The sequence below is a fragment of the Chiloscyllium plagiosum genome, unplaced genomic scaffold (assembly GCF_037043375.1).
Source record: "Chiloscyllium plagiosum isolate Xiang-an unplaced genomic scaffold, Cpla_swu_hap1 HiC_scaffold_18, whole genome shotgun sequence".
Classification (NCBI taxonomy): Eukaryota; Metazoa; Chordata; class Chondrichthyes; order Orectolobiformes; family Hemiscylliidae; genus Chiloscyllium; species Chiloscyllium plagiosum.
In genome coordinates this window covers 90,871,504-90,943,592 of record NW_028270156.1, presented here as the reverse complement: position 1 = coordinate 90,943,592, position 72,089 = coordinate 90,871,504, and the positions used below count along the sequence as shown (strand labels likewise).

At 43.4% G+C, this 72,089-nt stretch overlaps 1 pseudogene; it reads left to right on the top strand.

Moving 5' to 3' along the window:
* Positions 1-31,617: 31,617 nt before the first annotated feature.
* Positions 31,618-35,152, top strand: LOC148147050 (putative G protein-coupled receptor 139; annotated as a pseudogene).
* The last annotated feature ends 36,937 nt before the right edge of the window (positions 35,153-72,089 follow it).

Genomic DNA, 72,089 nt, shown 5'->3' with positions numbered 1-72,089 from the left:
AGCCTGACCATTCCTACTGTTTAAGCACATATTTTCTTATAAATATTGTGCTATTCCGTCAGAATACCTGCTACTTCTCTGATCCGGATTTATCGTCGCGTTATTGTTTCCTGTTCACATGAATGGAATCTCATCCCAGCTTAATAAAATGAGATTTGGACATATTAAGAATCTAATTCTTATTCTAGTTTTGTTTTTTACAATACTTACGTTAGAATCAAATGCATTATAATCACTATTTCGTAAATGCTGCTCTTTTTCCTCCAGATGACATTGATAATGAGTGTGGATGGTGCTCTTTAAGGACTGTTATGGTACTCACATCTGCGGGTAATTGTTGGTGGTGGAGGGAGGAAATGATGGTTGATAGGGACCATTCAATTGGCAGCGTAGTCTTTAATCGTGTCAAAGAGTTTGAGTACTATTGGAACCAAAATCATTCAGACAAGTGGAGATTATTTCATCATATTCCTGACTTGAACCTCGAAGATGGCGGCCACGGTTTGGCCAAACAGGAGAAAATTTACTTACGTCGAGAGTGTGGTGATGGAAAAGCACAGCAGGGCAGTCAGCATCCGAGGAGCAGAAGAATCGGCGCTTCGGTCATAAACACCTCTTGATGGTCTTCGATGAACCTGAGAATGTTAGTGCCAATGGATTCAGCAAAGGTACTATCTTTGGAATTTGAATCGTGATGACGATATGGTGTATGATGTTTATTGTCTGACATTTATGTGGTACGAATATTACTTGTCAAAAGTCAGCCCAAACCTGAATTTTGTCTAGGTCTTGCTGCGTTTGGACTGAGTTTGTGATCTGAGGAGTTGAGAATCATCAAATCACGAGCAAACCTCACTACTTCTGACCAAATGAGGAAGTGAGCTTGCAGATAACTGGTTTTCCAAAGTACCTGTTGCCTTTGTTCTTCCAGATGACAGTGGGTTTAAAATGTGTTGTCTAATAAGCCTTAATGCAGTGAATCTTGTCGATGTTTGACACTGCTGCTGCTGAGCATCAGAGGCACAGGGGAAAGATGGTGACAGCAATTAAATGGGCTTGTTGTGTCCTGGATTATTCCTGAGATTCAATCTCTCACAGGTTTTAGAGAGTCAGTAGGCCTCTGAAATTCTCTCGAAGACGGTATTATTTATGTGGCTATGCAAGGTCAATTTCTCGGCAATGACAGCAATGAAACGAAACGACTGACGGTTTGGTTCTTTATTGACGTATTTGTCTAATATTGTGCGGCATGACCATGACTTGCTCTTTATCAGACAAAGCCTGGAGGTTTTGAAAGTATTGTTGCATTTGAATATTTTTGCTCATGATAATTATTTCCAGGTGTTTACCTCCGCCAGTTTGCCATAAGATATAACTTGACTTTGGCTCATATTGTCACACACAATTACATGGTCCCTTCATATTATGTACAATTATTCTCAATGTTCCTTTGCAATTCAACCCTTTCGAACTGACCTTGCAATGTGATCAGGCGCTGTATGAGCCTGACGGGACACTGCCTGAATGACCCTGAGCAGCTTATTGCTGATTGATCACATTATTGCTGACACTTCGTTCACATTTAAATTGCAGAACGAAAAGGATGGGTCAGTGTCTGCCTGCAATCCAAGTATCCTGGTTTTTATTTAGAGGTCATACCTAGGCAGTTTATCATATTTTTAGTAACTGTCAGTGTTCTTGCTGGAATTAAACTGCTTGGCTGGAGATGTGACAATCTCTGGACTTAAATCACAGTTTGCAGTGTCTCCAGCCATTTCTTGACAATGTGTGGAATGAATCGAATGTCTGAAGTTGGTCGCCTATTTGAAGGGGACGAAATGGATCTGCTGTTCTGCTCTTCTGGCTGAAGATTGTTACAAATGCAGCAGCTTTAAATTTTCCCTGATGTGCTGGGCTTCCCCGTAAAAAGGGGATGTCATTGTTGGAGAGCAGCCTGCTCCTCCAATGCTCTCTTTTATTGTCCAAGATCTTTGAAAACTACATGTGGCAGGACCACAGAGATGGATCTGAACCATTGATTGCGGGATCATAAATAGAACATAGAACATAGGAAAGTACAGCACAGAACCGGCCCGTTGGCCCCACGATGTTGTGCCGATATTTTAACCGAATGTGAAATATAGTAAGTTAACCTACACACCTCTCAACTCACTGATATCCATGTGCATGTCTAGCAGTCGGTTAAATATCCCCAATGACTCTGCTTCCACCACCACAGCTGGCAAAGCATTCCATGCATTCACTACTCAATGCGTAAAGAACCTACCTCAGACGTCTGCTTTATACTTTCCTACTAATATCTTCAAAAAATCATGGAACATAGAACATAGAACAAAAAAAGCTATTATCTCTGGCTTGTTACCCTTTCCACATGAAAGCGAGGCGAGATTGAACACGTGGTTCGAGGGATACTGCATGAGGGAGTGTTTCAAGTATATGCATAATTAGGGCTCATTCTTGGCAACTTGGGTCCTCTCCAAACTGGACGGTCTTCAACTCAACCAGAACGGTACTAATATCCTGGGTTGGAAATTTGCTCGTGTTATTTAGGTGGGTTGAAACTAGCTCATCAGAGGGATGGGAACCTGTGGCTGAGTGTTGGGAGGACATGGACAGGATTTCACAATCACAAGAGTGTGCTGGCAGCTCGTAAGCTGGTTTGAAGTGTGTATACTTCAGCGCTGGGAGTGTCCAGAATAAGGTAGCTGAGCTTACAGCATGGACAGATACCTGGGACTTTGATGTTTTAGCCAAATCGGAGACATGGAGAGAGCAGGTTGCTGGTTCCAGGGATTAAATCTTTCATTAAGTTCACGGAAGGTGTTACAATGGGGGAGGGGTGGTTTTGTTCGTGAAGGACATTCTAACGATGGCAGAATTAACTTTTGACGTGGACTCGTCTGCTGAGGTGAGATACGCTGAAGTTAGAAACAGGCCGAGTTCACACTGCTGGGAGTTTTTCCTAAGCCTCCACAAAGTTCCAGGGATGTGGAAGAGAGGATTAGCAAAACGATTCTGCGTAGGAGTGGAAGGAACTGAGTTGTCATTATTGGGGCTTTACGTTCCCAAGATACACTGGAAATGGAATAACTCTAGGACGTCAGACGGATCTGTTTTTGAACAGTGAGTGCAGGAGGGTTGCTTGATGCAGTATGTCGAAGGGCCTACAAGAGGGCTTGGCGCAGACTTGATTTGGTGCTTGGTAATAAACGAGGCCAGGTGTTTCATTCAGTGGAGGCGAACACCTTTGGTTTGAGTTACAATCATTCAGTTATGTTTAGTTTAGCGATTGAAAGGGATAGGGACATGACACAGGGCAGGAGTTATAGATGGGCAAGGGTAATATTAAAACGATTTGGCAAGACTTAGGAGGTATAGAATGCGGTAGAAAAATGCAGAATGAGGACAATGGAAAAGTGGAGCTTGTTGAAGGAAGGGATATTGCGTGCTCTTCATAAGTATTTCCCTGTCAGACAGGGAGGAAGTGACAAGGTAAGGGAACCTTGTTTTACTGAAGAAATTGTATCTCTTGTTTAGCGGATTCAGATGAGGCAATGGCGAGTTACATGTTAGCTCGGAAGGATTCAAAGAGAGAGAGAGTTAAGAAGAGCAAGGAGGGAACAAAAACAGACTTTAGCAGGTTGAACGAGAACACTAAAGCTTTATATTGGTATGTGAGGAATAAAAGGATGACGGGGGTAGCAATAGGGTCAGTCAAAGAGATAAGTGGGAAGTTCTGTGTGGACTCTGTGGAGATTGCAGCGGTGCTAAGTGAATATTTCTCATCTGCTTTCACTCAGGAATAGAAGGATATTGTGGAAGAGAAGACTGCGATGCGGGCTATTAGCCTAGCAAAGACTGAGTTTGTGTGGAGAGGGTTTTTTGAATCCAGAACGTGTGAAAGTAGGTAAGTCACCTGAGTCAGGTGGGTTTTATCCGAGGATTCTCTGAGAAGCTGTTGAGGCGAATGCCACAACTTTGGCCTTGAACTTTGGAGTCGTAATTGTCTGGAGGTTGAGTTCCAGAGGACGGGAGGATTGCAAATATGGTGCTCTTGTTCAAGAAATGCGGTGGAGATGACCAAGGTAATTATATACCAATGAGCCTTACGTATTTTATAGGATAGGTTTTGGTAAGGATTTTAAGAAATAAGATTTATTACCATCTCGCAAGCAACAATTTGATTGGAGATAATCAGTATGGTTTCGTCAAGAGTAGGTTGTGTTTCACAAACCTCATTGAGTTTTATGAGAAGGTGACCAAGCATGTAGATGATGGTAGGTCATTTGACATGCTGTACATGGACATCAGTAAAACCTTTCATAAGCTTCAACATGGCAAACTGATGAGAAAATGCAGAGGCATGGGATTAACAGTGATTTAGCATTCTGGATTAGAAATTGACTTTCCGTAAGAAGGCAGCGAGTGCTGGTTGATGGAAAATATTCGGCCTGAAGTCCGGTTACTGGGGTATGACAGAAGGATTTGTATTTGGACCACGGCTGCTTGTTATTTTTATAAGTGACTTGGACGCAGGCATCAGTGGATGGCTTAGTAAGATTGCAGATGACACTAAAGTCGGCGGAATGGTGGCCAATGTGGAAGAATGGTGCAGATGTCAGGGGGACTTGGATAAACTACAGTATTGGGCTGAGGCGGGGCAAATGGAGATCATTGCAGATAAATGTGCGATGATTCACTTTGGGAAGAATAACAGGAAGGCAGAATACTGTGTCAATGGCAAGTTTTTCAGTAGTGTGGATGTACGGAGGGGTCTTGGTTTCCATGTACATAGATCGCTGAAATTTGCCACCATTGTAGGTAGTACTGTTAAGAAAACATACGGTGTGTTAGGTTTTATTGGTCGATGCATTGAGTTCTACAGACGTGATGTCATGCTGCAACTGTACACTTGTAATATTGTGTACAGTTCTGGTCTCCCCATTACAGGAACGGTGTGCAAGCATTGGAAATGTTGCAGAGGAGATTTACCAGGTTGTTGCCTGGACTGGAGCAAAGATCTTGGCCAAAAAATGACCATCTGAAGTATACGAACTGCAGCGTTCACAGTCAATATTTTGCAAGTTGGAATCACCCATAACAGCTCACCAGAAGAATGAAGACAGATTCATGTCAATGACACCATGTCGTCACAACTGATTAGGAAGATAAGAGGAAACACGAAGAGAAATTGATGGACGAACTCAACACGTCTGTCAGCTTCTGTGGAGAATAACCAGAGCAAACAATTCACAACAAGTTACCTTTTCTCAGAACTGGTGTTAGGGTCGCTAAATTAGCAGTTTCGGTTTCTTGTTTTGAAGTCCAACATCCTTTGTTCAGCTTATGTTTTTTTTTACGGTTGGAAGACGAGTCTATGAGCAGTACTTGCACCTTCTGTCCATCTCCCTTCATGTTTGTGTCCGTGGTGTCAGAGAACAGCTGGAGGAAACTCCACTGAGACAGGATTGAAAGGAAGAGGCAAAACGATCCGAGTCAGTACGATTGAGCTTCACAGGAAGTGGGTTTGGTACAAAGGCAGCTTTCAGGCAGCTCCAGTGAACGACATTTTGACTACTATGTACTGAGGGAAGAATGGAGTCAACAGCTCGTTTAAATATTCCAACAGCACGTCTTGGTGATGGTGTGAACGTCCTTATGAATTCACCTGCAATTCAAGCATTCTGTGAGAACCAAATCATAGTTTAACAAAGACCCTAACGCTGGTGGTTCACCTGTGGTATTCAGCCTCATCCTCAAGGGTTGAATTTATCTCGCGTCAATCCTCTAACTGGGCTTGTACTTTTCACACCAACGCATCACCTGATACGGTGGAAATAAACTAATGAAAGCTAATGTTATCACACATTCACTCAGGGTGAAGTAAATAGAAACAAATAGATAGATTCATTCTGAAATTTAATTTACAAATCGAAGACAGAGTGATGACTGTCTCGTGCATTTTCTTATAGAAAACACATTTTTTTGTTTTCCTTTTTACTTTTGAGCAGACATTTAACACAGATAATTTAGCGAGGAAGAGAGCAGTGGAGTACTTACTTACATTGTTGTTTCTTGAATTATGGCCGTACGATGCTACTTTGGTGCAGGTCGTTCCTCGTGTCTGTATCCTGTTCACAAGCTGAGAACCGATTGTTTGTGGTGGAACGATTATTTACACAGTCAGTTATGCCAGCTGCGGTACTCTAGCTTTATACTGACTGTTGCTCATTGCTATAACCGATTTGTGTACGACGTCCTTCAGTCTCGTTCTCCTCAAATTTGTTCCTTGCTCGATTGAAAAATGAATGTTATCCTGTCGCTCGTCCTCGTTTTCTTTTCATTTCACTTCCCCAAATGGTTTCCTCGTTCTATTATCAGCTGCATCTGATATTGACGCTCAGTCATTACATTTACCAATGATTAGAATAATTTTTACAATTGGATATTTCACAGAGTACTTTATCTGGTCTCTGAAGTCTTTCTGTGTCACCACATAAACAAATGCGTTAGTGCAATAACTTAAGTTCCGCAGCATATATGCTACTTGTTCAACGAGATCAAAAACACACTCATCCAAGTGATAAAACACTTTAAACTAATACAAAATATATATCAACCATGAAGAATGAAGCTTCCCGACACAGCAAACAGTAAAATCACAGATTTCTTTCTGTTCTCTACCTCTGGGTCATTCTCTAACTTTCTGTGACTCTGCAGTCCCTTACGCACTTTAATTGCCTGAAAGATATATCTAACTGTCAGAATGTTGAGCAGGACAATAAAAGCAAATGGGAAGATTGTTGTTAAAAACTTCCCAAAATATCTAAAACTAACCCATTGAGGGTATTTAAGATAACTTCGCTTGTTAGTACAGAACCATGGAATATTGTTGTTGACTTCATGAGGCTCAAAACGAAAGTAAATAGGAATATTTCTTAAAATGAAGAAAATGCGTATTGTGGCGAGAACTCTTATCGCAGTTATCTCTGTGAAAACGTTAGTTTTCATTTCATGAAAACAAATTGCAACAAAACGATCAAATGAAAATTCGACAGTGAACCAGACAGAACAATCCATTCATAAGCGGTTCAGGGCAAAGATAAGACTGCAAACAGGTGTGATGTACAGGAAAGAAATTGGATAATAATTGTACCTAAACCAATCGAGTATTACATCGTAGATAATGAACAGGATATCTGATACTGCCATGACCACAAGATAAGGTGCATTTAGAAAGATCACACTTGCCATTAGATAGGAATACAATCGCTGCTAGATTAACTGCAAGAGAGAGAGAGAAACAAATAAAAGAACCCTGAAGTTACTGATAAAACGTTATCTATGAATGACATATATTGATGGATTTCAACAAAAACATTATCTCTGTTCTTGTCAGCCCAAGTTCAAAGAATCCGAACCACAACAGCAAACCATCACTAAATGAAAGATTTGCACTTAAAGTTAAAAAAAAATTAAGGGAGAACATGAGCAGCAGATTAGTCCCAGAAACACGGCCACTAATCGATATTTTATTGTGGTAAGCAGCAGCAAATTTCATCTCGTTTATACATAGCTTTGACTGGCTAAGGACTACTGTGTGGGATAGCGGACGCCATGAAATTGATAAGATCTGCGAAACAAGTACTCATTTTTCATTTCGAAATACAGCCTTTTTCTTACATACACGGGACTCTCACTATAACATCAAGCAACAGAGCATTCAGAAATACTGTTTTTATTCGATTTGTAGGTGGTTATTATTTTAAAATAGCTCGTGAAATGTGATCTTTGATGGCTATAGTGGTTGTTCAGTTCTATTCGCCTAAGTGATGGTAAAGGACGACGATCATTGTGACTATTTGCGAGGCCCTGTCAAAACAGACTTGATGCGTTGTTATTTTGCATCTTGTAGTTAGCGTTCATCACTTGTCATATGTGGCATTGGTGAAGGGAGTGAATGTGTTGCAAGTCGAATGAGTTACTTACCCAACACAACTTCGAGATTCTTCAGTGTTACTAGAGGTACAGTTGTCCAGGCAACTGGATGGATTTCCATTCTACCCGTGAGCCACACTATTTGAACATTGGACCTAAATTGCACAGACGGGCAGAATTTCTAGCACTGATGACACAGTACATTTTCTTCACAATGTTTGGGTCATGTTTTTGATACACAGGCATTCGGACAAGGCAGTTTCACAGCAAGGCACTTGGAAACTGGCTGATTGCCGCAATTTGTAATGGCCATTGCCTGACTCCGTCAGGTATGAGTGTTATATGTCAATTATCAGTACAAGCCAGATGCTTTCTTACAGTGTATGAACACACACTCTTTCAATATCTCAGGTGTCGTAAATAGTGCTGAACAATAGCTAGCAAGGTTTTCGACTTTGGAACTGATGCTGGAAGGATGGGCATTGATGGGATGTCTGCAGATTTTGTGTCCAATTTTATGATTCTGAAGATCTGCTGCACAGATGCATGACAACTGCGGCGATTCATCTATAACTGCTCGAATCACCTTCAGTATGAAACCGTAGAGTGTAATAATGTCATTGAGTCTGTTTTACATGGACTCATTATTCTGAAAAATGCATTCATAATTTGCATGTTTAAGATCAAAACATTTATTTTAGTTATTAAAAATTAATTTTAAGATACTTACATCTTATTGAGTTAAAGATAATCAAAGCTGTTGTGAATGCAAATGGAACAATTCTGAGTGTGTCACGCTCAGAGTTAACTTAGAGTTTAACACTCAGTGTTTTTAGATTCGAGCACGTATTACTAATTAAAGTGTGTGATAACATTTGCAAACCCGCGTCAAGTCAGCCTGCTTCTCATTGTCGCATTAAATGAAGTGAAAAGATGTAAATTCTGGAAATAAAATTCGTAAGCTTTGTTAGTGATGTGAAATGCACACATGGGGGTAGAATCGAAACGCTTTGACAACGGAAAGTAACTCATTCACGATGCTCTATATTAAATGTAACATGTCCGAATACAAATGTATCCCCTGAACGTCCATCATAATAAACTAAACAACGTCCTCGATTAGGGCATAAAACATGATATTTTTTGTGATAAAAATAGGAAAATCATAGTTCCACAAATGAGACAGATCACGCTAGAGTAATTAATATGGAATTTTCATTACCGCTTCGATCCCTCTGTCATGACAGAGTCTTGTATGTTATGGTAAAACACTTTGGGAATTGTCTGTTTGCTGCACTGATATCTCTGTCTGATGCTCTCCAATTCAATCATTAATCATAATGATAATATTGCAGGCACTGAAGCGAGATACGTTACGAAGAAGGCATCTTTATTCATCATGCTATTTGTATTTTTATTATTCTTATTATATATTTTGCTAAAACTGATTGACGTACATTCCCGATAAAAACGGTTTCATTACAAGGAGAACACGCATGAGATAGCGAAGAGTGACAATCACTGGAAAATTTACTCTGGGAATGTTATGACTTACTGTTTCATAGCTGTTAATCAAAGTCTAATCAGCCATCAAATCTCGATACTTCTAGCTCCATATCGATTTTTATCCAGTCGAAATTATAGACTACAGTCACCACATGTCACAGTGTGTACTAAACGTGCTCTACGATTAATCAGTACGAAATATATTATTTGGGCATACAGAATGTGGCAACGACACGTTTTATTCAATTTGTATAAACGTTCTGCTGTTTTCTGCTCACAAGGAATTTCATATTTTTTGATTTCGAATGGTACATCCTACTTTGTAAACTTAGGATGAAGCGAATTCAATTAATTGTGAAGATTTCCACATTGCTGTCCATTGTACCCCTAAAAGTCAACGTCAGCTCATTATTGTATAGAACAGAAATAAAGAATCCAACATATACGTATCATGGCATGATTCTTGGCATGTAATTGACCTAGTTACAGTTGCAGCTGGAGACTCCTTTTCATTTTGCTGCACACAAGCAGTTAACTTCTTTGGTCAGAAATACCGCCAAATACGTATGGCCACTGGTTAAGTTTTCCCTCTACACATTCTACCCGTACTGATTGGCAAACTTAGGAAACCCTAATAGATTGTAAATGGCCTTAGTCATTCGGCCATGACTACTTTCTATGCCTATAGCTGTCGTGCTGCCAGTTTATTTGGTTCCGTGGCTACGTGCTCAATGTTAAAAACTGAACAAGGTGAAATGGACTTTCATCAAATTCAATCATTTTTGCAAAGAGTTAGTTTCATTCTCTCCCTCGAGACCTAAAACGCTGCCACATCTCCCTACTAAAGAGAACGTACTTCCAAAGTGTTATCCAGAGATTTAAATGAAATAATATACTTTGGATACTATGGTTATGAATCATAAACAGGAATTGGTGTTTGAATTCAACACCTATGAATGAATTTGTCATTTATACTTAGGGTAAATACAGTGAAAAACTTCAATTGCTGCCATGCTGTGGCGCCATGTTGAAAAAAATCTTGAAAATAATAGAAAATAGATATATTAGTTGGAAGAGAGCCCATATTTGTTCTTGGATGGCTGCATCTGTGGGAAAAGAAACAGAGTTAACGTTTCAAATCAAGCGACTCTGGTTTCGATCTTCAGCAATGTTGTCTCATTTTTCCTCAGGATGTGCGTCGACAGTCGTGGTGCAATGGGCACTCGCTTCAAGCGAGGGAACAGTTGGGAAGAAAGTCCATGTGCAGTAGCCCTGAAAGCGCTCTGATGCTCAAAACTGTTATTAAATCAACATAGAATGACTCAACCAGAAAGGGCAGAAACGTACACTTTGGTGCATGTCGTCCCTTCTGACCAGATATCCCAACCCAACCGTGTTCCATTTGCGAACATTTGCCTCATTTCTCTCGAAACCATTCGCATTCTTATCACATCCAGATGTCTTACCAATTTTATAATTTTACCTGCCTTCACCAATTCTTCTGTTACCTGATTGCAAACTTGCTTCATGCACTGGGTGATCAAGTTACCCCTCAGATCGTTTTTTTTAGATCTTTCCCGTCTCATATTAAAACTACATCCTCTAGTTTTTGACTCCTCCACCTTCGAAAAAGATCTTGGTTACTCACCATGCCAATGGTCCTCCTGATGTTATAATCCTCTATTCTCTGAAATTCCAGAGTAATAAAAAACTCATTCTATTGAGCCTTTCCCTGTTGCTCAAACTCTCCAGTCCTTGCAACACCCTTGTAGATATTTTATGCAGCCTTCCAAACTTAACAACATCCCAGTTGTAGAGGAGCATTCAATTTTTTATGCAATGTTCCAAAAGTGATCAATGTCTTGTGCGACCATAATATCAAATTTCAACTGCTATGTGTAATGCTCGGGCAATTTAGCATGGACAATTCACCTAACCTGCACATCTTTTGGACTGTCGGAGGAAACCGGAGCAACCAAAGGAAACACACGCAGACACGGGGAGAATGCGCAATCTCCACACAGACATTTGCTCGAGGCAGGAAGGGAACACAGGTCTCTGGCGCTGTGAGGCAGCAGTGCTAACCACTGTTCCACCGTGCCACGCGGTAAACCTATCTGAACTAGCCTTACTAACAGGTTTGCTATTCAGAACCTTGTCAAACTCTTTCATGAGTACTATATTGAAACGTCTAACTCTGTGACTTGCTGAATCTTCTTCGGCTTACTTCAAAAAAACTTCAATCGGGCGAGTGAAACACAATTTCCCATGCACAATGACATGTGAAGCTAACTAATCAGTCATTGACTCTCGAAATACATGCATATTATGTCCCTCAGAATCTCCAACTACACGTGGCTTACATAAGGCTCAATCACCAATAGTTCTATGGCTTTTACTTCCAGCCTTCCTTAAACAATAGAAACACATGACACAAACTCCATGCTTTTGACACTAGGTTGTCCAGAACACAAATATTTTGGCAAGGGGCCCAACAATCTCTTCTGCAGCTAAATACAAAATTGTGGGTAACACCTTCTCAGATCTTGGAGATTTGTCTCTCTGAATGAGGATTAAGAACTTCAGCGAATCCTCCTCTTGAATATGGATACGTTTCAAGACATCATTCCTAATTTACAGAAGTTCTCTAGCTTGCATGTTCTCCTCTACTGTAAATATTGACAGTTACTTGTTTAGTATCTCACCCATTTCCAGTCGTTCCACACTTAAATGACCTCGTTGATTTTCAGGAGTCACTATTTTGTCGATAATTACTCTTTTGTCTTTAATGCGTTTATACAATCTCTTTAGGTTGACCTTAATTTGAGTTCACAACACTATCTGATTTCCGCCTTCAGTGTACACCAATTGCCCTGACACGCTTGCAGGCATCAATTGATGCAAACTGCAATACCTAATTAATGCCTCATTTTTCCTGAAAAGAGACGAAATTTCTCTGGTCATCCAGCATTTCCTCTCTGTAATATCCTTGCCTTCAATTAACATTACCTTTCTGTATCTGAACTCCCGTTATCTCATTCTTCAAGGCCTCCAATTTTTGAAATGGCATCTCACGGGCGAACTGCCTCCCACATTCTCCTTGTGAAAGTTTCAGTTTAATTCCATAAAAATTGGTCTGGATCAAATTTAGTACGTTATTTTATTTGCTCTGTTCCATTCTTCAACATCATTCTTTAAAACGAATATAACTATAGAGCATAGAAGACAGAATAGTCCAGCACAATACAAGCCATTCGACCATGCATGTTTCGCCAGCCTTATAACTTAACATGAGATCAGACTAACGTAAATACCTTTCGTTGTACTATCTTGCATGTACCTATCCAAGAGTCGTTGATATGTCCCTCGTGTAACTGACTTTACTACCAATGCTGGCGATGCAATCCACGTAACCACCAAGTTCTCAGTAAAGAACTTCACTCTGACATATCCCGCAAACATTCCTCCAATCATGTAAAGATTATACCCCCTCGTGCTAGACATTTCTGCGAAGGAAAACGTCTTTGCCTATCCACTCTATACCTCTGAACATTGTGTACACCTCTAATTCTGACGAGGTGATCTAAAGTGCTCCATCCCGAACATTTTAATCACTTGCCTAAGCTTATGTCTCAACAGAATGTCAAGTATTCCTACTTCACTGGTAGTTACATCTATAATCTGAGTAAAAGGGAAAAAATAATAACTCTGTTACACTCTTAAAGAATTCATCTGCATCCAAGTCCTTGACACTACCATACCCTTCCTGCATATCTGGAAATCTAAAATCCCCAACCATCACGTGTTTGCTTTCCAATTTGCTGCTAACCGCCGAAGGTTTATGTTAGAAACGTTGATTCTTCTGCTCCTCCGATGCTGCCTGATAGGTTGTGCTTTTCCCGCACCACATTGTATGACTCTGATGTACAGTATCTGCAGTGCTCAATTTTTCCCTACACTATCAGACTACCTATCCGACCAATCCGAGCTGTCAACCATTTCGCTGACTGCGTCCGTGGTGCCTCCACCTGCCGGAAAATGTTATCCATCGCATCCCGTTGCTATTTTTATATTTCACAGTTTCACGACTCTGTTAGTGTTGAAATTCCCTCTCAGTTCAGCAATGGATCGACATCCTCGAACTCTGAGGCTATGTTCTCTTGTCTTAGTTTCGTCTGCCAGTGAGAACATCAGTTTACTTAGAACTTTATGAGTGGATTCAATAAGATATAGAATTTTGAATGGATTAGACAAGATGTATGTTTCTATAAGATCCTATTTCATTCGATCAAATTCCAATGACTACAATCACTGTCTCATCTGCCTTTCCACATAAGCAAAAGCCCTCAGCTCCAAACTCAACTTATCAACCTCCTCTTCAACCCGTCTAGTGCTGCTTTATCATTTATCATTTACCAAAACTGCGTACGGTACCGCATGTGTGGCCTCACGAGCACACTATATATCTGTCAGATAACCTCCCTGTTTTTAATGTCAGTCTCTTTAGCAATGAAGGTCAAAAATACATTTTCTTCCTTAGTCACTTACCGCACCTGCAGAACAGCATTCTATGAGTCATGCTCAAGGGGACCCGTTCCTTCTGCACTGCAGCATGCTGATTTTATTTTCAAATATTCGCACGTGTTATTGCTGTTCCTACTAATATGGATGACTTCGCATTTATTAACATTATACGCCGCCTGCAAGACGTTTTCACACTCATTCATAAAATCTATGTTCAGATCTATATTACAACATTGAACTGATTTTCTTGCACCCCTACTTGCTGAATATCACAGCCTTGTGTGTTAATGCCGTACAGTTCGCGAAAGGGGAGAACAAAGAACAAAGAATGTTACTGAACAGGAACAAACCCTTTCATTCTCCATGCCTTCACTGATCCAGATCCTCTACTTTAAGCTACTACCTATTTTGTCAGGATCTGCATCCTTCTGATCCCTGCCCATTCATGCATCTGTCTCGATAAATCTTTAATGACGATATCGTGCCCGCCTCTACAACCTCCACTGTGAACACTTTCAATACACCCAGCACCCTCTGCACGAACATATTTCCAAACATATCTGTTTTAAACTTTCCCCCTCACAGCTTGCAATCGTATCCCCGAGTTAATGATTCACCCACTCCAGGAAAAATGATTCTTGCTATTCATCCTGTCCTTTATTCCCACAATGTTGTCGACCATAATCAGCACCCCTATACTACCGCCGTAATTGTAATCAGAAAAATTAAAATCTACTCAACTTCTCTTCATAGCTAGCGCCCTCTGTACAAGGAAGCATCATGGTGACCATCCTCTATACGCTTTCCAGATCATCCACATCCATTTGGTAATGTACACAGTATACCAAATGCTGGCCGAAATAAAGTCCGACACAACTGGAACTTGATCTGCTAACTCTTGTATTCAATACCCAGTCTGATGTAGAAAAGCATGTTCTACGCCTCCTTGACCACCCTCTCTACTGACGTTGACTCCTTCTGGATGCAATGGACCTGACCACCCAGATCTCTCTGTAGATCGATTTTCTCCAGGCCTTTTCCATTTTCTGTAGAGTTCGCACTTGAACCGGATCTTCCAAAATGTATCTCATCGTATTTGCCCTTGCTGAACTCCATCTGTCATTTCTCTGCCCAACTCTCCAGTCCATCTGTAAAATAATGCATTTTCTGACAGTCCCCTTCACTATCTGTTTCTTCTGCAAATTTGCTTATCAGACTACCGAATACTTCCTCCAGATCATTTCTGTATCTCACAAGCAAGAGGTTTCGCAACATGGGTCCCTGTGTAACATCACTGTCACAGTTCTCCATTTTCAGACGCTCCTTCATACTACTCTCCGTCTCCAGCTGCTCAATCTGATCTCTATAAATCTAGCCATTACAGCATGGAACACATGCGTCTTCACTTTCTCCATCAGATTCCGGTGGGAACCTTATCAAATGCCTTACTGACATCCATGTATAAGACATCTGCACCACTTATCTCATTAATGCACGTGTTCACCTCCTCATGGAATTCTATTAAGTAGGCAAAAAATGAATTTCCATGTACCAAACCACGTTGCCTATCACTGGTAAGCCCATTTTCTTCCAAATGTAAGTAGATTCTGTCCCTCAGTATCTTATCCAGCAATTTTCATATCTTGACGTCAGGCTCTTTAGTCGATAAATTCCTCTATTGTCCCTGCGAAACTTTTTAATCAAGGGGAGAACATTAGCAATTCTCCAGCCCTCTGGGACTTCATCTGTGTTCAAAGATGCTGCACAAATAACTGGTAAGGCTCCAACTATTTCCTCCCTTACTTTCGTCGGAAACGTGGGATAGATCCCATCTGGATATGGGCACTTGTCCCCTTAATCACCTTCAGAATACCGAATTCTTCCCCCTCCTTATGCCAACGTGAACGAAACTAATCAAACATTTATCCTTCACCTCAACATTCGTCGGGTCCCTCCTCTCGGTGAATGCCAACGCAAAGTACTCATTAAGAATCTCACCTATTTTCTCTGACTCCATGCAAGACTTTCGTCGTTGTCCATGAATGGATCAATCCTTTATCGAGTTGCCCTCTTGTTCCTTATATACGAACGAAACGCTTTAGGATATTCCTTAACTCTGTTTTCTGAAGATATCTCATGACCGCTTTTAACTCTATACTTCCCCGATGTAGTTCCAAAGCTTCGTCTGTTTTCACTCGCCCAGGATTTATGTATGCTTCCTTTTCCCTCATAGATCGACACACAATTTCACCGTTTCGCTCTCTCAAAGTACTCACATGTTTCTTTTTCTGAACCTTCAAATTGAAATGGTTCGAAGGAACAGAAAAGTGTGTTTAAAAATTAGACATTTTCTATTTCAGCAGCACGCATTTGTATTTACAGAGAGCACTTCGGGCAGTGATGCAACCCAAGGCAATTCACAAGGACTTTTTCGTAACAAGGTATTGCAGCCAAACACATATTAGCTCATTTCAGTAAAGGTTTGATCGAACTCTGGAATGCTACAGCATGTCTTAAAGGTGAAAATGCGGAAGAAAGGGCAAGAGATTCAGGGAGAGAATTCCACTGAGTGGACTCTCAGAAACTGAAGACACCATTGTCGAACAATTGAACAGTAAATCCACATGAGAACGAATTGTTTGGAGTTCGGAGGCCTTGACTGTTCAAGAAATTACGGACATATAAAGGATTGAGCTCAGAGAGGAAATCAAATCAAGGGTGATAATTATAAAATAAGTACAATGCTTGAGCTGTTGTCAGTGTAGGTAAACGAGCAAAGAGGTAACAGAGCAACAACACTTTATCAACAGGAAATCCAGTGGATGGGCGATGTATTCAGCTCCTATTCTTTCTTTTCCAACATTCTGGGAGAAACGGTGTGTCCCATCCCCATTTCCCGGCTATTTTTTAAACAAAATCATCTCTGCAGAAATGTACCCATGATGCTATTTGGAAAACCAAAAGGGAATTCTTCCTGGTGAACGAGGAAAAGGCAGCAGTGGAATGTCACTTGATTCTGAATTATCCAGAACCACAAGTCAATGGTCTGATTTGGAATATAACAGTGACAGCTAATGAAAATAGAAAGGAACAAAACTCTGAAAAAAAGCTGACCGAACACTGACCACGTACATACTGAAAATTGGCATGCAATCTCGTATGGTTCAGTGATGTATTCGGGGAATGATATCAGCCATTTTAACAGCCTGGTGATTGCATACCTACAGCAACGTGATTGTGTCTTAAATGCCCTGTTTTCAAAAAATTGGCGACAATTGCTGCACTTGGCCATAGAAGTCCATTTGCTGTAAACGGACGAAATTTTGTTCCATATTAATCCTTGAACACTGAACACAACCATTGACCATTATTCATTCTTCTTTTACTACAGAAGAAAATTCTGCTGTGTCTATCAAACTGAACCAACTCAAATTCTTGTGAATTCGACTTGAGATCATGACTTTGTTAATCGACTTTGGATTTTCCACAGGGAGCCACAACATGTCAACAAATTGCAAAATGGTGGCAGAATGGAAAGTGCAGCCAGAGCTCGTCTGCTCCGCTAGTTCTTCTTCATTTCATAGAACATAGAACATAGAAAATTGCAACGCAACACAGGCCCAAGATGTTGCGCCGACCAATCATACCAACTGAAGCCCATCTAACCTACACTATTCCAATTACGTTCATATGCTTGTCCAATGACGACTTAAATATACTTAAAGTTGGCGAATGCAGGCGAAGCATTGCATACTCTTACTATTCTCTGGGTAAAGAAACTACCTCTGATGTCTGATAATATATCTATCACCTCTCAGTTTAAAGCACTGCCCCGTCGTGCTCGCCGTTACCATACTTGGATCAATGCTCTCCCTGTTCACCCTATCTAACCCTCTGATTATCTTATATGTCTCTTTTTAGTCACCTCTCAACCTTCTCTCCAACGAAAACAGCCTTACCTGGTAAGGCCTTCACTCCATAGCACGCAACATCCTAATAACTCTCCTCTGCAACCATTCCAAATCTTCCACATCCTTCTTATAATATGGTGACCAGAACTGTACACAATACTCCAAATGTGGCAGCGCCAGAGTTTTGTACAGCTGTTGCATAACTTGCTGGTTCTGGAACTCGATACCTCTATTAATAAATGCTAAAGCACTATATGCCTTCTTAACAACCCTATCAACCTGGGTGGCAACCTTCAATAATCTGTGTACCTGGACACCGAGATCTCCCTGCTCATCTACACTACCAAGAATCTTACCATTAGCCCAATACTTTGCATTCCATTAACTCTGACCAAAGTGAATCACCTCACAGTTATCCGCATTATACACCATTTTCCACCTCAATGTCCAGCTCTGCAGCTTAACTATGTCTCTCTGTAACCTACAATATCCTTCGTCACTATCCACAACTCCATTGACCTTAGTGTCGTCTGAACATTTTACTAACTCACCATTCTACGCCCTCATCCAGGTCATTCATAAAACTAACGAATAGCAGCGGATCCAACACCGACCCTTGCTGTACACCACTAGTGACTGGAATCCAGGATGAACATTTCCCATCAACCACCACACTCTGTCTTTTTTCAGCAAGTCAATTACTGATACAAACTGTTATATCTCCCACAATCCCATTCCTCCACATTTTGAACAATGGCCTTCTGTGGGGAACCTTATCGAACGCCTTGCTGCAATCCATATACACCACGTCAATTGGTTTCCTCTCATTTCTTCTGACTCTTCTGTTTCCTTCCTCTTAATGTCTTTTTTCCTATATCTTCTCTCAACTCTTCGCCTCCAGTGGTGTTTCCCAGTCTCGGTAGAGCGGTTATTTCTAGCCCTCCAGGGATAAATCCTGACCCTCTGCCAATGATTTCTTGCTCCTGGTGAGAGTCACGTACTGACTCCGGTGAGAATTCTCAAAATCCAGTGTATAAGGATGTCCTGCCATTTGGCTATGATTCCCATCCAACACTGAGATACAATTCGCCACCTTCCAGCGTACGTTCGCCACCTCCAGTGAGACAGATGCCTCGCCTCTGCCGACTTATGATTCACGCCATCTGGCGACATTTCTCGCAACCTCAAATGTAATGCTTTCAGACCATCTGGTGATTGCTCCCGCTTCTGCTGATGACTCCCTCGCCCCAGTGATATCTTTCAGCCTCTGGCAATTTCTCCCAAACTAGTGCAGCTGCCTCTCAATGTGCTGCGGCAACATTACAGCTTTCCACGGCTCCTGGCGTAGCATGGCAAACAAATGACTGACGGACGCACCCAAAGGCATCTTAGATTAACGTCCTCCAGCTGTCGCAGCTTCGGCCTAGCTTGGCGGTCTAAATCGATCTCCCACCCAAATGATCCTCAGAGTGAAGGCTGTCACAGTTTCGAGCCAGGATCCTGTGTGAACGACAAGGTAGGTTCCTGTGTGATCTACTGTTCTGAACTTGAATTTCTTCAATGCTGCACATTTTGTTTCTCTATTCTTTAAGATCGTTTTACTCAGTAATCTGTACCGAGATACGACACTGGATGTGTCTAAATGTAACCTTTTTACCCTGTCCATTGATTATATGTGACAATAAAGGAAATTTCTAATTCTACAGTAGTAACGCTGGCAGCAGAGGAGTAGGCAGCATATGGACTCCAGTGCCAAGGTTTACCCTCTTTGTCCACATTTTTTTCTCTTTCTTTTTCTTCTTCGACTTCTTTGGAAATCAAAATTATCTGATGAAGACAGCTCTAAATCAATAGATTCCTTCGAAGGGTTCCAAGGAGCCAACGGAATCTGGAGGCTCATTGCAGCCTCAAAGTTGGCCAGAGGGTCTGTGAAACCTCCAGAAGGATTATGGTTTTTCCAGGAAATGGACGACTGCTGGCGGCAAAGACTGGGCTGTGAAGCCCGGAGTTGGACTTTGGCAGTGGCATGCTGCAGCAGTGTGGAAGAAAACCTTGGATTGCCTTTAATTTACTTTTACTTATTTTATTCTAAGATAATGTGAATGATGCCGATGTATTGCGATGGTACAAACATTTGACTCTACTTTACATTGAGTACAACGTCAAAATAAAGGATGCTCTTTTCTATTATAAATATTCGTTAGAGACCCAGAGCGGTTTAGGGACTTCATTGCTAATATTGCTTGCAATATTTCATGGAAAATTGCTTCAGACATTGTAAGGAACCGGTTAGATTCCTGTTACTATACAACATAGCGGAAGGATAAACAGTTATGTCATTTTAACTGGGTCTCTGAAAGTGTACTAGATCAATAGATGCTTTTGTTGATTTTGCAATTCTACTGTGTTCCATTTTTTGTTAAATACGCGTTCGAATGTTGCCTTTCAGTGTGCAATCGAGCATTCATTCAAACACCACGTTTAAGAGCACAAAGGAAAGGTTAAAAAGGTTCCTTGTTGTCCTCAATCAAGTCATTTACGTACTTACATGAAAACTTCTATGTGATCCAAGCACAATGTCGGAATTTCAATGATGTTTTCTGGTTTGGCAGGGAATGTTCCACAAAGTGATCCACACATCTGCAGTAGAATAAGGTACATGAGATAGCTTTACAGCTTTCACCATTTAATGAAACAGTTGAGGGTAGTGAGTGCACATCAACACATTCTTGACATCCTCACGGAACTTGCTTTGGGCGACAGCGTAGATGAATATGTTGTTGCAGGAACTGAGTAACTGGAGCATGTTGGTCGTCTTTGAAGAATGCAGTCTGGGTCATTGTAATCCAGGCCCGTGAAAAACGCCTCACCAGGAATCCTAACACAGAGAAAATGAGCCACATAGGTTTACCCACAGGAGTAGGAAGCTGAGTGATTTGACAAATAGCAGGATGAATGACTTATTGTGGTTGAATATTTCCTGCTCTCCATGTGTCTCAGTTCCACGGAGCCTCTTGCGAGCCCTGCTGGCTATTAGGATGTGTCTGGCAGTGAGGGCATTAAGCAGCAGAATTAGGAGGAATGGGATAAAGGGCGTCAAGATGTGATCTAACCAGTCGTGGGCCTTCCAAACTAGGGAAGTGTAATAGGTTGGCTTGATCTCACAGAGCCATGACATTCCATCAAAAATGTAAAGAATTTGTCAGTGAAGTAGAATGGGATATTCTTGAAAAAGCTCAGGTTGCCGACAATGGCTATGACCAGCAATGCAGTTTTCTCAGTGCAGTATTTGGTCTTAAGTCTGTGACAGCAGATGGCCACCAAACGGCCGATAGTGAAAGCCACTGTCGTCCACACGGAACCATCTCGTGTCACACATACCACCACAATGCTGAGCTTGCACACGGGAGTGGTTGACAGGAGAATGTACCCGAAGTGCATATCTCCAAACTGATTAAGGCTGACAGCAGTGATGATGATGAGAAAATCGGTTACTTCTGTCGCCAAGAGACAATAGGTGATGCACAGAGAGAGACCACATCGACCTCGACAGAGGATTATGATTGTCACCAGGTTTCATGTGAATATTCAGATGAGACCATTGTTATGAAGGGGAAACCAAATACGAGTGAATATCTTATCAAAAATGTGACTAAGCAATTTCTTTAATCATCATTTTATCAAAGCAGAAAAGCAACTCATTCAAAGCCATCTGTCTGTTTGCCACATGTTATGTTGAATTAATTATTTGCTGAGACGGGACTCACTGCAAAACAGGGTCAATGGAAAATCCAATACATGTGTTAATCCACATGACCAGCTATAATACCCTTTAACCAGTTCAGAGATGCTATGACATATCTCTTGAGAAGTGGTGAGTGGAAAACAGGGTAACCTCGATTATCTGAACACAATGGGCTGGCACTATTTCGTTCAGATTATCAATTATTCGGTTAATCGAATAAATACCTTTCCTCTGGGGCTCGGAGTTATTAAAGACTGCTTCCCGTTCAGGGGTCTACCAGCAGCACACAGCGTGTGAGGCCCCACCCCCGCCCCAACCCCGTACAACATCGTCTCCCTCCCCAAGATCTCAACACCGAAAACACCAGTCCCAGCCCGAACCCCATCCATCACAGCCCCCATCCCCGCCCCAGACCCATTCAACACTGCCCACCATCCCTAAAACCCCTCACTCCCAACTTTGTCTACCACTGCTCCCCGCCCAGCCTTCAAACCCTTACACACCCGCCCCCTCTCTGCACACCAAGTGCCAGTATTGAGTCAGTCACCGTTGATAGAATTGGAGAGGTCCAGAAAGGGGAATGAGGTGTCTGATTTGGGTGAACTTTAGGTCGGGGTCAAATGTGTTGGTGAAATTGATGAACTTTTCAACCTCATTTTTGGAACACGAGGTGGCGCCAATACAGTCATCAATGCAGCGGAATATATGGTGACGAGTTCTGTGGGGTAGGAGCAGGCCTAAATGATGGATCAGCTTCAGCTTGTGGAACTTAGGTCGAAGGTAGAACCCGGCAGTGCGGGGATTCTGAACTATGAGTTTGGAACCTGTGCGTTGGACATGCGCTGATGTGATGAGGTTGTGTATTGTCTGGAAGATGATGGATTGTTGACTGCAGGTGAGGTCGTGGCCATGGGAATAGTAGGAAGAATTGTTTTTGATTTGGCACCTGGCTTCAGCTTTGTAGAAAGTAGTGTGCCAAACTACCACTATGCCCCCTTGTTCGTCGGTTTCATGGTGAGTTTGGACCTCGAGCTGAGTGAGTGGAGGGATGCACATTGCGAGGATAAGAATTTGGAGGTTTTGAGGTGGGTGGACAGATTGAGGCAGTTAGTGTCCCAGCGGAAGTTGGAAACAAATAAACTGAGGGCAGCGAACAGACCAGCACGGATTATCGAGGTGGATGGGTATGTTGGAGGCGAGAGAAGCAGTCCTTGAAAGGTGGTCGGGTGTTTTATTTGAAAACGTAAGCATCGAAACAAGGACGGGAGAAGAACTGCTTGATTGTCGCAATGCACTTTGAATTTAGTGATCTGGAACAAGATAGGGATGAAAGTAAGGCCTTTGCTGAGAAATGATCGTTTGTCCTCAGTAAGGGGGTGGTCTTTGGGGGGGGGGGGGGAAGGTGAAAATACAGCAGGACTGGGAGCGAGGATCAGGTATAGGACTGGAACTTGGAGTGGGGGTAGAGACTGGAACTGGAGTGGGTGTGGTAATAGAGGCACCAGCTTGGCGCTTTTTGCGGAAGTGCCGCTCACCCAAGGCGTCAAGGGCAGAAGTGGTGACTGTGGGATCTGCAGATGGCTTATTATTGGCGGTGTTCAGGTGAGTGTCATCAGTGGGGACAGAAATGCTTGTGACTCCGGCAGTTATGGAGGCAGAAGTGGCAGAATTCGTTTTGTAGTTATGTTAGTGGTTCAGAAGTGACTGCGGTCGCAGCAACAACGGGTACAGAGGTAATGTTCTGGGTCGGTCTCACTTTGATTTAGGCGGCGGTGGATCTTGCTGCAGTTGCGGCAGCGGGTGATCTTGTAGTGGTGGCGACAGGAGTGATTGGCTAATGGTCGTGGAGGTGGCATGTTCAGCCGTGGCTGTGGGCTGTCGGTCAGCAGGGACTGAAGTGACATGATAGTTTGTCACCAAGTTGGTGGCTGAAGGGGCCAGATGGCTGATGGAGGTCGAGCAGTTCTGGAGGCTGTGGAATGCTTCTGAAATGATCGAATAATCCCGACTATCATGGCCTTCACATGCACAATGATTCTCCTTGCAGTTTTTGATGTCTGACATGTTGTAGAAAAAAAGTACAGGTATGAATTTTTCTGTTGAGGTTAAACAACAGAGATCCTTTGCAGTTCTGAGAAAGTGTGGCCCTCAGCTGAGGCAAGCTGAGAGATAAGGTGATGATGTATAGCTGCAAGTGAGGAGTAGGGCATCTAGAAGAAGAACCATTTCTGGAGTTTTTGAATTTGTAGTAGGTACTGGCTGTCCCGTTCTGATCCAAATTGACTTGGCCTGAATCAAGTTCGTAGTCCATGTTGGATCAGTCGGTTTCATAGGCAGGCACTGAGGGAGGAAATGTAGCTGTGGTAGCGAGTTTGCTTCAGGACGTGGCTGAGGAGCTTCAGGGCAGTGGAGGCAATCTGCTGCTTGCAGTGAGAGACAGACACACTAAGGTGCTTGTAGAGAGGGGAGAACTTCTTCAATGCAGGCATCCTTGAAAAATGCTTTGTGGTGAGGGTAAATCAACTAGGTGAAAGTGAGGACTGCAGATGCTGGAAATTGCAGTCAGGATGTAGAGCTGGAAAAACACAACAGTTCAGGGAGTATCCGAGGACCAGGGGAATCGATGTTTCTAGCAAAATCCCTTATCGAGGTAAAAAGCTGTGAGCGGAGGTGTTGGAAAGATAAATGGGGCACGGATTGGTCTGGGGGAAGGTAGGTGAGAGCATGAGAGTTAGATGCAGAAGAGGCTAATTGTGAATGTTCGAAGAGGAGGATGGAGAGGATAGGTGGGATGGAATATGGACAGGTAAGAACAGTCATGAGTGCAGTAATGAGTTGGAAGGTGGGAACTAGGATATAATGTAGCGAAGGAATATTAGGGAACTAATGAAAGCCGCATTGATGTGTATATTTGGTGGGTCCTGAGGTGGAAGATCCGCCATTCCTCCTCCAGGCGTCGTTTAGTTAGGGAATGGCAAATGGAGGAGGCCCAGAACCTGGGTGTCCTTGACGGAGTGGGAGAGGGAGTTGAAATGTTCGGCCATGGGGGTGGTGGTGGGGCTCGTTGGTGTGGGTATATTGGTGATGTCTGTGAAGCGGTCTGCAGGTAGACGTCCTGTCTCCCCAATGTAGAGGAGAACGAATCGGGAGCAGCAGATCCAGGAAATGACATGGATAATCCTTTTAAGCTCAATGTGTGTTTGACCAGTGTCCTGCTTTGAATTTCTGAAAAATTGTGTCTCGGCTTCTGGCACAAGCTCACAAGCACTTCATTCGGCTTTCTTCACCTCCTCATAATCCTGAGATACATCTTCTGTTAGGAATCCAAGCTGGTCGACGTACCAGCTTTTTAGGAATAACCAAAACAGTATGTTCATTGGCCTCCTCCTTTGTTTAGCCACATTCTAAAACGAGATGAAAATGGCTTCAACACCTTTCGAAGCACATTATGTATTTTTGAATGTTGATCACATTGATCCTTTCCTCTCTCTCTCGTTCCTCTTTTCCTTTGCTCTTTTTTTCCACTTTCTTCTCTTTCTTTCTATCCTTCTTATCTCTTTTCACCATTTGCTCTGCTGGCGCGTAACCCTCCTTTTCTTTTTTTGTTTTACTAAAGTGATTATTTCTCTTCTTTTTTTGTTCTGCGAGGGCGATTTTTTTTTAATTTTTCTGTTTGCCTTTAATCGCAATCCACACTGTTTAGTTTCATTTTCATGTTCAACCGCCATATCTGTAATTCGATTCAGGCCATTTTCAAAGATTGTGATGGTGTTTCCAGTATGTTTAAATGCTGAGCTATTGCTGTAATTATCTTTCATTTCTCAGAATGAAGACAACATCAACTCCAGCTTGTTTAACAACTCAAGCAACTTTACCTTGTTCACATCTTGCAGGACGATTCAAAATCACTTCTTCCCCCCAGAAAACTACTGGTTTAAGAAAGAGCCATTAGTACAACAAGCACTGTTTATACCAACTTTATTCAACACCTGAACAAAACACCCAACACCATTCAATCGCCGACTTTCAGTCCAACAACACTAAACCGGAATTGGAATTATCCAATAGGCCCAGAAAACAGCCCGCAATACTTTATGACCAGAGACCGACAAAAATGTACGAAGATAGCCCAGAGCCTAATTATAATTCAGAAAGTAAGGAGTTATGGGATATAAGGAAATGTGGCTGCCTGAATACAGAATTGACTATCTGAAAAAAGTCTGTGAGTGGTAGTGGATGGAAAGTATTCCACCTGCAGCTCGGTGATCAGTTGTCTCCCGCTGGGATCTGTTCTTGGGATTCTGCTCGTTGTTGTTTTCATCAATGATTTGGATAAAGAAGTGAAAAGGTGTATTGGTAGGTCTCTGGCCGTGGTAGTGGATGGAAAGTATTCCACCTGCAGGTCGGTGACCAGTGGACTCCTGCTGGGATCTCTTCTTGTGCTGTCGATGACACAAAGGTCAGTGGAATTAGAGATATTCATGAGGGTTTTTCCAGGTTACAGCATGATATGGAAACGATACAGAGTTGGAGTGAGTAGCGGCAGTTGACATTCAATCTATATTAATGCCAAGTGATTCATTGAGGAAGAGCTGAAAATGTGTTGCTGGAAAAGCGCAGCAGGTCAGGCAGCATCCAGGGAACAGGAGAATCGACGTTTCGGGTCTAAGCCGTAGCTTAGTTGATTAAACCGCTGTGGCGCCGTGGCTTAGTGGGTTTAAGTGCTTGCCTAATAAACAGGAGATACTGGGTTCAACTCCCAGTGGTGCCTACTTGTTGCATTCATTGAGGATGGTCGAATTTGAATTTTGAACACAGCGTTAAAGGCAGGATTCTGGGCAGTGCGCAGGAACAGCCGTAACTTGGGGTCCATGTACTTAGATCGCTCACACTTTTCATTCAAGTTGATGTAGTTGGTAAGAAGACATGTTTTATTTTTTTTTCCTTTCATTAGCAGGGTGATTGAGTATAAAAGCCGCGAGCTTTTGCTGCAGCTCTGTATAATCTGGTCAGACCACTCTTGGAATATTGTGCCGAGGTCTGATCGCCTCATTATAGGAAGGCTTTAGATGATTTAGATAGCGTGAAGAGAAAATTTACGAGGATGTTGCTTGGATTGGACGGCTCGTCTGACGAATTGACAGTGAGTGAGCTCGGGCTTTTCACACTGCAGCGAAGAAAGAAGACAGGTGACTTGATAGAATTGTACAAGCAGTGGAAGTGATAGATAGAGGAGAGAGACAGAGATTTTTCTCCAGGGCTGAAAGGCCTGTCACGAGGGGTCATAAATTTAAATTGACTGAAGGAAGGTATAAGGGAGTTGTCAGAGATAGGTTCTTTACGCAGAGATTAATGGGTTGGTGGAATGCGTTGCCAGCAGTCTTAGTACAGTCAGAGACACTAGTAACATTTAATCGACTGCTGGACAAGCAGATGAACGGTAATAAATTGAGGGGTGTGTAGTAAGCTTGACCTTAGATGAAATTAACTGTTCGGCACAACACCATGGGATGAAGGGCCTGTCCTGTGCTCTGCTGTTCTATGCTATATGTTCTGTATTTTAGGTTTTTTTTTCTCGTAATGTGTGAAACTGGAAAAGCATAACCGATCAGGGTCAGCATCGGAGAAACAGAACAATCGACATTTCGGGCACAAGACCTTCGTTTAAAAAATTCCATTCATCAGGAAGGAAGGGCTTATGGCCACAAAATCGATTCTCCTGGTCTTCTGATGCTGTCTGACCGGTTATGCTTTTCCAGCAACACACACTTCGACTCCAATCTCCAGCGTCTACAGTGATCACTTTCTTGCAAGTTGATTTTCGTTTCAAAAACAGATGTGAAGTGATTGTTCCATTTCTTTTTGCTACAGTTGAGCAGATCACGCGGCCTCAAGCAAAACATAATTTATTTTAAAACTACAGCTAAAACACGAAAAAATAATGCAAATGTAAATTAGAATAACCTAACTAATTGAAAATCCAGCAGACTCGATGGATGAACTTAGCCAAGGATCTTTACCAATTCTCGCAATATTAATATACACTTTGATAAAAGATGAGTTCAGACACAATTCCTTACAAGTAGTCGAAACACAGGGAGAACATTTAGCCAAAAATCATCTGCTGTAGCATGGAACCTTCTTTCAGTGCATTGCAGCAGCTTCTCTGCCAGAACTCAAACAAAATGGACAAAAATGTGAACTGGGAGAACTCGCAACTCTTCTGCCATTAAAGATTTGCATCTCTTGGCACCTCTGCCTTTACGAACTCTCTTGAGAAAAAAAGAAAGGGAAAATTAACTTTGTTAAAGGTACAGCAGCATCACACCTCAATCATGCAATGCACAATTTAAAAATGTTTTGATATCGGCTCGTTATTCCTTATTTTTCTGGGGAATGTGGAACTGCCCGGTTCACCTCATCAAATCAGATTAAATGTCATTAAATTCTTTCGCAGGTGTAGAATAAGTTACAAACGGAACATAAGCAATAGAACCTCAGCAGGACATTTCACCTAATCTCCTGTTTATCATTTAAGTAGAATCACGGCGGAACATTTGCAACATTCTACCGTCAAAGTAAATTCAGAAAACCAGCCTTCGTTTTGTTTATTATTCACAACGTGTGGAGTCCACCACCATATTTTTTTAATATCTGCAACAGAAGAAGAGGGTTCTAAGCTCACTTTTTTCGATCACAACTGTCATTCCTATGGATGAGCACCAACGAGATTGCTTGGAAGTGTTTATCAGTAGTTTGAGTGAAGGATTGGTGATGCAGTTCCATCTCAGAAGAAACGTGTCGAGGAATTTGCGAGTGCTGGTGTTTCCATGGGTGTACTGTCATTGACATTCTAAATGCTAACGTTTCAGAAAGTGATGTCAGAAGATATTAATTAGTTATGTTTGAGCAAAGAAACATGGAAGCTGGATGCTGGATGCTGCAATAGTCCACAGTCGAGTCGAGCATGCTCAGCCATTCATTATGACCGTGCCTGATCTTGCATATCAACGCCATAATTCAACATTCGTTCCAAACATCTTGATGAAATTCGTCGTGTTTTTCTTCAGAAAATGCATATATGGGTTACGTTTTTAAAGATACCAGTGACAGAATATGATAGCCTGATGTGTTTGAAAAGTTCAGAGTGACTGAAAATATCTGAAATCTTCACTGAAATGGCAGACCGCATATTCTGAAATTCGAAGCACTGTTCTAGATTCTCCAATAATGGGGAACTTTCTTCCTGGATCTAGTCGGTCGATACATGCCTTGGTTTTTATACTTTGCTTTCAGAACGTTTTCATTCTTCTCACCTCCGTCCTGGACAAAGCTGTACACATACAATGTCACCTGATTGAATCTGCACTGGAGCATACTTATTTAATTTAAAACGTGTACACTTGCTGCATATGCATATTATAAAACGTCAATCAGATTATCAAACTATTTAAAGTCCACAATGTCAAAGAGTTTGCATGGAAAGACTTTGCACCAGAGTTCACGAGCGGCGGTGACATCAACTCACATGAGGCACTCTAATTTCCATTTTAAAAGAACAAAAAAAAAACAATAAGAAGTAAACGGGTAAGCGATCTAGAAATATGAAAGAAGATTTCATAAACTTTATTTTTGACATGTAACCAAGGAAAGGAAAGTTTAGTGTAGACATTGGACCATTTGAAAATGACACGAGAAGAGTAGTGTTATGAACAAGAAACGGTGAAGGACTTGAATCAATACTTTTCATCAGCCTTCATGGTGGAAAGTTAGCATACCAGAAAGTATCGATAGTCAGGGGACAGTGATAAGTGCAGTGAACATCACTGAGATGAAGGTGGTCGGGAAACAGAAAGTTCGGAACGTAGATCAATCACATGGACCGAAGTGATCCAATCCAAGGTTCTGATAGACATCGCTGTCGAGATATTCGAGATACTATTGTTGACCTTTTGTCAAACAATGAGTTCGGGAGGTACCAGTGGCCAAGTAAATGACTAGCGTCACATCCCTGTTCAGGAAGGAAGTGAGGCAGAGGATGGAAAATTGTTGTTAGGTTAGCCTGGCGTCGTCCCCTATAAGATTATAAAGTTAATTTTGAAAGGTGAGATTGCAGATTACTTGGAAATGTGTCGTAAAATAGTGTTTGAGAGAGAATAGCTTTTTCAAGGGAAGTTCATGCCTGATAAATCTGTTGGAAAACGTTGACGTCATAGCAACCAAATTAGACAAAGGAGAGCCAGTGTTCACAAACTTTTCATGACAAAATGGACCACACAGAAGTATGTCAAGTTTAAAGCAAAATCCAATGGTACAAGGAACTGGATTGGCTGAATGGCAGAAGGCAGAGACTGGTCAAAATGGATCTCATTTCAGAATGGCTATCAGTGCGCAGTGGAATTCCACAGTGTCAGTGTCAGAACTCCAACTTTGCAAATTGCATCTTGATGATCTGAGCAGAGCACCAACAGTGTTGCTGCTCAGTTTGCAAATTGCACATTCATGCTTGGAATGTCAGGGAAATTTGGGGAAGCGGGGAGGCTGAAGTACACTTGGACAGGCTAGGATGATAGGTAAAGAATTAATGGATGTAAAACACTGTAGGAAAACATGGACTTGTACATTTTTCTAGAAAGAATAAATGTTCGGACGATTTCGTCAACTGGGACAGGCTTTGGAAACGTGAAGTGTAAATGGACTTAAGAGTTCTACTTCACGATTGTCTTATGATAACATTCAAGTTCAGTTCTGTGTTACGGAGGCAAACACTATTTTGACATTCATTTCTCAAAAGGCTAAGTTACAAGAACAGGAATGCACTGCTCAGATTGTATAAATCTTTGATCACGTATATTTGGAAACATATGAGCAGTTTTGCTCTCTATAATTTGGGAAGGATATGCTGTCTTTGTTTGGTGGGTGGATTCAGAAGACAATTACAATATTGATCCCGGAAATGAAATGTTTGTCATGTGAGGAGTGGTAGGGTTTGTACATCAAGGAATTTAGCGGGATGAAGGGAAATCTCATTGAAATTTACAGAATTCTGAGAAGTCTGAAGAGGGTGGATTTGAAGAAAACATTTTTGCTCTTAGCAGGAACAGTGACCCATTGGCAGAGTCTCGGCGTGAAGGGAAGAAACTTAAGAAATGACTGAACGACATTTACCATTTGCTTCTGGTCAGTGAACATGTGGAACACATTTCCATAGTTGGCTGCACAGGCTAAGTGTGCCTAAGTTACAGACGTAAATGCGACGAATTAGTTTGGGGATCAAACATTAAATGGACAAAGCAGGAGGACCAGGTTGTGAAACATATCAGGAAGATCTAATGGTGGAGCAAACTGAGTGGACCAAATGAACTAATTCGCATCATGTATCTTATGGTCCAAAACTCGACTTCTGAGCTGGAATCGTTCAAAACATTATCATGTGTTTGCCTCAGCATTGGTTCCTGGATTTCATAATTGTCTCTTCGCGGCCCTCACTATACGATGCTGTGGTGATCTCATTTTGTTATCTTTGAATAATAATCTTGCTTTACCAAATTGTTTCCAACCGTTTAACTGTAAATCTACACAATAAGGTAACGTCAGCAATCAAATAAATGCACGACTTAATCTAACGTTTTAACTGCCAAAAACATGAGGAACCTGGCTGAAATAATGAGAAGAGATTATATTCGAAATACTACCCATCGTCGTTATCTGCTATCAGCCACTTCGGTGGGCATACTCAGCGTGATTATGGGGAAAGAGAGCCACTGAAATAAATATAATAGAACCCTTCCTTTGTCAATGCTTCAAATGTAAAACAATGTTTTTTTCTCTTTGTTCATTGATCTAAAATTGAGAGCATGATGCAGTTTAATTGCTCCCCGAGACTTTCAGATAAAATAAATGAAGGTAACGTTGAATCTTTTACAAAATTAAACAGCTCAGCTTCGAAAAGTGTGTTACTTTCGAACGGTCATGCATGGGCCAGTGAAAGGGCTCTTCTATGCCATTACCTATCCCATTGTTGCCGTTGTTGGAATCCCAGGTAAGAAATGAATTGCAAAGAAAGTACTTAGTTATTTGGAAATCTTTACAAAAGTTCTTTTTTTACCTTGCCCATTTTTCTAAGGTTCACCCCCCTGTAAATATAAGCGATATAAACCAGGAACATATAGAGAGTATTGCCATTTTGTTTATTGCACGTTTTGCACCATTAAGGAGAGTTCCAGTGCATTATTTGAACTTATATCATCGAGCAACGCAAGATTATATTCAATGATTTATATAACACATTTCTGTTAATAGATTGTGCAAATATGAATTAATGAATAGCATTGCCTGAACAGTAACCTGTTGTATTATTCAGAATTAAATTTAACTTTAAACCAAAATAGATTCCAGAAATTTAATGACATATGTGCTTGCAGTTTAGTCAGGTGGTAAAGTGCATTTTCCTGCACTGATCTTAATACATCCACGCTGATAAAGAAGATCAGCCATGAAGTTGTTGAAAGGTACGGTGGAATGGCTGAATCTATTACCGTATAAATTTCTGCAGGTTACACATTGTGTTGGATATAATGAAATCAACAGTTGTGTGCAGGGATTGAAATACAAGTCTGCAATCCTGTCTCATTGAGTACTGAAAATGTGTTGCTGGAGAAGCGCAGCAGGTCAGGCAGCACCCAGGGAACAGGAAAATCGACGTTTCGGGCATAAGCCCTTCTTCAGGAATGAGGAAAGTTTGTCCAGCAGGCTAAGATAAAAGGTAGGGAGGAGGAACTTGGGGGAGGGGATAGGTGGAAAGAGGTCAAGGTGAGGGTGATAGGTCATACTGGGGTGGGGGCGGAGAGGTCAGGAAGAAGATTGCAGGTTAGGAAGGCGGTGCTGAATTCGATGGATTTGACTGAGACATGGTGGGGGGAGGGGAAATGAGTAAACTGGTGAAATCCGAGTTCATCCCTTGTGGTTGGAGGGTTCCTAGGCGGAAGATGAGGCGCTCTTCCTCCAACCGTCGTGTTGTTGTGGTCTGGCAATGGAGGAGTCCAAAGACCTGCATATCCTGGGAGTTGAAGTTTTGAGCCACAGGGTGGTTGGGTTGGTTGGTCCGGGTGTCCCAGAGGTGTTCTCTGAAATGCTCCGCAAGTAGGCGGCCTGTCTCCCCAATATAGAGGAGGCCACCTCGGGTGCAGAGGATGCAATAGATGATGTGTGTGGTGGTGCAGGTAAATTTGTGGCGGATATGGAAGTTATCTCATTGAGTAGTTAATTACGTAAGCTGCAACGGATCAACTACCTTGAATAGTGTAACTAATTAATATTTGATACTTTTTGCAGAGGTGAATTAAAATAAAATGGAATTTGTTTCATTAAGGATTTTGGCTTTTCGTTTGCATTTGGCATTCATCTTGCAAAGTTGTGTTAGTTATTCATCAGTAAGCGAGTTGACGGATTTCTTTCACCTCTTGCTCATACATCTGAAACATGGAGTTGCTTTAGTTTGCACATACTGCAATATGAATGTTGTGGTATACAAAGGAAGTTTCGTAAACAGGTTTTACACAAAGAGAAACTGGAGAAGAATAAGAAGATGGTGGACTTGAAAGGGTCCAGAAAATATTTACAAGGATGTTGTCAGGGTTGGAGGATTTTAGCTCTCGGGAGAGACTGACGGGTTTGGGGCTGTTTTCGCCCGGACGTCAGAGTCTGTGGGGTGACCTTATACAAGTTTGCAATATTATGAGAGACATGGATAGGATAAATAGACAAAATCTTTTGTCTGTGTTCGGGGAGTCCTGAAGCAGATGGCATAGGTTTAGGGTGAGAGGGGAACGTTATAACAGACACCTAAGGGGCAACTTGTTTCACACAGAGGACGGTACATGTATGGAATGAGCTGTCAGAGGAAGTGGTGGAGGCTGGGACAATAGGAACACTTAAAAGGCATTTGGATGGGCAGATGAATAGGAAGGGTTTGGAGGGATATGAGCCGGGTGCCGGAAGGTTTTATGAGATTGGGTTGGGATATCTTGTCGGCATGGATGGGTTGGACCGAAGGGTCTGTTTCCATGCTTTGCATCTCTATGACTTTATGACTTTAAGTTTGGATATGAGGAGTGATACACAGAAGGAGGGAGAAAGTGCGCTTTGAAGAAGGAATTCAATTTCGATAATTGAGGCATTAACGTCACATCTGGAATGTTAAATACCATAATTATACAAGAGGGTTTAATTGGAGAAAAAATGACATCTCAGATAATAATGGGAAACTGAACGGTCACAAGTAGCAAAACGAAAGTGAACAATGAAATTATTTACTGAAGAGAATAAATTGCCACCTGTGGTGTTAATTTGTAAGTTAGCAGAGGCCTAATACCCAATGCTTGAGATGTCAGTTGTGGATACTTCTGACTATTCTACTCACAGTTACCTATGAACGTTGGTTAGCCCGCGTCTGAAGGTGCCACTGTCGTGGATCAGAAGGGTTTCAGTGTCAGGTAGGGCGAGGTAGTATATGTTCCTTGCGGTCCACCAGTTGACATCTAGGTAATGCCATTCTTTATACTTGGTATTTCAACAAACTATTTAACTATTTTGTCCAGCACAGCCAATTTGGTAGCAATTGCAATTCTGTTCCGAGGGCGGTGTGGACTCTCCAGGTGCATCAATTACTATTTGATGGCCATAGCGATAACAGATTTCTTTGTTATTGTCACCGGATGCATACTTAACCGAATCAGCCGCATTTACTTTAGCTACAGTGTTCTGTCTACCACTCCCATATGCAGACTGACTACAATTCTGTTCCGCTGCAGCCGGGATGGCTCCGTCTGGCTAACTGCAGCCTTCACCATCGACCGTTTTGTGTTCATTTTCTTGCAGAGCCTGAAGATCAGATGCTGCACCGAGAAAAGCGCGTCACTCATCATAGGAATGATCTGCGTCCTATGTTGTGTTAAAAAATTTCCCTTTGTACATCATCTACAGACCCTTCTACATCCTGGATGGGGTCGCCTGGTTCTGTGGTATAAAGTCTATATTTTATACGTTACCAATCTGGCAGGCCTACGACTGGATGGATCATATCTTAACTCCCTTTCTCCCATTTATCCTCATCCTGCTACTCAATGTCCTGACCGTAAAACACATCATCACAGCCAGCAAATCCCGTAGGAAACTTGTCAGTGCTGAAAATGGCATTGATCCAAAGATGGAAAACCGTAAAAGATCCATCGTCCTGCTCTTTGCCATTTCCCTCAGCTTCCTGCTGTTGTGGGCCACCGAAGTTGGACATTTCCTGTACTTGCGTATTAAAGGTGATGCATACTTCAACAACGAGAATTTCAAAGACTTAATCTACGTCCTGCAAGAGACAACGAACTTGTTTCAATTACTCAATTCCTGCAAGAATGTATTCATCTATGCGGTATCCCAGAACAAGTTCCGTAAGGAGTCCAAGAAGGTGTTGCTGTGTCCTTTTGCTGTGCTCATGAAATGCTGTGAAAAATAAAATTTTCATAAAGCAAGGTGTTCGCCCTCAATTTATTTACCGCATCATGTCCCACTCTCAATCTAATTCAGCAAGTGACGGATTGTAGTTACAACAACTAAGAAATATATGGCACAAAATTCTATGACCACACATTTGCACTGAAGCAATGTTAATGTATTATTGATGATTTTTTTCAGATATGATTACAGTCTAATTCTAATTTGTGGGACAGAATGTAAATATCCTACTGTCACTGACGCAAATCAGAACAGAAAGTGTTCGCTCAGTCGCTCTGGGTTTTAAACTGCCCCGAATTCAAGACCACTCAGAGCAGTTTTCTGACTATAGGTTTTAACTACTTTTCTACAGTCCTACTGTGAACATATCTCCTGCCACGTTTATTTGTTTCACATGGCCAAAATGCTTAAATCTGAAAATGTGTTGCTGGAAAAGCGCAACAGGTCAGGCAGCATCCAAGGAACAGGAGAATCGACGTCTCTAGCACAAGCCTTTCTTCATTCCTGAAGAAGGGCTTGAGCCCGAAACGTCGATTCTCCTGTTCCCTGGATGCTGCCTGACCTGCTGCGCTTTTCCAGCAACACATTTTCAGCTCTGATCTCCAGCATCTGCAGATCTCACTTTCTCCTCAAAATGCTTAAATGCCTATCGAAATTGTGCAGTCAGCATTCGTTAATTGAAATTCCGTCCTTCCTTCCTTCCTGCTTTCATTCCTTCCATTCTTGCATCTTCTTCCCTTTCTTCATCTCTTCCGATTTTCCTTACTTCCAAATAATAAACTCCTGCTCAGTATTCTTGCTGTTGTCAAATATTTACGTGTATGGATAAGACAAAACACGAAGGTTTACCAGCGCACCTCAATCCTCCTGACTGCATTTATTCACTTTGCAGTTTTTAACTGAGTTCTAGTTCAGTTCGACAAAGCTAAGTCACAAGAAATGCCTGCAAACTGCACCCAGATTTTCTCAACGTTCATTTAATTACATTGAGGAAACTCGGGTTTTGAAGAAGAATCATACTGGACTCAAAACCTTGCTGTTGTTTGTCTCTCTGCAGATGCTGAGTTTCTCCATCATTCATTGTATGAATAGCTTATTTCATTCAACACCTCCAATTGCACCTCTCTGAAAGCAGCCGTGCAGAATGAGTTGTACGGAAGTCCTTGTTTCCACGTTGCGTAACATTGTGACATCCTGTTCTGTCAACTCTCGCACCCAATCATCATAAATAACCCAAAAGATCAATAGTTAACACACTTTGCTCCAATGAAAACAATTCTGGCCTGGAGACTCTCTCCAACAAACTACATTTTCTCATATCTGGACGAAGTCCAACGCAGAGATTTCCAAAGATAATTTGCGAACATATTGCAAAAATATGGAAATATGTTAAGGAAAAACAAAAGGAACATCCAGTCACCAACTTTTTAAATACTTAGAAACTTTTTTGAAGGGAATTCAGAGGAGATAGAGGGCCAACTGACCAAATTGGCAGAGACATTCAAAGGAACTTCTTTCACAGCCTGAGCCATTGCATCCACTGTTTTGGTAGTCATGAAGTGTTATGATGCATTGAAACTACATTCATTCCATCACCTCAGACATTCAAACTTCATCTCGGCTCTGAAACAATGAGGAAATTTAGGAACAGAACGATAACTTTGAAAAGTTCGAAGTAAGACAGCTCTGAGTGTAGGAGAGTTGCTTTCTGTTGACAAAAATGAGTCTTCAGAGCGGCAATATGCATCTTGAAGCCACTGACAGCCTGCTTTCAGAGTTCATGGAAATGGTGGAATTATCTATATTTCTCATGCGATTGATCAGTATATTCTGCTACTAACCAAGAGGAAAATCTTTCAGTATCCAGTCGTCAAGACCAAGGATTTAAGATGGTGACTCGTCTGTGTAAGTCCTGACCCATCGTCAATAACCCACTCCACCTCACTTAAGTTCACATGATGTGTCTTTATGTACAGGATTTTATGGCGATGTGTTCCACAGATTCACTGCCCTCTTGATCACAGTTGTAAAGAGTTGTCCATTCACTGTGACATTTTGCCCTTACATTCCAGGCTGTACAACTGATGAAACTGTCTTCGCCTAGTTCACTCCATCCAGACTTCTCAGCATTCCACAAACAAAAATCAAGCTTCTTTGAGTACAGACCCAGAACCCTCAACCATCCCTTACATGAAAGCACTTTCATTCCCGAGCTCATTCTTCGAAATTACTTTGAACATTCTCCAAGGCCAGCTCATCTTTCCTTAGTTGCAGAGTTCAAAATTGTTTACAAAAATGTGAAATATATTATAACCAGAGCCTTATACAGTCTCAGCAATATGTCACATCTTATCTAAGTAGGCCCTCACTAAACGAATGTTTGCTTTAGATTTGCATTCCGAACTGACAACTAACCGACATGTTAACCATAGGAAAATCCAGATTAAACAATGCTAAATCCCTTTTGAACTTCAGATTACTGAAGTCGTTGTCAATTTGGAATAGTATGTGCCTCTATTCTTCCGACCAAAGTACTGAACTGGGCTTTCCATATTTTATTCCACCCGTCAAGGTTTTTATTTTCTTTCATGACAGTCATTTTTCAGACTGCTCGCTTCACTAATGTTACCCATTCCTACATCTTTCGGTTGAGTTATCAGCAAATTGAGCATAAATCATATCTGTTCCTCCGTACAGTTCCTTACTGTTTAATGGATACCTGCAAAACTCGAGTAATCACCTTTTGACTTCCAGAAAAGGAAAAATTTATCTGTCAGTCAACAAATGCTTGAGTTATACCAAAAGCAGCAGCTGATGGGAAAGCTCAGCAGGTCTTTGCAGCATATGTGAAGACAAATCAGAGTTAACGTTTCGAGTCCAGTGACCGTTCCTCAGGATGGTGAACCTTCCTCCTTTATCTTTGACAGTTCCATGCTCCGCGTATCTTTCACTCGTATCTGTTTTCAGCTGATACCACCCGAGGACAACTACTGATACAGCCTTCTGGCAATACAAAAAAAGTCATCGGCAGAAGTTGGCACTGCAGATGTTGGAGATTAGTGTCAAGATTAGGGTGGTGCTGGAAAAGCACAGCGGGCCAGGCAGAATCGGAGGAGCAGGAAAATTGACGCTTTGAGCAAAAACCCTTCGAGTAAAAGCATCATGCTAATCTTGACAAATATTGTCATTGCCTGTTCAAGTAAATGCAACAGGTTTCGCAGACATACTTTTCCTGGAAGTCGTACTGATTCTAAAATCTTAGCAACAACAGAACTTGGGCTAACTGGCCTTGACTTCCCCGTCTTCTGCTTCCCATCCTACATAAACAAGAATATTGCATTAGCCAATTTAAGTCTTAGGACTCCATTCCTTATTCCAGTGATTTCTTGAGCACGACCAAAAGTGCTTTTGCAATTTATACAGATATCCTCTTAGAGGCTTTTGCCTAATCCATTTGGTTCGAATATTGTATCAATATTCAGACCTTACAGCTTGCCCAGTACATTTATCGTAGTGATAGTCACGTCACACAGCTCTGCCCTTTGACATGTTTGAAGTTCTGGTAAACTGCTGCTAATGCTGATCACCATGGAGACTGTTGCAATTTCCAATTTCTCTGTTATCCATTATTGCTTCCCCGGCATTATCTCTCAGTGGTATATTGTCCGCTCGTTTCTCTCCCAACGTTTAAACGTACATAAGAAAAACACTTGCAATATTCTTAAATATAACTGGATAGCTTATCATTTCATCTTCTCTTGCATATTGTTTCCTTAGTTGTCCTCGGGTGTTTAAAGGCTTGCCAAACATCTGGCTTCAACACATTGTGTAAGTTTTCATTTATGTTTATGGTTCCCTGAAGTTTTTGACAATCATCTTTGCCTCGTTCTCCCTTGAGTATGTTTCGTGTTCCTTGACAAATTTACACTTCTTGAATTGCCCGATGAAACTCTGCGATTCCAGGTCTGTTGTTTCCACTGCTCAGCTACCCTTGCAATCAATTCTGGATAGCTCCTCCTTCACTTTTCATTCTGTTACATTTGATTCAAAATTCTTCCTCTCAAGTTGTCGAGTGAAATCTTAATATAATATTTCACTGCCGCCAAAGGTCCATTCACTTCGCGCTGCCGGATCAAGGCTACCTCATTTCACTTTGCTTCGTTAGGCCACATTCGGGGTACTGCGTCCATATCTGGTCGCCACATTGCAAGAAGGATGTGTGGGCTTTGGAGATGGTGCAGAAGATGTTTACCTGGATGTCGCCTGGAGAAGAGGGTATCATCTATTAGGAAAGACTAAAGAAAACGTAGATAGTTTTCTCTGGAGTATGGAGGCTGTGCAGAGTCTTGATAAACGCCAAAACCATTATGCGATGCAAAGATTGACTTGACTGCCAGAAACGTTTTTCCCCCAGAATTGATATGTCTAAACCTAAGAGGCATGCATGTAAGGTCAGAGTGGTGAACTCGCAAGAGATCTGAGGAACACCTTTTATCTTGTACAGGCTGTGACAGGAGTCCGGAACGTACTGCTGAGGTGGGGTGGTGGAGGCAGACACACAGAGCTGATAAAAAGTGCAAGTGCATGAAAATCCAAGGAATGGGGGTGGCATGGACCAAGGGCAGGCAGACGTATTTATTGAGTCGTTTGATTTGGGGCCATGCACAGCACAACATCGTTCCTGTACAGTATAGATCTATGCGCTATGTTCTCGTTCTGGTTGGCTTTAGTATAAGCTTCGCAATAAAAAAGAAAGTCTGATCCAAGGTCTGGGAATTCATTTTCTTAGGATCTATGGCCAAACTGGTTGTCGCAATCCACCTGATTACTTCAATCTCCACGATTATTGCAACATTGCCTTTCTTACATGCCTGTTGCATCTGTCCATTTATTTTCTATCCCATGCCCCGCTACCGATCCTGGCGGCACGTACAACCTCCCATTGTAGCCTTTTTTCGATTTATTTTCATTCCCATGCATTTTCTCAGCTCTATCCACAGAGCCTTCTGAAGCTGTATGGCTCTTTGTTATCAACTTCATTTTTATTTATTTCTCGGCAACGCTATCCCAGCAGCCTATCTGTCTGTTCTTTCAATGGGATATGTTCACTTGGCAATTGATTCCCAACTCTTTTTCTTTTACGGTATCATCTCGGTGATGCCCACAACATCATACTGACAATTTCAATCTGCACGACAACGTCATTTAAAATTTGTATGCTGTGAATGTTCAAGTATTAAACCTCAGTCCTGCATTTACCACTCCTCTTATCATAGTTGCCCTCTTACCTGCTGTGCTGACGGTTTGTTTCCTGAAATTGCCAATATTCTTTGTCCTATCACTTTTTCCAGAAACGCTAAAATCATCTCCAAAGCCTACGCACCGCACCTTCTCACCTGGTTTAATGAGATCAAAATCTTCATGACCACCTCATTTAAAATTTTCGATCGGCTTCTGGTTCCAGATTAGTTCAGGTGGAGTGTATTCCAATATTTCCAACTCCTTCCTGCCGCAAGACTGATGGCAGTTCCCACCAAAAGAGTGCTGCTTCCATATGTTCCCAGTTGCTCCTTCACTCTCACTGCACACGGATATGTTGATATGATTGATTGATGATGGGGAAAGGTGAGGGGATGGTGAGTTGTGCCATGTATCAAGGGGACGGCCTTCATGGGAGAGGCCACCCTTTCTTTTTCCATGGAGACTCGAACATAGTGGGAATAATTGACTGCTTCTGAATGAAGAGGCTATGGAAGCGACCAGGACTACGAGGATTCACCAACGTGATGTGCTGTCCATGAATCACACTGAAACGTTCATGGAGTGAGCGGTCCTCAGTTTCGCTACATCTCCCCATTGACCTGGGGACCATGAAGAGTCATATAAACCATCTGTACTGTGAAACAAAGATAGACTCGTTAGCTCGTTAACATTTCAATTACCTCATCCATCAAATATATCATTCGTGACTGAATGGTGACATTGATGTTGACATACTGGAAGATGTAGGATATGTCATCCATTCCTGCCTGGAAAGTTCCGGATCATTAAAGATGAATGAAACTGTGCTCCTAACAGACACTGGCAGCACCGTCCTCCCCATAGTGTGAAGTTGCAGATCGTGTTGAAGAAGGTGACACCACTCTGTGCTCGCTTCCTTGTTCAATCAGCGTTCCTAAGCACACTGCTCCCCAATTACTGTAGTTTCGGAAGTTCGTCTCTCTAAACCCCAGGTGAATACAGCAGATCTCTTTACAGGGTAACAACAATGACTGCAGATGCCAGAAACCAGATACTGGATTAGTGGTGCTGGAAGAGCACAGCAGTTCAGGCAGCATCCAAGGAGCTTCGAAATCGATGTTTCGGGCAAAAGCCCGTCATCAGGAATAAAGGCAGTGAGCCTGAAGCGTGGATAGATAAGCGACAGGAGGGTGGGGGTGGGGAGAAAGTAGCATAGATTACAATGGGTGAGTGGGGGAGGGGATGAAGGTGATAGGTCAGGGAGGAGAGAATGGAGTGGATAGGTGGAAAAGGAGATAGGCAGGTAGGACAAGTCCGGACAAGTCATGAGGACAGTGCCGAGCTGGAAGTTTGCAACTCGGGTGAGGTGGGGGAAGGGGAAATGAGGAAACTGTTGAAGTCCACATTGATGCCCTAGGGTTGAAGTGTTCCGAGGCGGAAGATGATGCGTTCTTCCTCCAGTCGTCTGGTGGTGAGGGAGCGGCGGTGAAGGAGGCCCAGAACCTCCATATCCTCGGCAGAGTGGGAGGGGGAGTTGAAATGTTGGGCCACGGGGCGGTGTGGTTGATTACACACACACACACACACACACACACACACACACACATACACACACACACACACACACACACACACACACACACACACACACACACACACACACACACACACACACACACACACACACACACACAGTAGTCGTTGTCCTTATGGATGTCAGTAAGGTATTGAACACAGTTCTTCACGGGAGACTGGTTAGCCAGGTTAAAACCTATGGACACAGGGAGTATTGGCCATTTGGATACAGAATTCACTCTAAGGTAAAAGACAGTGGATGGTGGTGGAGGCTTGCCTTTCTGACTGGAGGCCTGTAGCCAGTGATGTGCCACAAGGATCGGTGCACTAATTTTTTCAATTATATAAATGATTTGGATATGACAATCGGTGGTAAAGCTAGTATGTTTGCAGATGAACCAAAGTTGGAGGGGTAGAGGGCAACGAAGAAGCTTACCTCAGAGTACAACGGTATCTTGATCAGATGTGCCAAGGGTCCAAGGAGTCACGGATGCCTATTCATTCAGGTACATATGAAGTGCTGCACTTTGGAAAGACAAATCAGGTCAGGATGTATGCACTGTAATGTAAGGTGCTGGGGAGTGTTGCTGAATTAAGTGACAATAGAGTGCAGCGTCATAGTTCATTGAAAGTACTGTTATGGGAAGATCTGGAGAGTGAAGATGCCATTTGATATGCTTTCCTTTATAATTCAGAGCACAGATTTGGGAGGTCATGTTGTGGTTCTACGGGACATGGGTTAGGTCACTTTTGGAAGATTCTGGTCTCCTTCCTGTCGGAAGGATGTTTTGAAATTTGGAAGGGTTCAGAAAAAGATTTCGAACAATGTTGACAGCTTTGGAGGGTTGAGCTGGAGAGAAAGCCTGAATAGAGGATCATTGCTTTCCCTAAAGTGCCGGAGGTTGACAGGTGACCTTAAAGACGTTTATAAAATCATGAGGGGCAGGAAGAGAGCGAATAAACTAGATCTATTCGCTGGGTTGGGGGAATACAGAACTAGAGGGCATACGTTTAGAGTGAGGGGGAAAGAATGAAATGGGTCATCAGTGGCAAATTACCACGCAGAGGATGGAATAAGCTGTGTGATAGTGGGAAGGCCGTGTTTTTGGATGGACCTGTGTGGGTGTATGTGGGGGGATGATATGTGCTGGAAAACCGACTCTGTGTGTGCAGGAGGGCTGTGTTGTGTGTGATTGGTACTGTGTGTTTGTGGGCTCGGTGTGTTGGCGCGACTGTGTGTGTGGAAGGGGCATGTGTGTGTGTGTGGGCTGTGTGTATGGAGAGGGCCGTATCATCGGGGTCTATGTGTGAGGAGGGCAATGTATGTGGGGCTTTGTATGTGTGTGAACAGTGTATGTGGGGGTCTGGGTGAATAGGTTGTATTGTGTGTGGGGTGTTGTCTTTGTGCGGTTTGTATTGTGTCGAGGGGCTGTGTATATAGGTCCGCTGTGTGTGGCACGGGCTATGTTATTGGGGCTGTGTGTGTGAGGCAGCTCTGTGTGTGAGTGGAGGGCTATTTGTGGGGAGCTTTGTGTGTAGGTAGCTGTGTGTTGTGGCTCTGTGAATGGGGTCTATGTATTGAGGCTCTGAATGGGGGTCTGTGTTAACGGGGGGGTTACATGTGTGCATGGGGATGAGCTGAGAGTGCGAAGAGCGTGCTTGAGCTAGTGAATGTGTAGAGGTAGTGGCTGTTTTTGCTGGGGATCTGTGTGTGGTGGGCGATATTTGGGGCCCTGTTGCTTGTGAGTGTTGCGTGTGGCGGCGCTTTGTGTGTGCGGGGCCCTCCGTGTGCAGATTGGAAGTGTGCATGGGTGTTCTATGTGTGGCAGAACGCTGTGTGGATACAGGGCTGTGTGTGGATGCGGTGGGCTATGTGTGTGGAATCTGTTCCTGTGTGGGACGCTCCGTGTGTGAGGATCAGATGTCTGGGGGTTCTGTGTACATGTGAGGGGCTGTGCCTGTGTGGGGTGGTTGTGTGTGAGGCGTGTTGTGTATGTGTGACGGCGCTATGTGTGTGGGGAGGGCTGTGTGATACCGGGGTTATTTGGGGAACAATTGTGTGTAGTGGGTATATGTGTGTGGGGGCAGGTGTATGTAGGAGCTCTGTGGGTGTTTTTGGTGAGCAGCGTGTGTTGGGGTTGCTAAATGTGTGCGCGTTGCTGTGTGCGAAGTGCTTTGTGTGGGGATCTCTGTGTTTGAGAGTCTGCATGTGTGAGGGGCTGCCAGTTTGTTGGGGGGTCTGTGTGTGGGGGCGGTGTCAATGTGGGTAAGGGGCTGTGCGACGGGGTCTGAATGTGTGGGCAGCTGTGACTGCGTGGGTGGGATGTATTTGGGGGATCGTGTGTGTGAAGGGGTTGAGAATGCGGGTGTATGCATTTTGTGTAACGGAGGCTGAGTGTGTGTAGTGATATGTGTGGGGGAATTCCGTGCTTGTAGGAGTGTCTGTGTGTGGAGGGCGATATGCTAAGTGTTGGGGGATGTTTGGTGTTTGTGGGGGGTGTCTGTGTGGGGGTGTCTGTGAGTGTATGTGCTGGCTGTGTCGTGGGGGCTCTGTGTGTGAGGACTGCGTTTTTGTGACGCGTGGCTGAGTGGGGGCGACAGTGTGTGAGGGTCACTGTGTGTGGGTGTCTATTTGTATTGGGGAGCAGTGTAAGGGTGCAGCTGGGGTGTGGGTGCTCGAAGCGCTAGGGGATACGCTGGAAGTGTCTTTTTGTCTGCTGTGGCTGTGTGTGTAGTTACGCTGTGTGTGGAGGGCGCTGTGTTTGTGAGAGGATTGTGCGTAGGGGGTATGACGTGTGTGTAGGTGTCTCTATGTGTGGGGAGGTGGCTGTATGTGTGTCTGGAACACTGAATGAGTGGAGGGGCTGTTTGTGGGTGCTGACCCCATCGGGGCTGTGAGTGCGAGATATCTGTGTATTGGGGCTGTGTGTGCATGTGGGGATTCGATATATGTGGCGCTATGATTGTGGGACGGCTGCGCATGTTGGCATGGGTGTATGTGTGGGTTTGGATGATTGTGTCTGGAGTGCTTTGTGGAGTGACTATGTGTTTGGCGGACTGTGGGGGTAGCCTCGTGTATGGAGACTGCTAGTGTGTGGGGGCAGGCTGCGTATGTGAGGCTTTTTGTGGGGGTACAGTGTGTGGAGGACGATGTATGCGGAATTTTCTGTGTATTTGGTGTTCTGCTGTGTGGGGAGTATGTGAGCGTGGGGAGAGGCTGTGTGTGCAGGGGGTGTGGGCAGTATGGTGCTGTGAGTCTTGGTGCTGAATGTATGCAGGAATGCTGTGTGCGGTTTAGGGTGTCTATGCCATTGGGTGGCTGCGAGTGAACGGGTTTCTGAGTGCGTGGGGCGTGCTGTCTTTGATGGTTGGGTCTATATGTGGTCAGGGCTCCGTGTGGTCGTTTTGCTGTAGGTATTTGGTGTTACTGTGTGAATGGTGGTGCTGTGTGTTGGGGTGACTGCGAGTATGGGGTTCTGTGTGCATGGGGGCTGTGTATGTGGGAGTGGGGCTGCATCACGAGGGAGGTGGACTCTGCGGTCTGTATAGGCTCTGTGTGGGTCTGTGTGTGGGGAGTGCTGTGCGTCCGGTGTTCTGTGTTTGGGGGTAGCCTAGTGTGTGGTGACTGCTAGTGTGTGGTGGGAGTCTGTGTATGGAGGAGAGTATATAGGGTAGCTTTGTGTGGATAAGCTTTGCGTGTGGGGAGTCTATTGCACCTGGAGGGAAGGCTTTGGTGGGGAGCGTGTGTGGAGGTGCTCTATGAATGAGGGAGTGCTGTGTATACGTGGGCGTCTGTCTGTATGGCTGATCTGTATGTGAGCTGGAAATTGCATGTGTGGGTGGGGTATATATTTGCGGGAACTGAGTGTGGGTGGGGTCTGTGAATGTGGTCTTTGTGTATGCGAGTACAGGGCTGTGTGAGTTGGCAATGTGTGCGCCTGAGTTGGGCGCTGTCTCTGAGTGGATGGGCTGTCGGTGGGGGACTGTGTTTGGGGGAGTGCTGTGCATATTTTGGGGTTGTGTGTATGATTGGATAGATGTGAATGCACGGCGGTTTTGTGCGTTTGTGGGTGCATGTAAACAGGCTCTCTGTGTGGGGTTCTGTGTTGTGACTCTTGTGTGTGGTGGTCTGTGTGTATTGGAGTCTATGTGTGTGTGGGGGTGCGCTGAGTTTGCGAACAGATGGTTATGGGGGACTGTGTCTGTGTGGGCAGTATGTGTGGTGGGCTGTATAGTTGGATTCTGCTTTGTGTGTGGGTGTGTCTCTGTGTGTAGGAAGGTTGTGCATGAGTATAAGGACTATGTGTGCGCGTGGAGCGGTGGGCACGGGGCTCCGTGTGCGATGGAGCGGTGTATGTGAGAAGGGCTGCGTGATAATGGTAGGGCTGTTCTTTTGTGGTGGACTGTCTGTGTATTTGGGGGTGCTGTGTGAGCATGGAAGGTGTCTTCTGTGTGTGGGTGGGACGGCTGTCGATGTGTGTGTGTGGTTGGTACTGTGTGTTTGAGGGGTTCTGTGCGTGGGAGTGCGATGTGCATGTGGGCTATGTGTGTGAGTTGTCTGTGAGTGGTGGGATTTTTGTGTGTATGTGAGGAATGTGTGTAAGAGGCTGTGTGTGGGGGAGCTGTGTGTCTGTGGGGTCTGTGTGGGGGGAGTCTGCTTGATTGTGGGAGAGATGCGTTTTTGTGGGGAATTGAGTGCATGAGTCGTTGCTATGTTGTGGAGCTTGGAGTGGGAGGTCCCTGTGTGTAGTGGGGGCTGTTGAGTGCTTCTGTGGAGGAGTCTGCGTAGGTGGGGGATCATGTGTGTGTGGAATTTGGCTGTGTGTGGGTGTGGTCTGTGTGTGGGCGATCATGTGTCTGTGGCCATGGTTATGTCTGATGGGGATATGTTTGTGTGAGGTGATGTTATTGTTGTGTGGTGTCAGCGGGGGCAGGGTGTGTGTTGTTGGGTTTGGCTGTGTTTGTGAGTGCGTGTGTGTGTGTATGGGAGAGCTATGTCTGTATGTATTGGAGAGCTGAGTTTGTGGCTGCGCAGTGTGTGAGCAGGGGTATGCGTGTGTTTCGTGGGGGTTGTGTGTGGGGTTGAGTGTTCGGAGTTCTGTGTCTGTGGGTGGCTATGTGTAGAGGGACTGTGTATGTAGGAGCTATCTGTGGAGAGACGTGCTTTTGGGCACTGTATAGAGGTCTGTGTGTGTGAGGTGTCTATGTCTGTGTTGGGATTGCCTGCGTGTGCGAAGGTCTGTGTCATGGGGATTGTGTTTGTGCGGCGGAGCTGAGTGTGCGGGCGGTGTTGTTTGTGGCTGTGCTGTGTTTATATGGGAGTGTGGGGCATTTGTGTGTGTGGGTGCTCTCGGTGTGTGGGGGATGTGTCTGTGTGGAGGGTTCTGCGTAGAGTGTGTATGAGGCGGCTGTGTGCTTGGGGAGGCCTGAGTGATCGTGGGAGAGCTGTGTGATAGTGTGGGGAGCTGTGTGAGAGGGGCATGTGTGTGTGGTTGTAATGTATGTTTGGGGATTTCTCTGTGTTGGAAAGTGTGAAAAGTGCTGGATCCACAAAGACACAATGCTGAGAAGGCCCGGACACACAGAGACAAATCCCTGAATAGGCGTTTACCAACAGTCACACAACACTGAGAGTGCGTTGAGTCACACAGATACAACTCGGAGCAGGCCGAGACTGTAGACAGAACCCTGATCCTCGAGAGCTAAAACCCTGAGAAGGCCTTGACCCACAGAGTCACAACCCTGCAAAAGCCCGAACACACAGAGACACATCCCTGAGAAGGCAAGGACACACAGACGCACACCACCTGTGAAGTCCTGCAACCACAGAGAAACAATTTTGCGAAGGTCCAAAACCACAGAGACACATCTGTGAGAATACCAGTACCCACAGATACATAACCATACAAGGACCAAGATCGACAGCGAATCAGCCCCAACATGGCCCCGACCCACAGAGACACAACCACAAGAAAGCACTCATACATAAAGGCACAATCCCGAGAAAGTCAGGACGCCCAAAGACACAACCCTGACGAGGTTGGGACCTACTGAGATAACCCTGAGTCTGCTGTGCCTGACAGAGACAATACCTTGTGAAGCAGGGACCTAGAGAGACACAGCGCTGATAAACCCTGGAACGAAAGAGATACAACCCTGATAATGCAAGGATCCACAGACACACACCTCTGAGAAATCGCTGACGACAGAGACAAACCCCTGACAAATCCTGGATTTTCAAAGACACCGACCGTGATACGGCCTGGACCCCCCAAATGCACAATCCAGAGAAGGCAGCGACCAACTGGGACACAATCCCAATAACTTGTCCTGGCATGAAATCTGACCGCATGATGTCCTATTCTAGCGAAGGCTTAATCTGTCAAGACATGATTCGCTCGCGTCCTGAAGCTGTACAATCGCATCATCGGCTCCCCGAACATCCGGGTGCTGAAAACCAACAAGGAAATGGGGAAAATGTGTTTGACTGCAGGTTAGACTGAAACAATATGGTTTCGTGTCCCCTTGACTGGCAAATGTCAGATCACTCTTCCTGGGAGTCATCCCAGGGAAAACGATGAGCCTGGAAAGTGTTACCCGTTGAGCACTCAGATCCAGTGCAGACCAGTTCGCGGACATATTCACAAACATCTTCACCTTCTCCCTCCCACTAGTTCGAAATCCTAACCTGGTTCAAGTAGATCACCATCATCACCGTAAGTGAGAAAACACATGCAATGTTCCTTCAGGACTACCGCCTAGTGGCTCTGAACTCCAAAATCATGAAGTGTTTCGAAAGGCTGGTTATGGACCATTTCAACTTCAGTCTTTCAGGCTGTCGCAATCCCCCACAATGCGCCCACCAACACAACGGGTTCACAGCGGACAGCATGTCCCTAACCCTGTACTCAACCCTGAACATTTGGAAAACAAGGACACCGAAGTTTGACTCCTGATAATCATATAGAGCTGCGTCTTCAACACCATTCTCCCCTCAAGACTGATTTCAAAACTCAGTAAGATTTGAGATTTGTCTCGGCTCTTCTCCCTGCAACTGGGATTTTTCAGCTTTCTGACTCACAGATCGCAAGAGTGAAGATAGGCATCAGCACTTTCTCCACAATAACTCTCAACACTGGAGCTCCTGAAGGATGGATCCGCAGCCCCCTCCTGTATTCGCTGTATATCCATGGCTATGTCTGCAACCCCCTACTATACTCCCTTACCCACATAGCTGCATCCTCCGTCACCTACTGTACACCCTGTATACCTACGGCTGGGCCCTCAGACCCTACTGTACTAACTGTACACCCATAGCTCTGCTCTCAAATGCCTACTGAAGCCTTTGTGCACCGATGACTGTATCCTTCGCCCTCTACTGTACACCATGTACATCCATGGCTGTGTTCTCAGGTTCCTATCATTCTCTCTGTAAACAATCGGCTGTGTGCTCAGCCTCCTACATTACTCATTGTAAACCCCCGGTTGTGTACGCAGCCCTCTACTGTACTCCCTGTAAACACATGGTTGTGTTTCCAGCCCCTGACAGTACTCACTGCACACGAGGCTGTGCCCTCAGCCACCTGCTGTACTCACTGTGCATCCACGGCTGTGTCCTCATTGCCCTACTGTAATACTTGTACACCCACGGCTGTGTCTTCAGACCGCTGCAGTACTTCATGTACTGTCACGGCTGTACCTTCAGCCCCAAACTGTATTCCCTGTACACCCACGTCTATGTCCTCAGCCCACTAACTCTATTCCGTATTCACCCACGGCTGTGTTGTCAGCTCCTCAGTGTGCTCCCTGTACACCTACAGCCGTGCCCCCAGTGCACTCCCAGTGCTCCCAGTGCACCCACAGCTGTGATGTCAAATTCTGAACGAACACCATCCACAGGTTGGCTGATCGTAGTGCCATAGGAGAACAGATACCAAACAACAACGGGCCAAAATACAAAACTGAGTTAGAGGGCTTTGTGACGTGGTGCAATGAGAACAATCTCTCGAAGAACAAAACTCAGACCATCACGGAAGAGACCCTTCCATCTGTGGATTCCATTGATATGGTTCGCTGCCACAGAAAGGCTGCCAGCATTAACAGAGACCACTCCCACCCCAGTATTAATCTCCTACAACCTCTTCCGTCAGCCAAACAATAGAGCCACATGAACACACTCACCAGCAGGTTCAGGAGAAGCATCTTTCCTGTCAATTTTAGGCTGATGAATCGATCCTCTAACTTCAAATGATGCTGATCATGCTAACGTTGGTCTTGTCTAATGACTGCTCTATGTCATGTATGCCCAAATCTAAGTTTTCGTTTCTCCCTCTGTTCTATAAGTGCTTGTATACTCGTTAGATTTCACTGACCAGTGTCAAAGAGTCTGGAAGCACACATAATACCGGCACAGAGTGGCTTATTATTCAATCAAAAATCTTTTAATGCAGGGACAGAACTAAAGGATCTTCCTCGAATCTAGCTTTGACATGAAAGCATAGTGGTTTTCTTAATCTTCAAGTCAGATCAGAAGAGTGATCAAAGACATACTCTGATTTTACAGTAAAAAGACAGTATTTTTATACATTTTACGTTACAATGCTCGTACACAACGTGCTAACGATACCTTCCCCTTTCCTTCTATGGGAGCAATCTTGTGAAACACCTGATTATTAATGAATACTTCGATGGACAGCCGTTGGTTCTTCGTTATTTTAGGTGAAAACGATTTTTGTAACCTCTCGGCCTTGGGATGTTTCTACACTGCATTCCAAAGTAAATGGCTGTACTCTTTTTGTTCAATTCCGTCCAATTTTATTTCGAGAGACTCCTTGCATTTTATTCTCCATTGTACAGGTCATCTCTTATCAAATTCCATTAGCCCTTCATTTAGACAAAAACAAGTGATTCTGCAATTTACAAAAAAGCTCGTAATACTAATAATAATATGTACAAATATTTCGATTGGTAACTTCTTTTAGCTGGAGACAAATACTGCAGATGCTGGAATCCAAAGTAGACATGTCGGAGGCTGGAAGTACAAAACAGGCCAGGTAAAATTAAGAGGTGGAGAAGTCAACATTTCGTCAGCAAGCCTTCTTCTGGAAGTTTTTTTTTTGGCCAGATTTGTCTGATATCTCTTTAATGTTTCACAATTATGTTGAAATCTGTCTCCGTGATTATTTAAATAATATTTTTTAAAACTTATTACTGTTCAGAATAGTTTCAAAAAAAACTGTTAATTGCTGCTGGATAAGTAGATCTGTTCTTTTTATGGCTGAACACATCTGTAATAAGATTAGACTTAGTTAATTCTGGAGGGATCCTTCAAAGCTGTTGAGTTGCAATTTCATTATTTCTACTATGAAGGAAGATTACAGGGCTCTGCGATTTCCATGTTCCTGCTCCATGAATTATTTGAGATTAGTCTGCAAATGCAGCGTGCGGTTTGGAAGGTAAATGGAATGTTGCTGCTTTTGGCAATGTGTGCCCGGCTTAATGTGAACTGTTTCACTGCATCTGTACAGGGCATTGCTGCGACCACAGCTGATACATCGTGTGCAGTTTTTATTCCTTAAAGTAATCTAAAAGATACAATCCTTCTCGAAAATTTTCAAAATTTTTTCCCTTTCCTTATTCCTGCAATGAAGGCCATTTGTTATGGAAGGTTATCAGTTAAGATCTCAGATGAAACATCTTATGGAAATACGACATTCAGAAATGTGTAACAGCTTGATATATGTTTTCTTCTGTTAAGGAAAGGTAAGCTAGGGAATAAATGTTATGAATAAGATTTATTGATACTAACGCATAATAGTAAGATTCCAAATCATTTTTTTAAATTTCACGGACGCATATAAACATGTAATATAATTATAAAAAAGGGACATATTTAGCTTATGAATGGCGCTGTGTACGATAACAACAATGATGCACCTGCATATAGTCCAAAATCATACGTTCCAGGCAATGTTGAAAGGGAGTGCACACGGTGCAGTTTGATTTTCAGTTGGCATTATTGCATGCTTCCACACAGAGAGGGGGGAAAAATATTACCCACCTGAGAATCAGCAGCCGATTGCTCCCTCTCTCGAACTTGCTTCCGCCTGACAACAGAAAATCCGTGAGTCATCTTTACCGTTCGTGGAGGATTCCTCACGAGGATTCATTGGCATCGTTCCACTATCTGAAGCAAAGGGATTCATCCAAATGCAACTGTTCTGCGTAGCTTATTTCCAGAAATTTAAGTGGGCAGAATAATTTTAAAGGCAGAATAACATTGGGAATACTTTGCAAATTTTACTATTTCTTACGAATTTGTTTATCATGCGCTTTTGTAGAAAATGCTCCAGTCTGCTACTTGTGTCGTTCTGCATATCACTCAAATGGATACATTTAAAATTTGTTGAAACCAGTTGAGGAGTGGGGAAGAAAAAGGCATTGGTGACGCTGCAACATTGGTCGGGACACTAACAAGACATTCTGAAACGGCGATTCAAGTGAGAATTCCCTTTCTCAGAGTTTTGTGGTGTCTGGCAATTTGCATTTGATCAACGTTATATCTGTTCAACATTTGACAGCCAAGTGAATTTCGGAAAGTTTTATACATACAAAAACGTGCTTGGGAGACCGCAGTCAGATCAGACACAGGTGCAGGTGGAGTCTGCTTGCTCCAAATATCTGTTCCACAGTAACAAAGAACATAATTCTGTCCCACAAGACTGTCGCCCACAGTTTGTGTGGGTTGGAAAACGATATTGTGAAACCCAGGCTAGTTTTACATAACCTGTTATATATTGATAAAATAGGCTTTATAAAACTAGGCTTTATATTGACACTTCATCGTATATAGGGAAAGTTGAAGTCTCCTATAACTAGTAACCAGTTACATTCGCTCGTCTGCAGAATTATGTTTGCTATCCTTTACTCGAGGTCTGTGGAAATATTCGGAGACCCTTTGAAAACTCCCAACAGGGTGACTTCTCCTTTCATGTTTCTGACCCCAGTAGGCGAGTGCTCAGGAGAAATTAAACTATTTCAACTGGGGGGTGGGGGGGGGGGGGGGGGTGGGTGGGGGTGGAAACCTAAATTCTTGTTTCAGTGTACAGGAGGTTTAGAGTAGTGCAGTCATGGATGAGTTTCAAGGTCACAGGAGTGGACGGGTAGGCAGGAAAGTGGCTTGAAGTGTGTCTACTTCAACGCCCAGAACGTTCAGATGAAGATGCGTGAACTTGCAGCATGGGTTCCTACACAGAACTCAGATCTTTAGGCCATTTCGGAGACATGGATAGGAAACGGACAGTAGTGGTTGTTGCATGTTCCTGAATTTTATTAAGATCAGGAACGATTGTAAAAGTGAGTGTGGTGTGGAATTGTGAATCAAGGACAATACTGCAGTGGTTGAGAGGTCACTTGAGCACTCGCCTACTTGAAACGCCATTAATTTTCCCACTTGAGCCATTGATGTCTACATGGACAACGACTTGGAGTGCTCCTTCCCATTAATGATTCGAAAAACACGATCCGAGACATCACAAACCCAAGAACCAGTGAGGCAACACAGCAACTATGAGTTTGTCTCGTTCACCCGGAGATTTCTATCTGTCCCCCGCACTCTGGAATCACCAATGACGAACGCTCTGCTCCTCTGCACCCTTTCCTTCTGAGCAACACGGAGAGACTCTGTGCCCAAGGTCTACCTTATGACTTGTCCCCGGGAAATCGTCCCCCCAGCAATATCTTAAAGGGTATACTTGTTATTGAGGGGAACGGCCACAGGGGATCCCTGCACTGGCTGCCTGATCCCTTTCCGACCCATTAATGTAAGCTAACTTCCTCCTGGACCTGAGGTGTAAGTACCTCCATGTAACTTCTCTCAACTACCTTCTCAGCCTCCCGAATGAACCAAAGTTCCTACAGCTCCAGCTACAATTCCCGAACATGGTTTTCAAGGAGCTGAAATTGGGTGTACTTCCAGCAGATGAAGTCAGCAGGGCACTAGTGTTGACGCTTACCTCCCACATTCGACAGGCGGAGCAGTCAACTGCACTAAACTCCATCACAACCGTTCCAAATTTCGAAAGAGGCGATTGGCAAAAAACAAAACTTAGCAATATGGCGCACACATAAATGATTTATCATGTTAGAGGAGCAGGATGAGTGGGGGACACTACCTAATTAGCGTTTCGGGGAATGCAACCCGCAAAATATATTACTTCACGTAATCGGCATTCTCTTGTCCACTTTTGCTCGCCATGCACTCCTCCTATTCACGAGGTAAGTATTAACGTCTTTATTTAATTTCCCAGCAGCCCGCTGGTTCTCACTCCCGCTGTCCCTGCTGTTACAAAAGGAAGACCTTATTGCTCGAGGTAAATATTTAAAGGCTTCACATTCTTTGATGGCAGCTCACTATCCTCGGGCCCACTCTTCCTGCTGTAAAGCAAATGACCAGCCCCCACCATCACGCTCATTTTTCAGCACATTCCCAAACCGTCACGTGCACTCCACCACACACTCCTGCAATGTCACGCTCACGCCCTGCACAATTCCCCACCATCATGCGCACTCCACTTTCAGACTCCCTATTCTGAAGGCTTATCTGTGAACTCCTCCCCAGTTAATCCCCTTGATATGTTTTTCTTTCTCCATCACCACTCTGTTCCCGGAGTAAAAGACAATGGTGACACACAATCTGTTCTTTGTGGAATAGCCTGCTCTACCACCCCCACTCTTTAGCCCCAGCTACAGCGTATGGCGCCATCTCAACAGCTACCCCCAGTAACGGTCAGTGTTCTCATACCCACTGTGTCCGTGAACAACTCCATTTGTCCCAAGCACCATACTGTTAGACTAGCAATGCCGGGAAGCTACAAACTAACCCAAGAAATTATGTTCATTGGCAAATGAAGGTGAAGAAGAATTTGGAAAAGTTTTTTGGAGAGAGAGAGAGATTGGAATGTAGACTGTGCAAGATAGAGAGTGAAGGAGAATGTATAAGGGAAGGATAGTGAAATAAAGTGCGTAAGTGGGATTAGGAGAGAGAGATAGAGTGACAGAGTGAGACTGGAAGCGGTACATTGGTGTGGGGGTGGGCAGGGGCAAAGGGAGACAGATAACAACTGCCAAAGGCCAGTTCAAATTGGGAGATCCAGAGGTGAAAGCAAGGACCGAGTGACTTTAAACCAACTGCAGAGCTCAGTTCCGGTCCCGTCCCCTACGCTGAGGACCAGGAGTTGGAGATTATTTTATGTCTCTCCAGCTCAGCGTCTTCAACACAAAGACAAACCATAATGCCGTTCACTCTGCTGCTCAGCACTTTTTAATGAACATCTTTATTATTTACAAATTGAACTGATAGACAGAGTAAGTGGGATCGTGCCTTTTCTCATTGGCCCCTGAGTTGAGAGAAACATTAATATATGTCCCTGTAATCCCCTGTTGGATGAGGTTGGCAAACCATTACTGCACTCGACCTTTTACCATAGCGACAGGTTCCTCCATTGCATAAATATTGAACTGAAATGATATATCCCCGGACGGATTGATTAATGAGGCAATTTGATTGATTGATTAATTTGGGTAACGGTATATTTCAGTAGATTTTTCATCTGCTTTCCGAACTTAGTCTGGGTCACGGCAAAAATCACAGTGTTTGTGCAGCAACTGAGGAGTTGCAGCATGAAGCCCCATTCCCGCACATAGGGATCAAGATACAAAGTGGTATCCACAATATTCAACATACGTCACCAAAGAGAATACACCATTGACGTTGACCATAACAGGATGAAATTAGCTGAAATCACAAACAGTAAAATGATGGATTTTTTTCGATTTCTCATTTCTGTGTCAGACTGAGCGTCTCCATTGGTGTGAGCTCGGAGTCTACTGCGGGCTCTGCTGGTCACTAAAATGTGTCTAACTGTGGAAACATTGAGCAGCAGAATCAGGAGAAATGGGAGAGCCGGATTTAGAATGTGGTGGAGGAACTCGATTGTGACCCAGTCACGGGAATAGTAAACTTGATCTGTTCCCTCACAAAACCAGGGCTCAATCTCCAGCGAATACCAAGGTGTGAGCATAAAATACCAGAAAATATCAGACAACTCATCACAGTCACTGTTCCCAGACCCACAGTCACCATTTTCTCAATGCAATATTTACTTTTCAGCTTCTGGCAACAAATGGCCACAAACCGATCAAAGGTGAAAGTGACGGTCAACCAGACAGAACAGTCAGTGGCTGCATAAAGCAGGACGGCGTGAATATTACATATGTCAAAGTCCCGCAGGAAATAAAACTGTTCCCGATAAACAATGGGAATGTGTCTCATTGTCAAGTCAAGGATAATGACATGTAGATCCGCTACTGCCATCGACCCCAGGTAACGTCTGATACATGGAGACAATCCACAATCTTTATAAAGGAGGATGTAGATGGTGACTACATTGGCTATGAGGAAAGAAACAAACAAAGCATACATCAACCTGGAGATAAAGTGATCGATTTCATGAGAGTCGAGTGACACTTTCCAATGTGTCACTGTATTAAGGTAATTATTGATGTAATTGAAACTGAAATAACAAATGAAAAGTCTGAATTACTTGCAAAATATGATATAAACCACAAGAAACCCTCCTCCCTACACAACAATACACACACACACCCAGAACAACAAATAGTTTCTAGTAGATTCCCACACAAAATAGGGAACATGGAGGCTCTGGTCAAGAAATAAAAGGAGGCGTAAGTCAGATATAGGCAGCTGGAATCAAGTGAATGTCCTTCGGAGCATGGAGGGTCTAGGAGGGATATGTCGAGGCCAAAAAGGCGCATGAGATAGCTTTGGCAAATACTGGTCAACACTATTGAAAGTGATTGCACAAGAATATTAAGGGTAAAAGAGAAACTGGGGAGAGTATAGGACTTCTTAAAAATCAATCAGTCATCGATGTGTGGAACCACTGAAGATAAATAACGTCCAATGGGTGCATTGCCACATGTACTCACATGAGTACAGTGATAGGTTTACATATCGCCACATGTGATGTAATCTTAGGTACAAAGATACTCTCGCTCCGGCTACAGAATCTTGGTGGAAAGCAGAAAATCAACGAAAACAAAGTCAAAATGTAAAACATTACAGTCATTCCTGCAAGACTGGAAAATCACTGAAACACGTTAAGAATTCAACAATACAGTCCATGAGAGCCTGGCCATGCTGGGTTCACACTCCTCACAAGAACTCCACCTCAACCACTCCTCTGCCTTGCAGAGTTTTCCTGCTGGATGGGAGAGATCTTATATAAATATATCGCGTATATATTTATTGCGTAGATAAATATGGAAACTCCAGAACTCGAGAAATAAATAAATATAGTGATGATTTGAAACGAGGGCACATTACAGAAGAGAAAGTGCTAGAGATACCAAAAAACGCAGAACCGTAGATACATACCCAGTACCTGTTCAAGTGTAGCCGAGATCCTTGTGGGAAGATAGGGAAAAAATTGTGTCGCGGCCTTGCTGAGATAACTGCATAATTCCTCAGAGTTCTGAGGAAGGGTCATTGGATCTGAAACGTTAACTCTGATTTCTCGACACAGATACTACCAGACTTGCTGAGGTTTTCACGCAGCTTCTGTTTGTCTTTCTGATTTGCAGCATCTGCAGATTTTACATTTCTAAAATGTATGTGCGAAACGCAGGAACATCGGCTGAGATCACTTTAGGAAACCTGGTGAGCATGGACGATTTGTGCTGAAGGGTCTGTTTGCATATTGCATGACTCTAAGAGTCTATGTCTCTCGAACTCTGAATACAACAACAAATCGGCAATTCACTCAATTCACTTCCAAGTCGAAAACCCATGATAAATACTTTCAATGATCTAGCTCAGTAAAATTTCTTCAATAGACAATTCTGTATATTGATGTGGTGCTGTAGATTTGTTACAACAGGACCGTGAACCCTTCTGTGAATTAAACTAAACACCCAAAAATGCTCACCTCGTCTGTTAATCTGCTAAAATATGCGTGGTAGAGAATTCCCACATTCCACTATTTAAGGAAAGTATTATCAATTTATTCTTTACCTGTAAAAATAAACATTAAATAACTATTCACAAATCTCAGCCCCTATTTCTCTTGACTGCTTATTACATACGTCCAACTCGATATCCATATACTGTTGAAACAAAAACACTTATTAATATTACACAACTTAATTGAAAAAACATGCAGACGCTAACGTCTCTACTGTCCATCTTCTTCCCGTAGAAGATCTCTCTGAATCGTCTTCTTTCCTTTACAGTGAAGCGGTTTCAAATGAAAAGGGACATTTGATAGAGTATTTCAATGTCTTGGATCTCTCTTTGTCCATCTTGATGGCAGCTTCTCTGTCTGATTTTTAAACTGCTTCATTTTTACATCCCCAACATTAGATTGCTTCATCGGAAGTGTTGGCAAAGAAATAAAAATGAAGTCAATTGGGTTTTCATAACCCGGAGAATAATTTAAACTGATTGGTTAAATTCAAATTATTGCCAAAACATAAGCCAACTCAGGTATCCATTTCACAGACAAATGTTACATACTTTCAGTTTTCCAGTGCACTGAGACTGCCATGTGATAATATGATACAGGTGCTTGTAAGCTCTCAGTGCAGAACAGCAATTACTCCCTCTTAAAGGTACAGTACACAACTTCAACTTTATAACAGATTTATGCAGCAATCGTATTCAATGACAATGCGTATTTTTCCCCAGAATAATCCCTCAGTCTATCAGTATCAACAGGCTAACGTTTTGTTGAGTGACAAGTATGGGTGAAAATGGCAGTGTCAGAACGATGCCCACCTAAAACCGTGAAACCTGCCGCACTTAACTGCTAACGTTTCCAACAGCAGAACTAACATCTGATAGAGGAGAGCGAAATGATCCCAAGACGAGTAGATAAACAATTCTGACACATTCAGTAATAAATAGTGATGGACGATTAAACAACCATGTATTTTACATATCATGGATAATGGAAAAGCCTTGCATGTCAGTGTAAATTTAAGGAAGTATATCTGCACCGTCCTCAGGCAAAAGTGTGGAGTGAAAGATTCACCTCACCCTTGTCACCATGCCCACAGAATTTCCGATGACACTCTTTAACTAATTCAATTCGTGGCCCGTGACATGAAGAAACACCTGAACACAGTGGATTCGGCGAAGGCGATTGACTCCATTCCTTCAATCGGACTGAAAATTTGTGCTCCACAACAAGCCGTGTCCCTTGGGAAGCTGTTTCGTTCAAACTTCAAATCTGACATCTGACTGGCAATATGAAAAATTACCCTACATGTCCAGTCATCTAAGAGGTAAATAATTACAATAGTAAAAATTGCCACTCACTCAGTCTCATCAAGATAGTTAAATCATTGACAAGCAGTGCAGAAATAACCTGCTCGAAGTTGTATCCAATAGCTCCCTATGTGGCGATGGAGCTGTCTTGAAATATCACTGTATAATCAGTCCAAGCTAATAATCTGCCAGCTGGTGGAAGTTAAAGTCAATTCATATAATATCGAAATCTAAAGTCTTGGTATCAGTAATAATGACATCAAAACCAATGGCGATTGTAAACACCATCTTATTTCACCGATGTACTTTAAGAAATTGAATCTCTCGTGCTTTCCTGGTCGAGCTGATAAGTGACTCAAGACATGCAGACATGTGACAAACTCTTCAATGGTGTCTGAAACGGTTAAAGAAGACACTCAAATTTATCAAAGTTTTTCGAGATCTTAAATAATATAACTGGGCAGAACACCTGACATGAGCCTCAGTATCGGAAAAGGAAATGGGAAGCAGAGACCGGTATACCCGACAGAGACGTCCTACCTAAAAACTGAGAGCTTGTGCCTGCACTTACAGGGGTTTCACACCGAGTGCACAGAAACGTCGCTAAATAAGTCGTCCAATCAATATATTGAGACTTTAATAATGGCCGAATATCTCCACAATGCAATTTTTCCACAGTGTGTACATATCCCTTGATGTGAGTGAACATTGGAAACTGTAAAACAGTAACTGCGGTGATCCCTTCGGTCCATCGATTTTTCTCCGCAATTTTATATAATGACAGCTGATTCTTTGTCTCCTCATCACACCCCTGTTCTCTCCTCATCTGTTTCGTGATAGAAATCCTTATTCATATTCAGTGCCTTGGATTCCACAGGTTATGTGGTAGAACATTCCCAGTTTCACCAGTCGCTGAGAGCAGACAATAATCCCTATCTTAATGCAGAGTGGGCTGCTTGTAACTCATGTTGTAGATGCTTGTTTTATATGTCCCAGCGAGACGAAATGCCGACCTTTTTTCCAATCTGTCTTGGACTTTCAGTATTTTATACATTGCACTTAGACATTAATTTATTTTCCTAAACCACTTAGAATAAAGACCCATTCGACAGAAATTCTGCTCACACAACAACCCTATCATCCCAGAGATCTGTCTGGTCACCCTTCACTTCAATTCCACAATATCAGATTTGTTCTTTATGACTAACGAGACCAAAACTGCACACAAGACTGCACGATGTACGAGATTCTGTACCTTCAAGGACATGTACAGATGCAGTAAGACATCCTTACTGCTGAACTCAAATCGCCGTGAAATGAAGATCAACATACCATTTATCTTTCTCATTGGTGCCGTTTCCTGCAATGTTGCTTTCAGTTACTGATGTATGTAGTGATCCGGATCATTTTTAATATTACAGGTACCCACATGGTGGGGTCTATCTACAATGTCATTGTCAACGTTGATGTCTGGTTTCAGGACTCACTTACCTCCACGTACCACGGAGGTCTGCACAGAAGGAAACAAACCTACATTCCCTTAATTCATGTGCACACCCAAGTGAGGGTTAAATGTCCCTAATTTATCTGATTCTGCATTATGCACACCAACCATGCTCTGGTAAAGGATCAACATCTTCATCTCCGCTGAACCTTCCTCCAATCACCGAAAAAGATGCGTCACTTGTGACAGCCAAATTCCCAGAGGAAAGCGTTTCTTAATATTCACTCTATATAGCACTCTCTTCATCTTGTACACTTCTATCAACTCACCTCTCATCCATTCTCGTTCCAATGAGAAAAGCCTTCGCTGCCTCAAACTTTCTTCATGCAACATGCCCTTCAGTTGAGGGAGCATTTTCGCAATTCACCTCTGAAGCCTCCCCATCCTTCCTCGCAACCAGAACTGAATCGAATATTCCAAATGTGATCTGACTAGGGCTTTAAAGAGCTGAAGCAGCACCTCGCGGATTTTCAAATGGAACTCCCTGTTCAGGAAAGCCAACACGTCATACAACCTCTTTACATCCCTATAAACATGGGTCACAACATTGAGGGATCTATTGATGCTTCTGTTCCGATACATTGCCAAGAATCCTTTCTTTACCCTTTTTTTGAAATCAGGTTCAACTATAAAAAATGAATCTCTTCACTCCTTTCCATGTTGAATTCCACCTATTACATCGCAGCCCACTTCTGAATCCTGCAGTGCCCTGTTGCAAACTGTAACAGCCCTACACTTTATCCACCACGACTCTACATTTATTTTATTGTAAAGGTTACGAACCTACGCTTCCATTTCCTCATGCACGTCATTTAAATATTAATCACAAAGAACAAAGGTCCCAGAGCAGAGAACGATGGAAAACCACTGTTCTATGTGCTGCAGGTTCAGTATATTCCATCGACTACCACCCATCTCTCAGCATGCAACTTTCCCTGTCCCTCATGCCTCTTTAGTTTGTGAATGAGCGGACTGTGGGGAACCTTATCAAACGCCGTCCTAAAACTCTTGTGCACCACAACCATTGTTCCATCTTCATTAACATGGTTGCCACATTTTCAGACAATTAAATAAGTCTTATGAGTAATTACCTGAATCTCACAAAGCCATGCTGACCATCTGTAATCGTTTCCAAGTATTTATAAATCCTGAATAGTCTGTAATTCCCAGAGTTAAGCATATTTGCCAATATGCAATACCCCAAGAGAAACATTTGCTACAGTCCCAACCATCTCGGTCTTCTCCAATGGACAATTATGATGCAAAGATTAGAGTCGAGAATGTGGTGCTGGAAAAATACAGCAGGTTGCGCAGCATCCAAGGAGGAGGATAATTGACTTTTCAGGCATGAGTTCTTCATCACGCATAAGGCCTCATTCATGATGAAAGGCTCATGCGCGAAACGTCGATTCTTATGCTGCTTGGATGCTGCCTGACCTGCTGTGCTTTTGCAGCACACACTCACGATTCTGATCTCCAGCATCTGCAGTTCTCACTTTCTCCAGGATGCAATGATCAGCCAAATGCACAGCAACTTACTTCCTTGCTTCTCGTAGTAAATTTGAGTACATCTGGTGTGGCACAGCGAGACTTATCTACTCTAATCGTTTTTTTTTTCAAAGTTTGCAGCGCACCTTCCATCTTAACATTAAGCTGATCGAGCGTATCAATCTTTTTCCTGCTGTACTCAGCAATGACAATATTCCTCTCAGTAGGGAATACTGAAGTAAACAATTTATTCAGGAACCTCCCCAGATTCCTGCCACAAGTTCCCTTCGCTATCCCTGAACGGCCCGACACTCACTTTATCCATCCTTTTGTTCCTTACATAAATGTAGAAGAATTCTCTCTAACCCGAGCCAATCATGCCGCCTTCTAGCTCTCCGAATTCCACTTTCAGTATCTTCCTGGATACCTTGTCACCCTGGACAGCCCCGCCCATTTCTTCTCTCCTCAAACTTCAGTAAACTTCCTTGTTCCTCTTGACTAGATGTCCCACATCTCTTGTCAAACAAGGTTCCTTCAAACTGCCATCCCTTCTTTGCCTCAGTGGGATATTCCTCTACATTTCGGTCATGCATTTTCCTGATACATCTGTTCTCAATTTAGGCGCCCCGTGCCTGCTCAACAGCATTGCAATACCCCTACCACAATTGAATACTTTCGCATACATTCTGCTCCAATCACTATCAGCGAAATTCTCTCTCACTGAGGTGTCTGAAATCTGTCCTGTCTCGTCGTCAAGCATCAAATCCAGTATTGATTCCACTCTTGTCGTCTGATCTACATACTGAGTCAGGTTTCCTTCCTTGACAAACCTGACAAAAACTGCTGCAAACAACGCAATAAAACTACGGAGGCTTCTGCACATTTCCAAACTCTGCCTCCCAAGCTGTTCCTCCATGTTTCTGTTGCTATTTTGAGGTCTACAGAAAACTCCAAAAACCAGACGGCTTCTTTCCTTTTTTCTGAATTCACCCATAGCGAGTCTGTAGAGAACTTCTCATTTGCAACCTCCTTTTCTGCAACTGTAGTACTATCGCTGGTTAGGAATGTCACTCCGCCAACTTTTTTATCTCCCATTTTTCCTGTTGAAACATCTAAACCTTGGAGCATCTAACAGCCATTTCTGCCTGTATAATATGCCAGTCGTAATGGCTGCAACATAACATTTGCAATTACAGTTCCATGCTGAAAGTTCATCACCCTTATTCCTGACACTTCTGGCGTACTTGCTACTTCATCCTGAGATCCATATCTTTGATTCCCTCCCCTCCGCCAAACTGATTTTAACCCTCCCAAAGAGGTCTAGCAAACCACCTGCCCAGGATATTGATGCCCCTCCAGTTCAGGTGCAAACTTTCCTTCTTGTACAGGTACCCCCTTCCCCAGACATATCCCAATGACCCACACGCCTGAAGTCCTCCCTCTTGCGCCATCCCTCGTAGTCACGTCTTCATTTTCATTCGCACTCTATTCCTAACATCAGTAGCCCGTGAAACTGGTAGCAATCTTGAGATTACTAGACGAACTGCCCTGCCTTTTAACTTTTAACCTAACTCCTAAGAATCACTTTGAGGTCTACATTGCCTTTTCCACCTGTGCTATTGATGTGTGCCAAGATTACTGGCTGATCTAATTCTCCCTTTAAACGGAGACTAATCATCTTCAGAGGTGAATAAAAAAGTATTGAGCAAACTTCTGAGATTGATGACAAATTGTTAAATCCTTCATTAAGGAATTCATCACTCCTTAATATTCGCAAAGATTCGCAAAGTCAGACCACACTCCATGGGGGTCAGCTTGGTTTTATGAAGGAGAAATCATGGTTGATTTATTTGCTTGACTTCTTTAAATATGTGACAATTGAGGTGGATAATGGGGATTCTGGTGATTTATTTAATGTAGATCTACGAAGTGCGTTTAATAAGGTGCTGCATAAATGTATAATCAATGGGATAAGAGCCTTTCCGGTTACAAATAACTCATATGCTTGGACCGAGGTTTGGCGAAACAACAAAATGCATTGATATTGAATAGGGATGTCTAGTTTCCTGGATGGCAGTTTTGTGGTCATAGAGTTCAGGCCATTTCTATTTTAATCTACTTCATTACGTAGGAGGGGATAGAAGATACTACAGACAAATGTTCACATCAAACTAATTCAAGTGCAAATGAAGATTGCACTGGTGATTTGACAATTTTTAAAAAATGGATATTGATTGGTGACTTGATTTCAGCAACATTTGGCAGTGAAATCTAACGTGAATAAATATGTAGTTATCCATTCTTTTCAGCCGAACACAAAGGCAACCTATTACCTGAATGGTGCGAACATTCAGAATGCTAAAGTTCAGAGGAATTTGGGTGTTCTCGTGCTTCTTAGAGAAAATCAGCATGCAGGTACAGCAGATGAGACAGTCAATTGAATTTGCAGCGCATATTTACAAAAAAATAGAGGAGAAAGGGAAGACAGTGTTGCTGCAAATACGAAAGGCATTAGTGAGATCGTAAAAGGAGTACTATGAACGTTCTTTGAGGAGAGATGCCGTTGCATTCGAAGCAATTCAGAAATGATTCACTCGATTAATTCCAGAGATGAGCTTTTTCGTACAATGAGAGATTGAGGAATTCAGGCATTACTCTCTACAGTTTAGAAAATCGAAAGGCGATGTCGATGAACTGTGAAAGATGCTAAAGGGAATTGACAATGTAGTTGTGGTTATGGATATTTCCTCATGTGGTTCCAATCAAAACAAGAGATCACAATTTCGGGATAGGCGGAGCAGAGGTAAGGAGAACTTCCTACACTGAAAGGGTTGTGACTCTGTGTAAGTCACTGTCCCAGAATGCAGTGGATCTGGGAGATGGAGGAAATGAAGCGTTATTGAGAGTAAAGTGGAACCGTGGCGAAGGTGACATCATCCATAGTTGTATTAAATTACAGAGGATGTTCGAGGAGCTGAAGTACCGACGGATCTCGCCGTTATTATTCAGCTTTTCGAATGCGATGCACAGGAATGTCTCAAAGGAGTTAACCAGTAAAGAAATTGGAAGGCCACGGCCTCGGGATATGAGCAACTGACTGCTAAATGGGCGGGCAGTGAATGGTTGACTGGTGTTATCACGAGACTGTTAATGCCAGCACGCAAATAACGCTCTACGGATCCGAGTCCGAATTCATCTGTGGCAAATAATATAATATGAATTCAGCAAAATCAAACGTGAATTGTCTAATAATGACCGTGAATCCATTGTTGGAAAACCCCATCTAACTCACTGATGTTCTTTAGGGAGGAAACTTCCATGTTTAGAACATCGAACATAGAACAATACAGCACAGAACAGGATCTTCGGCCCACGTTGTTTTGCCGAACATTTGTCCTAGCTTAAGCACCTATCCATATACCTATCCAATTGCCGCTTAAGGGTCACCAATGATTCTGACTCTGCCACTCCCACAGACAGCGCATTCCATGACCCCACCACTCTCTGGGTAAAGAACCTAACTCTGAAAGAAATTTACCCTTCACATTAAATTTATGTCCCCTTGTAACACTCTGTTGTACCCGGGGAAAAAGTTTCTGACTGTCCACTCTATGTATTCCTCTGATCATCTTCTAAACTTCTATCAAGTCACCCCTCATCCTTCACCATTACAATGAGAAAAGGCCTCGCACTCTCAACCTATCCTCGTACGACTTATTCACCATTCCAGGCAACATCCTGGTAAATCTTCTCTGCACCGTCTCCAAAGCTTCCACATCTTTCCTAAAGTGAGGCGACCAGAACTGCACACAGTACTCCAAATGTGGCCTAACCAAGGTCCTGTACAGCTGCAACATCACTTCACGACTCTTGAAGTCAATCCCTCTGCTAATGAACGCTGATACACCATAGGCCTTATTACAAGCTCTATCCACCTGAGGGGCACTTTCAAAGATCTATGAACATAGACCTCAAAATCCCTCTGCTCCTCCACCTTACTAAAAACCCTACCATTAACCCCGTATTCCGCATTCATATTTGTCCTTCCAAAATGGACAACCTCACACTTGACAGGGTTGAACTCCATCTGTCACTCCTCAGCCCAGCTCTGCATCATATCTAAGTCTCTTTGCAGCCGACAACACCGTCCTCACTATCCACAACTCCACCAATCTTCGTATTATCTGCATATTTACTGACCCACCCTTCGACTCCCTCTTCCTAGTCATCAACAAAAATTACAAACAGCAGTGTACCCAGATCTGATCCATGCGGAACTCCACTTGTAACTGGGCTCCAGACTGAATATTTGCCATCTTCCACCACTCTCTGACTTGGAACAGTTAGCCAGTTTTCTATCCAACTGGCCAAATTTCCCACTATTCCATGCCTCCTGACTTTCCGCATGAGCCTTCCATGGGGAACCTTATCAAATGCCTTACGAAAATCCATGTACACTACATCCACTGCTCTACCCTCATCCACTTGCTTGGTCTCCTCCTCAAAGAATTCAATAAGACTTGTAAGGCAAGACCTACCCCTCCCAAATCCGTGCTGGATGTCCCTCATCAAGCAGTGTCTTTCCAGATACTCATAAATCCTATCCATCAGTACCCTTTCCATTACTTTGCCTACCACCGAAGTAAGACTAACTGGCCTGTAATTCCCGGGGTTATCACTATTCCCTTTTTTGAATGGGGCATTACATTCGCCACTCACCAGTCCTCTGGTACCACCCCTGTTGACAGTGAAGACGAAAAGATCATTGCCAACGGTTCTGCAATTTCCTCTCTTGTTTCCCACACATTCCTAGGATATATCCCGTCATGACCGGGGGACTTGTCTATCCTCAAGTTTTTCAAAATGCCCAACACATCTTCCTTTCTCACAAGTATCTCTTCTAGCTTACCAGTCCATTTCACACTCTCCTCTTCAACAATACGGTCCCTCTCATTTGTACATACTGAAGAAAAGTACTCATTCAAGAACTCTCCTATCTCTTCCGATTCAATACAGTCTCCCACTACTGTCCTTGATCGGACCTACTCTCGTTCTCGTCATTCTCATGTTTCTCACATACGCATAAAATGCCTTGGGGTTATCCTTGATCCAACCCGCCAAAGATATTTCATGCCCTCTCTTAGCTCTCCTAATGCCTTTCTTCAGCTCCCTTCTGGCTATCCTGTATCCCTCCAACGCTCTGTCTGAACCTTGTTTCATCAACCTTATGTAAGCTTCCTTCTTTCTCTTTACAAGGCATTCAACCTCCCTCGTCAACCAAGATTCCCTCGCATGACAATTTCTTTCCTGCCTGACAGGTACATATACATCAAGGACACGTCGTATCTGTTCCTTGAAAAAGTTCCACACTTCCACAACATCCTTCCCTGACAGCCTATGCTCCCAACCTATGATCCTCAGATCCTGTCTGAAGCATCGTATTTAACCTTCTCCCAATTGTAAAACCTACTCTTTTGCACGCACCTATCTCTCTCCATAGTCTAGGTGAAGGTCACAGAATTGTGATCACCATCACCAAAATGTTCACCCACTAACAAGCCCATCACTTGTCCCGGTTCGTTACTAAGTACCAAATCCAATATAGCCTCCCCTCTGGTCGGACAATCTGCATACTGAGTTAGAAAAGCTTCCTGGACACACTGCACATACACCGCCCCATCCAATCTACTTGATCTAAAGAGCTTCCAATATTTATTTGGGAAGCTGAAATCGCCCATGACTACTACCCTGTGGCTTCTGCACCTTTCCAAAATCTGTTTCCCAATCTGTTTCTCTACATCTCTGCATCTATTGGGGGGCCTAAAGTAAACACCAAACAAGGTGACTGCTCCTTTCCTATTTCTGACTTCAGCCCATACTACCTCAAAAGACAGATCCCCCTTGAACTGCCTTTCTGCAGCCGTTATACCAATTCTAATTAGCAACGCCCACCCCTCTCCTTTTTTACCACCCTCCCTCATCTTACTGAAACATCTGTAACCAGGAACCTCCAACAACCATTCCTGTCCCTCTTCTATCCACGTTTCCGTGATGGCCACAACATCGTAGTCCCAGGTACCGATCCACGCCTTAAGTTCACCCACCTTATTTCTGATACTCCTTGCGTTGAAGTATACACACTTGAACCAATTTTTGTGTCCGCAATTATTCCCTGTCAGTGCTACCTTCTCCACAGCCTCCGTATATTCTTGGACATCCTGACAAACAGCTAGCCTCCTTGCTGGACTACAAGTCCGGATCGCATCCCCCTGCCAAATTAGTTTAAACCCCCCGAAGAGTGCTAGCAATCCTACCTCCCAAGATATTGGTGCCCTTCTGGTTCAGGTGCAACCCGTCCTGCTTGTACAGGTCCCACCTTCCCCAGAATGCAGTCCAATTGTCCAAATACCTGAAGCCCTCCCTCCTACACCATCCTTGCAGCCACGTGTTCAACTGCACTCTCCCTGTTCCTTGCCTCACTGTCACGTGGCACCGGCAACAACCCAGAGATGACGACTCTGTCCGTCCTAGCTTTTAGCTTCCAGCCTAACTCCCTGAGCTCCTAAATGACCTCCCCACCTCTCTTCCTACCTATGTCGTTGGTGCCAACGTGCACCACGACTTCTGGCTGCACACCCTCCCCCTTAAGGATTCTGAAGACACGGTCCGAGACGTTTCAGACCCTGGCACCCAGGAGCCAACAAACCAGACGAAAGTCTCGCCCATGTCCACAGAACCGCCGGTCTGTCCCTCTGACTACAGAGTCTCATATAACTGGCGCTCTCCTCCTCTCACCTTTCCCTTCTCAGCCTCAGAGCCGGACTTCGTGCCAGAGACCCGATCACTGCAGCTGAACCATGCTCGGACGCCCCCCAACAGTATCCAAAGCCATATACTTACTGTTGAGGGGAACGACCACAGGGGATCGCTACACTGCCTGCTTCCTCCCCTTCCCATCTCTAACTGTTACCCAGCTACCTCTGTTCTCTGGCGTAACTCTGTCCCTGTAGCTTCGATCTATCACCCTCTCAGACTCCCGAATAATCCGCAGTTCATCCAACTCCAGCTCCAGTTTCCTAACTCGTTCTGTGAGGAGCAGGAGCTGACTGCCTTTATTGCAGATGAAGTTGGCAGGAGCATCGGTGGTCACCCCTACCTCAAATATCCTCAGGAGGAACATTCCCCTGCCTGCTCTGCCATAACTCTACACTGAGTCTCCAAAACAAGAACACTCAGTAGCTTACCTGTGGACTTTAAAGTTAGGTTAGAGGAGGAGGATGGGAGGGTTGCTCTACCTTGTAGGGCCTAGTACACACCAACTCAAATATCAATCACTTACTTTCCCGTCCAGCTCTGCGCTCCAACTTCACTTCCGCCCAGCTCCCGCCGCTCTCTGCTATGAATTAATCGTTGGCGTCGAAGTAAATTCTTAAATGTCAATCATTTACCTTCCCGACCAGCTCTGCTCTCCAACTTCACTTCCGCCCAGCTGCCGCCGCTCTCTGCTGTGAAAAGCATGTTTACATGTGACTCCAGACTCACAGCAAGATGTCTGAGTCTTAACTGCCCTCCTGGCAATGAATGTTCGGCAATCCAGCGCTGCCCTCATCCCATGAATGCATTTAAAATGAAACAGTGGAGTCACACAGTGACAATCTCTGCGTCTTCAACTAGGTACAATCTATAATAATCAATTGGAGGAATGGAAGAACTATTCTGTAGTGAAGATTGCGATGGCACTACGATGGTGAGGATTCTGCAAATAGATACAGATGGATAAATTCATTGCATAATAGTTTGATAAATAGAACACGAAGTGAAAAGCAATCTTTCTTTTTCAGAATGAATGGAAGGTACTAAGCTTCTCAAGTGGAGAGAGATTACGAGACTTATTGAAAAGTTGGGTAATGGAAGATTCACCATGAACCATTCAGACAACGGATGTGTTTACCGGTCTCTATGACTGTCTGCTTCCTGATGTTTGCAGTGGCCACATTGCTCTCAGGTCACACGGGATATTTTGATGTGGTTTGTTGGCACTGGGGAGTGAGGAGGGAGGGTGTTTTTAAACGTGCATCAAGCCTTTATCCGAGAGGCCATCCTTTCATTCTACGTGGAGAAACGAAGACTATGGGAATGACTGATTGCTTCTGTATGAAGGGGCTGTGTCTCCTGGCAAGAGAGTGGGCATTCACATGATGTACTATGTATTGTAAAAGTGCAGCATTAATGGAGTGACTGTTCATTCATTTCCTTTACATCTTGGATGTAGGTTTACTTGTCAGAACCTCAACCTGACTTGCAAATCTTTCAACACACACTTCATCTGCCTTTCCTCATTGACATGGAGACCCCGCTTCGCCATCTAGACCAACAGGAATCTCCATATTCTGGAAAACAAGGATACACTCGGACGCCCCCTGCTGAGAGAGAAAACATTCACCTCATCCATCATATACTGTGTGTATATCTTCCGTCACCAAATGGTGACACAGATGCTGACATTCTAGATATGTCACCAACCCATGCTGGCAGGTTTTAGATCATAGAATCTGAATGAAAATAGTGGACGAAGCACCAGCACTAACTTCTCAATAACAAGAATCCGTCAGACGTCACTCAGCTACAAGCTAGATGCCTGGTCCATCACAATAACACTGGAGGGGCTTCCTTATCTCACTGACCAAACTATTACCTGCGAGGGACAAATACAGGCGTTAATTGGGCAGGCACAGACAAGTCTCCGAGATGACTGTCAAAGCTGGCGAGCTCTTTTCTACCCCAGTCCAACATGCAGCACCACATGAGACACAGAACATTTGATTGCTTCTGTATGTCACGATGCCAGCACTCGATACACTACAGAGCAAAACCCAAAACCAAGGAAAGACACAGAGGGACAGTGAAATGCATATTAAAGATAGAAACAGACAACTGTTTAATTCAGAGCACCTTGTGGAAACATGGCAAAGAAGACAAGGTAGTGGGAATAACTGCAGCAGTGAGACCTTAAAGCATTTAATCACAAAAATAGAACATTGCATAAAGGCATTGCCAGATTAGATGAAATGGTTCGTTCCATCAAATTCCAAATATGCATCCCGAAACTAACCCAGACACCATAAGTTGGGATAAGGTAACAGCCCAGAATGGAGAACTGTGCAGACTGTACTCGTGCATTGTTCAGTAAACGGGACTGCCTGACCAACATTTGCAGTATTGAAAACCTTTGCCAGAAAATTGGCGCTTTACTTGCACGATGAAACTGCCTGGCATGGGAAATTTGAAAGTCCTGCTGTGAGTCACAGTAAATTGAACTCCCAACAATTGATGTCTCTATATCTCGGTTGCACCAGAACAAGGCTGTGTGTAAAGTTTAGGATCATAAGGCGATAAGAACTAGATGTGGAACTAAGGTTATTTGGCACATCGAGTCCACTCTGCAATTAAATCAAACCATTCACAGTTTGTCTGTGTATTTATGTGTCCGTGTGTGCATATGTGTGCGCGTGCACGTGTGTGTAATCTGTTGAAATATTAACAACTGGCAGGGGTTTTGGGCAATTGACAGAGAGAAACTGATGGATGTTTCATAGACAGATGTGTTGATGTACTTGAGAATATTAAGATAATTGCCAGATGCGATAACAATAGAGATTAGTGAGCACATGAATGAGCGACGGATGGATGGATTTTTAGTGTCAGTTCGGATACAGGCCATGAAGTATCGACTAGATTTGCTTCTACAGGTTTGAAGATGGGAGCGCCAACAATAGAAAATTG